Source organism: Mesocricetus auratus, unplaced genomic scaffold (genome assembly GCF_017639785.1).
Source record: "Mesocricetus auratus isolate SY011 unplaced genomic scaffold, BCM_Maur_2.0 Super-Scaffold_100028, whole genome shotgun sequence".
NCBI lineage: Eukaryota > Metazoa > Chordata > Mammalia > Rodentia > Cricetidae > Mesocricetus > Mesocricetus auratus.
In genome coordinates this window covers 701,664-765,816 of record NW_024429209.1, presented here as the reverse complement: position 1 = coordinate 765,816, position 64,153 = coordinate 701,664, and the positions used below count along the sequence as shown (strand labels likewise).

The 64,153-nt window shown below is 43.7% G+C and overlaps 2 protein-coding genes across 4 annotated transcripts; one reads left to right on the top strand and one right to left on the bottom strand.

Moving 5' to 3' along the window:
- The first annotated feature begins 3,486 nt into the window (after window positions 1–3,486).
- On the top strand, window positions 3,487–36,305 carry Cdk5rap1 (CDK5 regulatory subunit associated protein 1). Of its 3 annotated transcripts, none has more exons than XM_040732845.1 (15): window positions 3,487–3,591; window positions 4,027–4,150; window positions 5,018–5,346; window positions 7,331–7,434; window positions 8,044–8,078; window positions 9,795–9,895; window positions 14,537–14,747; window positions 16,121–16,241; window positions 16,725–16,955; window positions 18,442–18,539; window positions 20,419–20,474; window positions 22,142–22,272; window positions 25,150–25,299; window positions 26,274–26,414; window positions 36,071–36,305. In XM_040732845.1, the coding sequence occupies exons 3-15, from the start codon at window positions 5,037–5,039 to the stop codon at window positions 36,155–36,157; spliced, it is 1,776 nt and encodes a 591-aa protein (XP_040588779.1). In that variant the 5' UTR covers window positions 3,487–3,591; window positions 4,027–4,150; window positions 5,018–5,036; the 3' UTR covers window positions 36,158–36,305. The 3 variants fall into 3 exon arrangements, with proteins under 3 accessions (XP_040588779.1, XP_040588781.1, XP_040588780.1); XM_040732846.1 differs by lacking the exon at window positions 3,487–3,591 and adding an exon at window positions 3,614–3,744; XM_040732847.1 differs by lacking the exon at window positions 4,027–4,150 and having other exon boundaries at window positions 3,506–3,591.
- An 11,322-nt stretch (window positions 36,306–47,627) lies between these two features.
- LOC101835304 (vomeromodulin-like) lies at window positions 47,628–58,584 on the bottom strand. The gene is made up of 14 exons (XM_040733035.1): window positions 58,309–58,584; window positions 56,967–57,456; window positions 56,554–56,655; window positions 55,759–55,914; window positions 54,932–55,016; window positions 54,532–54,589; window positions 53,742–53,812; window positions 52,441–52,587; window positions 51,269–51,391; window positions 51,032–51,099; window positions 50,462–50,492; window positions 49,334–49,394; window positions 48,565–48,644; window positions 47,628–47,874 (listed from the first exon to the last, which is right to left on the bottom strand). Exons 1-14 carry the CDS (start codon window positions 58,571–58,573, stop codon window positions 47,851–47,853), a joined length of 1,761 nt encoding a protein of 586 aa, XP_040588969.1. The 5' UTR covers window positions 58,574–58,584; the 3' UTR covers window positions 47,628–47,850.
- Window positions 58,585–64,153: the final 5,569 nt, after the last annotated feature.

Genomic DNA, 64,153 nt, shown 5'->3' with positions numbered 1-64,153 from the left:
TCCTGGCTGTTGGTTCCTCGGGTGTGCTCATCCTGTGGTAGGTCAGTGGAGTGCAAAGAGCAGTCAGTCACATAGAGCACTCAGGTTACCCGCCTGCCAGCAGTGAGAAGGACAGCACACCCTGCTCACAGTAAGGTGGACAGGGCGGGTGCGTGAGTGCTTGCTATCAGAACTTTCACCAGCCAGTAGAATTCGGTGAAAGATGGATAAACATCTCAGGCAGAAAATTCAGTTCCTAAAGCAGAGAGAGACTATGAGGTTCCCAATCTCCAGAAATCATAGGATTTTGTTTATTTTTTAAAACTTCACTGCCCCAAATCCCACACGGGCCTGGGAATCCACAGTTGATCTTTGGACTGCTGCCACAGCCCCAGTGCCTCTCTGATCCTTTGGCCCCTCCTCACCCCTTTCCTCCCCATGCTGCGCCAGTGTATTCACCACACAGTTGGCACTTTGTAGGCAAGGACACTGGAGTCAGCAGTGATTAGTTGGCCATGGTTATCCAACTGTCAGCAGCATAGCCCCAGCGGGAACCCAGCCAGTCTGAGGTTGAGTTAGTCAGAGCTAAGAATAGGACTTTGGGATCAGCCTGAACTATGGGTGGGTCCCAATTACTGCACAGCTCTGTCTTGCAGTGTGAGCCTTTCTATGTGACTACTCTTGTATTCCCATCTTTAAATTTGCAAAATAAGTTGATCTCATATATTTTTTTTATGAAATCAAAAAGGAATTTTCTGAGACAGGTTTTACTCTGTAGCCCAGGCTGGCCTGGAACTCACTATATTGTCTAGGTTAGCTTTGAACTCCCTATCTTCTGCTTCTGCTTCCTGAGTGCTGATTTACACTTACACATTTTTGATACAGGGTCACACATAGCCCAGGCTAGCTTTGAACTCCTAATGTAGCTGAGGCTAGCCTTGAATTCCTGATTCTCCTGCCTTCACCTTCCAAGTGCTGTTAATATAGAAATGTATAGCATACCTGGCACTTTATAGATATTTTGTTTTAAAAAAAAGTTTCTTTATTTATTTATCAAGACAAAGTCTCACTGTGTAGCCCTGGCAGGCTTGGAACTAGATATCCTCAAATTCACAGAGACCTGCCTGCCTCTGTCTCTGGAGTGCTAACCACATCCGTGGGGACTCTGCCTTTATCTATCTGTCTGTCTGTCTATCTAGCTTTTGATTCTTCAGCTGAGACAGTGAGAAAGATGATTTATTGTGTACGAGATACACTTGGCCAAATGTGAGAACAGCATGAGTCCAGAATGCTACAGGTCCAGGGCAGAGGGCCAGCGGGATTGTTTTGGTTGTGAAGCAGGCAGTCACGTCTCTCAGCTGGTCTCTGTGAGCAGATGGTGAGGTTCCAGATCCATTGAAACTTACACCGAGGCGACAGTAGCACACAGTCCAACAGCTTGTGCCAGCGCTCGGGCTTCAGAATCCCTGACTTCTGCTCCTTCAGCCTTCGTGGGTGGGTGAGCCGGTTTACCTGGACCCCTGCCTCATCCTTCTCTTGCGCTCAGCCTGCTCATTTGCTCCTCCCTCCACTTCACCCTCATGGCGCAGGAGTTTCAAGGAAGATGGCGCTAAGGCCGAGAGAGGGGCTCTGCCTTTATGACCTAATCACTTTGCAAAGACCCTACCTCCTATTACCATGTTCTTGAAGGTTACAGTTTCAATATGTGGATTTGAGGCAGACACCCGCATTGAGACCATAGCACTATCTGTATCTTTGAAATAGTAGAACGAGGTAGAGAGTGAGACCCAGAATGCCCTACACAGAGATTTCAGAGTTAACATACTAAAAAAGCCAGTTGGGGGACCAGAAAGGTAGTACTGAGCGGTTAGTATTGTTTCCGAATAGCACTGGAGTTTGATCCCCAACACCCACATCAGGTGGTTCACAACAACTGTAACTCTAGCTTCAGTTGGAGGCTATGGGGTTTCCGGCTTCTCACACAGAGGTGTTTCCAGCTTTTTGCACAGATTCACAAACACATAGATGAAAACAAAACAAAACAAAACAAAACCTATTGACACAGAGGAAGGCTGGGAATGCCTCTCACCCAAATCTAGTCTCTTGGTGGGAGTAGTGATAGGAACATGCCAGGAGGGGGCGCCTCTCCTCCGTTATCATGCTATGCTTGTGGAGTTTGAACTGTCCACATGCAATTTGTGCTTCAACCAAATGTTTACACTTTAATGGTGGAGCTTGCAAAACACCTTTGCTACACAGGGTGGTTCTGACTCAGGGTTCTGGTCTGTCTGAATCCTTCTCTCAGCATTTTCCTTAGTGTAGGGTCTGTAGGTTAGGTCTAAGGGAGAAGAGAGCTTGGCAAGAGGCATGACCCACAGGGAAGGGAGAGTGGCTGAGAGTGTCAAGGCCCAGCCATGTGACAGAGACAGGGTAAAGAGGTGGTGAGGAGTAACGAGCTGTCCAAGGCCATTTGGGAGATGCAGGAAAGGTGAGGCAGTTCAGAGGTAGCTACAGAAATCCCTCTTTAATTTCATTTACATTTATTGATTGACTTATTATGAGACTGAGTCTTACTATGTAGTTCTGTCTGGCCTTGAGTTTACAAAGACCAGCCTGCCTCTGCCTTCTGAGTGTTGGGATTACTGAAGTATGCTACTGGGCCAGGAGACATTTAATGTATGTGTATCTGTGTGTGTGTTTGGTGGCAGAGGGTGGGGTTGCATATCCCACGGTGTATGTGTGGGGGTCAGAGGACTTCTGGGAGTCAGTCCTATCCTTTCATCCTGTGGATTCTGGGGATCCCAACTCAGGTTGTCAGGCTCTGCTTCCTGAGTGTTGGAATTACCTAAGTGTGTTACCTCGCCAGGAGACTGTGTGTGTGTGTGTGTGTGTGTGTTGGGGGGGGTTGTATGTCTCATGGTGTACGTGTAGAGGTCAGAGGACTAGCAGGAATCAATTTTCTTTCACCTTGTAGGTTCTGAGGTTCGAACTCAGGTCCTCAGGCTTGGCAGCAAGCGTCTTAAACTCTCAGCCATCTTACCAGCCCCATGGGTCCCTTTTCTTAAAGGGCCTGGTGCAGGGCAGAGAGGGGAGGGCATGTGACAGACAAGGTAGAGTCCCTACTTTCCAGGGGCAGAACACTCCTAAGAGTCCCTCATTTTCTTGGGCAAGGACAGATGCAGACTCTGAGGCTGCCCACGTGCTCAACAATTTCGAGACAGGGTTTCTCCGTGTATCCCTGGCTGTCCTGGAACTCTCTCTGTAGACGAGGCTGGCCTGGAACTCAAAGGTCCACCTGCTCCTGCCTCTCGAGTTCTGGGATTAAAGACGCGCGCCATCACTGCTCGACCCAACCTGGTTTTTAAGCTTTATTTAAAATTTCTTGGTTAGCATATAAATAGCTGGGTTTCATACTCATACCCAAATATTTTTCAAAGCCCGTAGCTTGAGCCTACCAGGCCGGTAGGAAACACTTCCGTTAAAACACCGCTGGCGGAAGTCACGGCGGAACAGAAGTTCCACTCCTCGGCGCGCAGAGGAGGACGCCTAAGCGCGACCCTCACCAGCGGACAGAGCTTCCGGTTCGGACTCGGGATCTGGCAGTTGTGGGAGGTGAGAGGCTTGAGGGGGACTTGCTGCAGGTGACCTGCCGTGGCGTGGGCGGGCTCGCCGCGTCCAGGAAAAGCCAGGAGCCCTAGGGGAAGGTGCCACTGGGCGGCGTGAGGCGTTGAGAGAGGCCGCTGCGAATGTAGCTCAGTCCCTACTGTATGTCCTACTTCTGTATGTCCTTGGTCAAGGCACCGGTTCCTTCCGATCCCTAGCCTCTCCCCTGGGGAAGCAGAGATTGGGGTCGGGTCGGCCTTGCTGGGTGGCTATGGGGGTTCTTGTGGACGTGCACGCAGAGCCCCTGCCACGCCCATCAAGATCTACCCAATCACGTGCTTGGATATGGCTGGCGGTTCCGCCCCCTCCACTGACTTGAAGAGCTCCGCCCGCCCTGCGCTGTGCTGTGCAAACCTTTAAGCTTGCATTTGATGCCTCCACCAGGTTCAACAGAGGATCGCTGCCCCATCTCAGTGCTCATAAAGAAGGCTCCCAGATCGGGGCTTGCCTGGCTAGGCAGCAGTCACATTGACTCGTAAGGTCCATACTGTGAAAAGACGTGTGGGCTGTAAGTGAATGGTTGCTGAAGTCTCTTTGGGTCGTTCCCCCGCCACTCCCCCACCCCCCACCTCTTTAAAAGTAGTGTGTATGTGTGTGTGTGTGTGTGTGTGTGTGTGTGTGTGTGTGTATGTGTGTGTGTGAGTGTGCTCACAGCTTGTGATAGTCAGGTCCATTCCTCTCTCCACCGTCAGTTCTTTCCATTCACGGTGGGTTCAGGAGCTCCAACTGAGGTTTTCAGACTTGAGCCGCGAGCATTTTTACCCATTGAGCCATCATGTACGAGAGGGTTCTTCTCTGTGAAGCCTTGGCTGTTTTAAAGTTTACCCTGTAAACCAGGCTGTCCCCTACCTCGCAGATGCTGGGATTAAAGGCGTGTGTTGCCACGCCCAGCATGAGAGACTAAGTTTTTAGAGGCCTTTCTAAGTTGTCCGGGCAGGCCTGGAACTCCTGGGCTCAAATGATCATCCTGCCTTAGCTTCCCAAGTCACTGAGACTGCAGTTCTACCATGCTTGGGTTAAGGTAAACTATCAAGAGTACCTTTGAACTGGATATGGTGGTCTTTGCTGGCATTCTAGTACTTGGGAGACAGAGGCAGGAGGAATGAGGAGAGTTGGTCTAAACCATATATCAATATCTCAAAAAAAAAAAAAAAAGAATGAACAAACAAAAGCTAGTCCGGGCTCCCCTCTCCCCCAGCCTGGACTACACAGTGAGTTCCAGGTCAGCTCAGGATAATGCTAAGATTGTATCAACACCTCTTATGCCCCCATCCTGCCCCCAAAGCTTACTCTTCTGCTTTTGTGATGGTGAAGTGTCCAGAGTAGCACCTGTATAGAGTGTGCAGTAAATGTCGGTGTGTCTCACTCTTTTCAGATTGAGGACTGCAGGTGCCATGCAGCCTTTGCAATGTGTCCTCCAAGCGCATAGGTCTCTAAAGTGGGGGCCGATGAGCTCTGTGTCCTGGCTGCTGCTCAGGACCTGCAGGGCACATGGCAGTGTCCCCAGCTCTTCATGTCTTAGTCCAGAGGGGCAGAGCTCAGGAGGCGTTGAGAAGGATTTCAGTTCGAGGCTAGCCGCCGGACCAACTTTTCAGCATTTTTTAAGAAGTGCTTCAGTTCTTCAAGAGAAACCATCTTCTCCAGAAGTGGAGGACCCACCCCCCTATCTCACAGGGGATGAACTTCTAGGAAGGCAGAGAAAAGGTTAGTTTTACTTCTCCTTCCCTTTGGCTTCCTTCCTTTCTCCGTTGCAGCCTCTGTGGCTCGACTGCTTTAGCAGTGTGGACAGGTTGCTCAGCTACAGAATCATCAGGCTCTCCCAAGCAGCATTAATGTAAAGAAGCTGGCCTGGGGGAGAAGCGTGTGGTGCTGTCATTGCTTAGTGTGCATGAAGCTCTGAGCTCCATCCTCAACCCCTCAAAAGAGAAACTAGAACTCAACGCTGTGCACACAGGAATTGGAGTCCTCTCTTTGGTTGCTTTTGGAAATACTATAATCTGAGTTGTAATTACAGTTTTTAAAGTTCCATTTAAATATCATCATTTACTCTATGTGTATGTGTGTGTGGCACATGTGGATGTCAGAGGACAACTTGTGAGACTTGGTTGTGTCCTTCTACCACGTGCCATCAGGCTTGGTGGCAGAAGCCTTTAGCCATTGAGCCATCTTGCTCAACCCTGACCCTTCCTTTTGAATCTGGGTCTTGCTATGTAGCCCAGGTTAGTCTAAAACTCATAATCTTCTTCCTTCAGCCTCTTTTTTTTTTGATTTTTTCGAGACAGGGTTTCTCTGTGGCTTTGGAGGCTGTCTTGGAACTCGCTTGGTAGTCCAGGCTGGTCTGGAACTTACAGAGATCCGCCTGCCTCTGCCTCCCGAGTGCTGGGATTAAAGGCGTGCGCCACCAACGCCTGGCCCCTTCAGCCTCTTAACTTCTGGAATTACTGATGTCTGCCATCACTTCTGGTTTAGAGTTTTATTCTTGGGGCTGGCAAGATGACTCAGAAGTTGCTTGCCATCAAGTCTGATGACCTGAGTTTGATCTCTGGAACCCACAAGTTAAAGGAGAGAAATTACTACCACAGATTGTCCTTTGACCTTTGAACTGGTGCCATGGCATATGTGCCCCCCACCTTCCAAAATATATAAAAAAAATTAGCTAGGCCTGTGGTAAACACCTTTTATCTCAGCATTTGGCAGGCAGAGATAGAGCAAGGCTAGCCTGGTCTACATAATGAGTTCTAGGCCAGCCAGAGCTACATAATGAGACCCTGGCTTAAAAAAAAAAAAAGAAAAACTGATGTTTCTTCCTATTTTGTTTTGCTTTTTGAGAAAGAATTTGTGTCTTTAGTCAGGTTTGCCTGGAGCTCACTGTGTAGCTCATGCTGGCTTCTAATTCATGATGATCCTCCTGCCTTGGCCCCCCATGCCTGGCTTCTACTTGGAATAATAGCCTACTGGTGGTATTGGTGTTGTAACTAGAAATATAATGTGAAAGGGTCTACCAAAATGTGAAATTCATGTTTTGGAACTTGGTATAAATTTATATTTTTACTTCATAATGTGACCATGTCTGCTTTGTTTTTTTTTTTTTTTTTTTTCCTGTGGTGTTTGTACCCTCTGGTCAGTTCTACTGTTTTCAGAGGCAAGAGAACCTCTTTGTTAGAGGGAGGACTGTAATATAGGGATTTGAAATTAGTTCTTCCTCAGATGGATAAAAATGATCATTAGTCTTCCCTGTTCTAGTTGTTTCTGTAGCCCTATTCCCTTATTTCTTTTATTTTTTGGGGGGGGGGTGTTTCAAGACAGGATTTCTCTGTGACTTTGGAGGCTGCCCTGGAACTAGCTCTTGTAGACAAGGCTGGTCTTGAACTCACAGAAATCCTCCTGCCTCTGCCTCCTGAGTGCTGGGACTAAAGGCATGCGCTACCACCACCTGGCTCCTTTATTTATCAATGGGGCACAATTCCCCTGTTTTAAACACCCTGTTTATAATAGGCATGTGTACATGATGCTATATTTCCTTTGTTCTAAAAGGCTATTACTAATTTGGGCAGCCGATGGTGTTTTAGGGTCGAGGCAGCAGGGGACTTTGTGGATAACAAGTTGCCTTAGGTGTCTCTGAGTACTTTGGGAAGGAGGCTGACGACCCACGTGACCCTCTGCCTACTCAATCTACCTTTCATTGCAGTCTACCTCGAGACCTATGGCTGCCAGATGAATGTGAATGACACAGAGATAGCCTGGTCCATTTTACAGAAGAGCGGCTACCAGCGGACCAGCAACCTCCAAGAGGTGCTTGCATCCCCTGCTTCCCTGTTTCCTGGACCTGGGCTACCTGCCTTGGTGCAGGTTCTTAGATGCAGTGAGTCTTGGGGGAAAGGATGTTGCCTGCTGAGTTAGTTCCTTTGAGTGACGTGTACTGTAGTAGGACTGGCATGTGCCGGTGTTCTAGCTATTTTGAACTTTCATGATGCTGTTGATCTTCAGGAAAGGGGTTATCAGACTTGGTGTGGTCACATGTGTCTGTAATCCAGCCTTGGGAAGTGGTGGCAGGAGGATCTGGAATTTGAGGCCATGTTGACTATAGGGCATAACAGAGTAGCCAAACTCAATTCAACCGAACCAGAGCAAAACAAAGAGATCTTGTGGAGTGAAGGTGAGGCTTGAGGAGTTAGTGCATAGTGGGTAGAGCTTTTCCCAGGAAGTTCTGGAAGGAGATGGTGGTGATGGTTGCACTATAGTGTCCAAGTGTTCTTATTATAGCACTATCCTTAAAAGTGGTTAAAATAAGATTCATGTCTGTTTTACCATAATAATAGGAAAAGAGCAGGTGGGCTGCATGGTAGTGATTCTGCAAGGCCAATGTCAAAATTTATGTTTCTTTTTCTTGTTCTCCATTAGGCTGATGTGATCCTTCTTGTCACGTGCTCTATCAGGTACAAATTTGTTCTTTCCATAGGGAGTGAATAGATTGTGTACAATCATGTCAAGGAGGCTTACTTATGGAGATGAGCCAATGCCTCGAGGTCACTGAGAGTTAAGGGTTTTTCTGTAATAGAGATAGTCTTGATACAAGTGGCTGCCGTGTGCTGAGCATGTCCTGTGTGTTTGGCCCCATGTGTACAGTATATATGGATGTATTAGTGTAATTCTCACAGGAACAATTCTGTGAGGTTTTCTTTTTTCTCGTACTAAATACCAAACCCATTTTATCTGGGCATGGTAATATACACCTGTAATCTTTGCACTGCAAAAGTTGGGAGGATTGTGAGTTCTAGACCAGTCTGGACTACACAGTGAAATTGTCTAAAAAGCAAACAATAGTCACAAAAATGCCCAAACCAAGCTATACATTATATAGAATTTTTAAACTCAAAATGCTGAGGTCCCAAATTTCTTAAAGTTTTTTGGCTACTAATGGCATATTCTTTTTTTTGTTTGTTTGTTTCTTAAGATAGGGTTTCTCTGTGTAGCCCTAGCTGTCCTGTAGCTAGCTCTATAGACCTGGCTGGCCTCAAACTCATAGATTCACCTGTCTCTGCCTCCCAAGTGCCGGGATTTAAAGGCATGCGCCACCACCACCTGGCTCTAATGGCATATTCTTATAATATATACCTGATTTGAGTTGTAACCAATGGTTGGGAAACAGAATTCTGAAAAGATATGAGTGGTATCTTCAGAGCTTGTCAAGAAGTACCAGATCATAGAAAGTTCATCAAAAGGGATAGACTGGAGAGATGGCTTAGCAGTTAAGAGCACTGGTTGCTCTTCTAGAGGACTCAGGCTGAATCTGTAGCACCCACATGGCACCTTAGAACCATCTGTAGTTCCAATTCTAGGGGATCAGATCCTTCTATAGGCACCAGACACATGGGTGGTGGGTGCACACACATGTAGGCACAATACCCATACATTTTAGAAATGAATTAAAAAGTGAACACTCTTTTTTTGTTGTTTGTTGTTGTTGAAGGCATGTTAGTGTTACTATTTCCGCAGCTGCCTTTAACATTAGCTTGTTAATCTGACACATTTTTTTATGGGACCTGTGGAATGATACTGACCTGGTTATTATGAGAGATTTGGAAATGAACCTTCTATCATAAACCCAGGCTTCAAAGAACTTGGTCTCACATGGGCACTAAGACAGGTGTATAACTAGTCTACTAACATCTGATGGAAAATATTGAGTAAACATCATATAAACTGGGGTGGTGGTTTATGCCTGTAATCTCAGTACTTGGGTAGTCAAGAAATATGGGTGAGTTTGAGGACATCTCAGGCTACATAATGTGTTCTAGGCTAGCCTGGTCTACAGAATGTGTGGAACAACAAAAACAAAATTCCAAGTTCAGGAGAAGTAGAGTTAAGGTAGAGGATACTTGAAGGGAGGAGAGCCACCGAAGAGTTGGGGAAGGGCTTGTGAAGAATGCAGCTTTTTGGGTTTGTTGAAAGGCTAGTCTGGATTTTGAGATGTGTGGGGAGGATGTTGTTAGAGGGAAGAGGATGATGGCAAGTGGTGCTTTCCCAGTTTGCCTCCGTGCACCTTCCCTGAATTCAACGTAGATGCTTTGAAGGGACTCAGATGGCTTTCGATTTCTCCCCGCTGTCCTGCTCTCCTATCTTGCTCACTTTTGCCTCTTTGGGTTTTGTAGGGAGAAGGCTGAGCAGACCATCTGGAACCGTTTACATCAGCTGAAGGCCCTGAAGACAAAGCGACCACGTTCCCGGGTACCTCTGAGGATTGGGATTCTAGGTATCCATTCATTTTCAGATTTTTTCTTTTTGAGACTTGGATTTCTAGAGTTTTTTCTTTAGAGCAGTGGTTCTCAACCTTCCTAATTCTGCAACCCTTCAGTACAGTTTGTCATTTTGTGGCCCCCCCATAGGTTGAGAATTGGTGCTTTAGAAGCCTGGATCACAGGGTGTAAATTAGCCGTATCTACCCCATGCATCTCTCTCTTTTTTTTTTTGTTTTTTCGAGACAGGGTTTCTCTGTATTGCTTTAGAGGCTGTCCTGGAACTCATCGGTATACCAGGCTGGTCTCGAACTCACAGTGATCCGCCTGTCTCTGCCTCCCAAGTGCTGGGATTAAAGGCGTGCGCCACCAACGTCCGGCCCCATGCATCTCTTTTAGTTGATGTTAATCTCTTTTACTTGATGTTAGAGATTGCAAGATTAAATGAGATGAAGCTCCTAAAAGCTTTTTGTAGTACTTAGAAACAATCCCATCTCTTGGAAGGCAGAGGTAGGTGGATTTCTGTGAGTTCGAGGCTAGCCTGGTCTACTGAGTGAGTTCCAGTACAGCCAGGACTGTTTCACAGAAACCCTGTCTCAAAAGAAAACAAAACAAAAAAACAAAACAAAACAACAACAACAAAAAAACCCAAAACCAAAATAAAAAACAAAAAACCAACCAGCCAGCAAACAAAAAGACCTCCAAAAGAATATGATAATAGTGTTCCATGAGGGATTTAACAGCTTGCATTTAGCAGGGTGGTAGTGGTGCATGCCTTTAATCCCAGCACTCAAGAGGCAGAGACAGGCAGATCTCTGTGAGTTAGAGGCCAGCCTGGTCGACAGAGTGAGTTCTAGGACAGCCAGAGTTGGTACACAGAGAAACCCTGTCTCAAAAAACAAAGCCAAACAAACACAAAACAAAAGGAAAGAAAGAAAGAAAGAGGAGATGCTCAGATAGTGATGTGTGCTTCCTAGAGCCTGATGCAGTTCATGTAGTACAGAGAGAGCGATGCAGGATCAGCATTTGGAGTCTGGAGGACAACGTGAATTTCCAGTGTAGTTTCCTGTCATGTGAACTACTGAAGCATGCCCAAGTGAAAATCCAGGTCTGTCTTGACCAATATGGTAGTCAGTAGTCACATTTAAAATACAATTTCAAGAATGCACTTCTTCCTTTGCATCAGACACATTTCAGCTTCTTAGTAGACAGCCACAGCAATAACTTACTATTTTACTTCCCCTCTGGCTACTGGCATTCATCATTCTATATTCTGTTTTTGGATATATTAGGTACTTCCTATAAATGGATTTCTGCAATATTTGTCTTTGTATACTTGGATGTGTCACTTTGCATACCATCTTTAAGATTCTTATGCTATATGTTATGTTTTGTGGATGGGGTGGTGGTGCTAGAATTTAAACCTAGGATTTCACAAGCTAGGAAAGTGCTCTACCACTGAGCTATACCTCCAGTCTCAGTCTTTTTCCTTTTAAAGCTTGAATAATATGCCATTTTTTCTCTGTGTGTGTGTGTGTGTGTGTGTGTGTGCGTGTGCGTGTGCGTGCGTGCGCACGCGCGCGCGCGCGTGTGTGTGTGTGTGCATGCACATGCGTGCCTGTGTGCGCATAGCTTTGAAGCCTGTGCTAGAACTTACTCTGTAGACCAGGCTGGTCTCGAACTCACAGAGATCCGCCTGCTTCTGCCTCCTAAGTGCTGGGATTAAAGGCGTGCACCACTACTGCCTGGCTTGTCATTGTGTATTTATGCTACTTCTTTTTTTATATCTGTTCATTGGGTTGTTTGGGTTGATTCATTTAAGCTGTTTCCACCGTCTTTGTTTTGTGTGAGATACGGTCTTGCTGTGTAGGTCTGCTGGTGTGGTATTTGGTATGTGACTTTGAGATGGCTTCAGAGGCATGGCCATGTTCCTGTTTTAATCCTCCAAGTACTGGAATTACAAATTTGTACCACTTTGTTTGTCTGTGAATACTTTTTAAAATAATTTTTTAAAAAAGTTGTAACTTATTTGCCTAGTGTGGGCAATAGCATGCTAATGGAGGTCAGAGAACAACTTAGAGAAAAGTTGGTTTCTCCTTCTACCGTGTGGATCCCAGAATGAGACTCAGATGGCAGGCTTACTTGCAAGCCCCTTCACAGGCTGAGCCCTCTCACTGGTCCTGGCTGTGAATAGTTTTTAATTGTTTTTACAGGGAGTGCCTTAGTTTCATTTTTGTTGCTGTGATGAAGCACCCTTTCCTAAAGGGAAGGAAAGTTTTTTTGACTTTACAATTCCAGGTTATAATTTATCATTGAGGGGAAGTCAAGGCAGGAAGGCAGGGAGTCAAGCAGCTAGTCACATGACATCCACAGTCAAGGCAGAGAGAGAATATACACATCATTTCTTCTCCCTCCCTCCCTCCCTCCCTCCCTCCCTCCCTCCCTCCCTCCCTCCCTCCCTCCCTCCCTCCCTCTCTCTCCTCTCTCTCTCTCTCTCTCTCTCTCTCTCTCTCTCTCTCTCTCTCTCTCTCTCTCTCTCTCTCTCTCTCTCTCTCTGTGTCTGTCTTTTTGTCTCTTTGTCTCTCTCGGTTTTTTGAGACAGGATTTCTCTGTATTGTTTTGGAGGCTGTCGGTCCAGCCCGGCCTCGAACTCACAGAGATCTGCCTGCCTCTGCCTCCCGAGTGCTGGGATTAAAGGCGTATGCCACCACCGCCTGGCTTAAACGTTATTTCTTGTTGACTTGCTTCTGTTTAGCTACCTAGATTCACTTTACTCTTACACACTTTGGCCCTTGGCTATGAAATGATGATGCCACATCCAGAGTGGACCCTCCCACCTCCATTAACAGTCAATGCCATCCTCACAGACATGCCCAAGACCAGCCAGATCTAGACAGTTCCTCAATTAAGACTCATCCAAGGTGAGCCTAGGTTGGGTGAGCATGACAGCTTACACTATGGGGCTAGGGTGGAGAGATGGCTCAGTAGTTAAGAGCATATGTTGCTCTTCTAGAGGACCTGAGTTGGTTCCCATGTCTGGGTCACCTGAAACTCCAGTTCCCTGAGGTATCCAGTGCCCTCTTCTGTACTATGCAGGCACCTGTACTCATGTGCATCCCCATCCCAATACTTATAAAAATTAAAAAAATTCGTTTAACTTTATTTTATGTTCATTGGTATAACGGTGTCAGATCCACTGGAACTGGAGTTAGAGATAATTATGAGCTGCCATGTGAGTGCTAGGAATGAACCTGGGTCCTCTGGAAGAGCAGCCAGTGTTCTCAACCGCTGAGCCATCTCTCTAGCCCCTAAATTTTTTTTAAGTCATTCTTTTTTTTTTAAGATTTATTTATTTATTACATGTATATAGTGTTCTGCCTACGTGCTGGAAGAGGGCACCAGACTGAATCGTAGATGGTTGTGAGCCATCATGTGGTTGCTGGGTATTGAACTCAGGACCCCTGGAAAAGCAGTCAGTGCTCTTAACCTCTGAGCCATCTCTCCAGCCCCCGCCCCTAAATTTTTTAAAAGTTTTTTTAATAGATGATAGTTTATCCCTCCCTCCCTCCCTGCCTCCCTCCCTCCCTCCCTCCCTCCCTTCCTCCCTTCCTTCCTTCATTTGTTAAGTATACAATGTTCTGTTAGCATGTATCCCTGCATGCCAGAAGAGGGCACCAGATCTCATTGTTGTAAGCCATCATGTGGTTGCTGGGAATTGAACTCAGGAGCTCTGGAAGAGCAGTCAGTGCTCTTAACCTCTGAGCCATCTCTCCACCCCCCCTTTTTAAAAAAAAAATTAAAAAAACCCCACCAAACTATAGGGCTGGAGAGATGTATCAGCAGTTAAGAGCATATATTGTTCTTTCAGAGGATCCAAGTTTGGTTCCCAGCATCTGTGTTGGGCAGCTCACAACTGCCTGTAATTGCAGACCCAGGGGATCCAACACCCTTTACTGAATTCCACAGGCACCTGCACTCATGTGTGCATACTCATACACAAACACACATTCACATAAACAAAAATAATAAAACAATCTTTAAGGAAACCCCAAACAACTAGCCATTCCAAAAAGTTTGTAAAAGGTATGGTAATGTTTTATAGTCTTAATAAAATGATGGTTTGGGGGGGGTACAAATTTTATCAGTGTAATTATTTATATAATTTCTCATGGGTTTAGCAAGTATTGTGGGCTGAAAGAGAAAAAAGCATTAAGTATAGTTGTAAATGTACAAACAGACTTCTGATGTAAAAATATCTTTCATCTTAGTGGTTAGTAATTTTTAACTGAGAAAAGGTGGTTCATGTTTGAGAGGCTCTTGAGGGTTAGGGAATGCAGCTCACTCATAGTGTGCTTGGTTAGTATGTGGGAGGCTCTGACTTCCACCTCCAGCAATGATGGAAAAAATGGGGGAAAGACTTTTGGATGCCTCCCTGCACATTCCAGGGATTTAATGGATTTGCTCTGACTATTTCTATGGTTTTCTTGTATTTGAAGATGTGGGTTCAGTTGTATGGGTCCAGTTTGAAGGGTAATACTAAACTTAGAGAAGTTTTCTATCCTGTGGTCTCCAATGCAAGTTATAAGTCATGTGCACTGCACCAAAGCCAGGAAAACAGATGAACTGCAGAAGAGGTACTAGTTTCTTTTGCTTCCTAGGCTGCATGGCTGAGAGACTGAAGGGAGAGATCCTCAACAGGGAGAAAATGGTAGATCTCTTGGCTGGACCAGATGCCTATCGAGACCTTCCCCGGCTGCTGGCTGTTGTGGAGTCAGGTCAGCAGGCAGCAAACGTGCTTCTCTCTCTGGATGAGACCTATGCAGATATCATGCCAGTCCAAACAAGCCCCAGTGCCACTTCTGCCTTTGTGTGAGTCATTATGTGAGACGTGGGGGATGAGCATGTTTCATCTTCTTATGTTGAACATAAGGGAAAGGAATGCATTTGAACAGTTATGGTACAACATGCAGAAGCCAACATGTGATATAGTAAGGCTCCCTCACATCCCTCATCCCTGCTTTCTTAGGCCGTTTCTCAAAGATTTCCATGTCAAACCTTCTTATTTAATCTTTCTAGAAGTATTCCTAGTATATGCAGTCATATACACTTACCTTCCTTTTAAAACAAATATTATTGTTCTATGTTTAATTTCACTTAAGGAACACCTTGGGCTTTCTTGATAGAAAACTTTTTTTTTTAAAAAGCTGCTGTAGTATAACAATCTGAAGCCAAAGCACGAGGATTGTTGTGAGTTTGTGGTCACTCTGGGTTTGATTAGCTCCAGGCTAATCTGTGTTATTTGAAAAGCACTTGTCTTAGAAATAGAAAACAGCAGCTGGGAAGAGGCTCATACCTATAATTCTAACAGTTGGAAGCATGAGGCAGAAATATTGCTTGCTGTGTGTTCAAGGGCAGCCTGGGCTCTATACATGTACCAGGCAATTGAGAGCTCCATTGAGAGACCCTGTGTTGGAAAACCAAAGCTAGAGTCAGATATGATGATATATGTCTGTAAACACAATACTTGGAAATGGAGGCAGGAACATCAGGAGTTCAAGATCCTCATCCATGTTTTTTGCTACATACAAGTTTATGTCTAGTCTGACCATAGAAGACCCTGTCTCAAAGAAAGATTGTATGAGAAATGCAAACTATATTTTATTTGTTTATTTTTTGTTTTTGTTTTTGTTTTTCGAGACAGGGTTTCTCTGTGTAGCTTTGGAGCCTATCCTGGTACTCACTCTGTAGCCCAGGTTGGCCTTGAACTCACAGAGATCCTCATGCCTCTGGCCCCGCCTCTCCCAGTGCTGGGATTAAAGGTGTGCGCCACCAACATCTGGCCAAACTGTATTTTAAATTCAGGATCTTTTTTTGTTTTGTTTTTTTATTTTTTTGAGACAGGGTTTCTCTGTGTAACAGTCTTGGCTTTCCTGGAACTCACTTTGTTTTCAAGCTCTACATAAAAATTCCAACTAATGGTACCTATCGAAACAGTAGAAACTCCACAGGGCTGAGTCAGACCTCTTCCCCACACCACTGTGCCTCCTCACCAACATGTCTACCAGCTGCAGTCTGGGTCATATCCTGTGATCATATACTTACAGATTTCACATTAGTTCAGTGTGGGCTTAGAGGCAGGAGGATCCAGAGCCAAAGAAAAATCCCAAGAGAGCTGTAGAGTTGGGATATGCTAAGATAGCGCTGCTCCTCTGTTAACTGTGTTCTGGTACTTTCTTCCCTAGATCAATCATGCGCGGCTGTGACAATATGTGCAGTTACTGTATTGTTCCTTTCACTCGTGGCCGGGAGAGGAGTCGGCCAGTTGCCTCTATTCTAGAGGAAGTGAGGAAGCTTTCTGAGCAGGTGAGGCTATCCAAGCTTTCTTCGTATGAGCATGTTCTGGGCAGGCTGAGGATAACCTTTCTAATTTTGTAACCTGTCCTGTCTCTTCTACCTCTCCCCGATCCACAGATAGTTCCATCACTGGTAGCTTGTAAAATCTCTATTTTTACTTGCCTAAATGCTAAAGTTATCCCCTCCTCCCCATTTTAAGTTCTCCTATAGTACAAAACTCCTTTAGGATAGATATATTCTGTTTTAGGGATAGAGATGGTAACAGAAACCTGCCTTTACTTCCTGGGGGTTGGGATTACAGGCATGCACACTCTTAAGGTTTTTTACTCTGTTGTTCAGTCTTTAGATATAGTATTCCAGTGTGAAATTATCAGATTAAAGACATGCTTCTATTTGGCTCTTGGTAGATTGAGCTAATTTTTAATTAGTGGTCTGAGATGAAGCTGTTCAAGAAGCTTAAACTTGTTTTCAACGTGTTTTTCCTGTTTTTAGGGGCTAAAAGAAGTGACACTTCTTGGTCAGAATGTTAACAGTTTTCGGGACAATTCAGAAATCCAGTTCAATAATGCAGTGTCTACCAACCTCAGCCGTGGCTTTACTACCAACTATAAGACCAAACAAGGAGGGCTTCGTTTTTCCCATCTTCTAGATCAGGTTTCAAGAATAGACCCTGAAATGAGGATCCGTTTCACCTCTCCCCACCCCAAGGATTTTCCTGATGAGGTGAGTGTTGCTGATATTTAGTGTTGTGACAAACTTTTATCAGCATTCTGAAGCATATTATTGCCTGGACCCAGTAATATACAGCAGAGACCTTGAATCCTGCTTTGGGGATTCTGTGTTACGTTGCAGTATCTCCTTGCAGAATTACTGGCCTTTTGGCAAGACTTAAAGTCCCCTAAAGTCAGTAAGGCGATAGGATGGTTTTCAATGGAAACTTGGGACCACTTGTGTAGTGAGAAGTTTACCAAGGTGGGCAGCTGCATGGTGGCAATATAGTGAGAACAGCAAGGGAGGCAATGTGGTGTAGTGGGAAGGTACCCAGACTGTAGCCTGAGGCACACGTGGTTCAGGTCCCAGCTCTCGGTCACTGTGTGATGCTTGCTTGCTTATAGTCCTAGCTTTGGGAGGTTAACATAGGTGGATTATGATTGTCAGGCCAGTAAAGGGCATCTTAGCAAGACTGTCTTTTTGTTTTGTTTTGTTTTGTTGTTTGAGATGGTTTCTCTGTGTAACAGTCCTGACTGTTCTGGAACTCACTTTGTAGACCAGACTGGCCTTTAACAGATATCTATCTACCTCTCCCTCCCAAGCGCTGGGGTTAGAGGTGCTGCCACCACTGACTGGCTCTTTCTTTCTATTTTTTGAGACAAGTCTCAGTCCATGTTGGTCTGTGTAGTTGAGACTGGCCTTGAACTCCTGGCTCTTCCCCTCTCCTCCAAGTGCTGAGATTACAGATGTGCCCCATCATGCCTAGTTTTATGCAGTGCTGAGGACTGAACCCAGAGCCTCATGCATGCCAAGTAGTCACTGTAGTAACTGAGCTTTATCCTTAGCTTCAAACCAACCTTTTCATCACTTGAAAATTAGCCTCTGGGGAGAAACACTGAGAGGAGTATACTAGCAAATACTGTGTTGCACACATTTATTCCAGCACTCAGGAGGCAGGGTTAGACAGAATGTTGAGTTAGAGACCAGCTTGGTCTACATGGTAAAATCTTATAAACAAAACAAAGCAACAGCAACTCCCTCCTGATGTGGGATAATGCTCTTGCTCACTGTAAAGATTTGCCACCTGTATTAGTTTAATAATATGTTGGCTGACCAGGAACCAGGCAGGAGGTATAGACAGGGCTGTGTGACTAGGAGAATTCTGGGAAGAGGAAGGCAGAGAGTGAGTCAAGAGCCAGAGGTAGAAGAAGCAAGATGAGAATGCTTTACTGAGAATAAGTACCAAACCATGTGGCCAAACATAGATAAGAATTATGGGTTAATTTAAGTTGTAAGAGTTTGTTAGTAATAAGCCTGAGCAATAACCAAACAGTTTATAATTAATATAAGCTTCTGTGTGTTTATTTGGGACTCAAGGACTGCAGGACCTGGAGGGATAGAAACTTCCATCTACACCCTTTCAGAATATATAGAATATTCTTTTTCCATGATTCTTTGTTGAGACTTGGGTAACCCATAATGTGTTTTGTTTAATCAGGTTCTACAGCTGATTCATGAGAGACACAACATCTGTAAGCAGATCCATCTGCCAGCCCAGAGTGGAAGTACCCGTGTACTGGATGCCATGCGGAGAGGGTCAGACACACTTGGGGAGAGGACATTCCGAATCACTAAACACTACATTTATTGCTAAGGACCTAGTATAGTATATAACACACAGTAGCAAATCAATAAGTGGTTGTTGTTTGAATGTATCTTATCTATGGACAGTTTGTAGGGAAAAGGGTCCAGCCAAAGAAACACACCCTGAGCAGAGACAAAGAGACATACTTTGGCCCTGCAATCAGAACCAAAGAAATGCACTCTGATCCTGAAACCAGTGCCAAAGAAACACACTTTGTCCCTGGAATCAAATCAGAGCCAGTGAAAGAAATATACCCTGGCCCTAAAACTAGAGCCAAAAGACTAGAAAGGACCATTGAAAGAAACGCCTTTGGCTCTGAAACCAGAGCCACATCTGACCCTAAACCTGTGCAGAAAACTAACCAATCTCTAAGTAGGAGATCTAGCCATCCTAAGCTCAGGGATTGAAATCTGACCAATCCCGGTCCTGGAAAAACTCCGCCCCCTAAGAATCCCTATATAAACCCTGTGTCTGTTCAGCTTCTGGCTGTTCAGGTTGCCGGCTGTCATCTCTCAGCCACTCTCCTGGATTCTTCCCTCCCAATAAATTTCTTGGGTGAGACCTTCCTTCACTGGAGCAGGGCTATAACACTCTTTGCTGGGATAAACCTTCCCTTGGTGACCTGAACTTGTTACATTCTCTGGGGGAATGGAGCTAGAGATGAACTGTAACAACTTCTCTGGGGAAACCCTTTCCTGCTGGAGAGGAGCTGATACACTGGAGAAGCCTTTCCCTGAAGCAGGGCTGTAAGCTGCTATGCTTACTGTGATCTGTGGTATTCCTTGATTCCTGAGTGCCAGAATACCTTTCCATCTGAGCTGTAACACTCAGTATTCTGTGACTCCGGAGTGCCAGAATCTATCCCTGTCCATCCCATCCGATCCTCAAAATGAAAGCACAGTTGAACTTCTGTGCATCCCCTAAGCAGAGTAAGCATTGAGCCTCTCATTTGCTTAACATTTTTTTTAAATTAAGTGCTTTCTGGGTGCCATATTTGAAATTTTAGTCTTTTAACTTGCAAGAATAATCAAGTTTTTCTAGGTCTTAGAATATGAATGTAGATCACTTGACTCACTTTGAAAATAAATTTGCAGAGGCGAGATTGGGGGTGTAATAGGACCTAAGGCAAAGTTCATAGAACTAGAACTTGGCCTTATTTTTCACAGAGAAAAGATTTAGGGATCCTCTTTTTTATGTGTATGTGTTTTTTGCCTGCATGTATGTCTGCATCATGTGCATGCAGTGCTCATGGAGACCAGAAGGGGGCGTCAGATCACCTGAAACTGGAGTGACAAATGGTTGTGAGCTGCCATATGAACACTAGGAACTGAACCTGGGCCCTCTGCAGCCCCTAGAGGTCCTCTCAAGTGTTTAATTTTTTTCTTGATTTATTAAATGAAAGGCCCTTAGGAGCTGGAACATATGTGTGTATGTAAATCAGAGGACAGTTGTCAGGAGTTGGTTTTCTTCTTTTACCATGTAGGTTCCAGGGATTGAACTTAAGTCATCAGGTTTGGTAGCAGGTTATTTGCTGAAACATCTTACTGGCTCAAACGGGTGGTTTCATGTACTTCTCTACTATGATTTGTGGCTGTGAAATCACAAATCGAAAAATTGAATATAATGGGAATTCATAGTATTATCTTTCTACAGTAGTGCTCTTTTAAATAAGGTTTAGTCAGGTGTGGTGGCATACCCCTATGAGACTGTCACTTGGGAATGTAGAGCCAGGTGGAACAGAAATTTAAGGTTAACTTCAGCTGCATGAGACCTTATCATAACCTTGCTCCTTCCCTCAACCAGGTCTTTTCTTTTTGTTCTTTACTGCAGATATTCAAGGGAAGCTTATGTGGCATTGGTTCATCATATCAGAGAATGTATCCCAGGTACATTAGGAAGTGCTGAGTATATTACCACAGTCCAAATTCATCTTGCTCAATTACCAGCTTCTTTGGCAAATTCCTTATGGTGTCATTTCATACTTTTTGATATTTTTATGTTCATTTGCTGCTTCTGTATTTTCATCTCTTTGCTCCACTTTCCTTTTCGTCTTTCTGACTGTGTGTAAATTGCCAGAGATTAAATCCAAGCCTCATGTTTTATACGCATATGCTCTGTCACTGAACTGCATCTCTAGCACTTGAATTTTGACACAGTGTCTTGTTACGTTGCTCAGGGTGGCCTTGAACTTGGTCTTCCATCTTCATTGCTATTGCTGGGATTATAAACATGCACTACCATGTGTTCCACTACAATTAGGCAGATTTTAGATATCCTATTATACCCCCTTTTTCCCCTTTCTCCTAATAAAATTACTGTTTTTGTTTTATTTTGCTTAGATTTGATTGATAATGTCTGAAATTTCCCTAAAATTTTATTATATTCCCTTTTTGAGCTTAGAGCTTCCTAGACTAGGTTGGCCTTGAACTCACAGAGACCCACCTGCCTCTGTCTCCTGAGTGCTGAGACTAAAGGTATATGCCATCATGCTTCTTGTATTATGTACACATACTTTTGTTTTGATGGGGTAGGATGATATGGCAGCTGGGTATACTAGCTTTGTATTGAGTACTGTGTTACTCGTTATGTGACAACAAAGAAGTTTTGTCATTTATAAAATGGAGTAAATAGTGCTCATGTCATCTGATTTTGGGGGGCAGTTGAATAGCTAATGACATATAGCACTTTTCCTTCCTCCCTCCCTCCCTCCCTCCCTCCCTCCCTCCCTCCCTCCTTCCTTCCTTCCTTTCTTTTTTTTTTTTGAGATAGAGTTTCTCTGTGTAACAATCCTAGCTGTCCTGGAATTACCTCTGTAGACCAGGCTGGCCTCAAATTCACAGAAATCTACTTGCTTTTGGCTTCCAAGCGATGGGATTAAAGGCATGTGTCACCACTACCCCGCCATATAGCACTTTCTAAGTTTTCAGTATCTGATAGTTTTTGCTACTGTATTGTAAATGAACATAATGCTAAATTAAATTCAATGTTTGATCATATATACATATACACAGTTATGAATTAATTAAATACATAGATACGGTCTAGCTTAGAGGTAGAGTGTTCTGGATTCTGTCTCTAGCATAGTAGAAAAATTCCCTATCTCTAAACAAAAGCAACAAAACAAGATACATGATGTGTATGTTCATGTGAAGCACCGAAAGACTGACTAGTAAAAGTAGGACTTGGGAGCTGGAATGTTAGTGGAAGAGTGCTTGTTTAGCATATTCGAGGCTCTGGGTTCAGTCTTCAGCACTGACTCTCACCCTTCCCCTGCAAAAGCCGGACTGATTGGAAACTGCACTCTGCAGTATCTCTGAATCTAGCACTTGAAACCAAGATTTGTTTTCTAGTGCTTAAGGAAATGTAGAGTGAGGAGCCAGTTCTGAATATGTAGAAAAACAAGCCTCCTTCCCCTTGCTCTGTACTGACTTCTGAGCAGTCTGGAAATGGTCCCATTTGCTTTCCTTCCTTCTGTAATCTGTAAATGCCCACATTCCTTCTGAGGTCAGCAGTAGCGGTCCTCTAAGCACTGGTCCTTTGTGAATATCGACAGGTGTGAGTCTCAGCAGCGACTTCATCACTGGCTTCTGTGGAGAAACAGAGGATGATCACCTGCAGACAGTGTCTTTACTTCGAGAAGTTCAGTATAATGCTGGTTTTCTCTTTGCATACAGCATGAGGAAGGTAAGTCCTGGATGGGGACAATTAGTATCGTTCTCTTACCAGCTTGGGACTGATTGGAGGTAGTTGGGTAGAAAGAGTTTGACTTTGTGAAATCTCAGCATCTTCTTTGTTTTGAGACAGGGTCTCAGAACCAGGCTGGCCTTGAACTCATATTGCTCTACCAGGTTCTGCTCCTGATTGCTGAAATTAGAGATTTGTGCCACCATACTCAGCTACGTCACAGGATCTTACTGTCAATTGTTTTCTCTAGTTAACTTTTGTATATCTATGCCAAATTCTAGCCCCCCCCCACCTTTTTGGTTTTTTTTTTTTTTTTTTTTTTGAGACAGGGTTTCTTTGTGGCTTTGGAGACTGTCCTGGAACTTACTCTGTTGACCAGGCTGGCCTCGAACTCACAGAGATCCGCCTGCCTCTGCCTCCCGAGTACTGGAACTAAAGGCATGTGCCACCATCACCCAGCAAATTTTAGCCCTTTTTTAAAGATAAAGTCTTACTATAAAGCTCTGGCTGGTGTCAAGCCTGTTTTTCTTCTACTTCACTTAGCTGCCTGATCATTAGCATTATAGGGTTAGCCAAGAAACCAAGAAACATCAGCAAATTGATATGAAAAAAGTTACCATGCTAGGCCAGTCTGTGATGGTGGTGCATGCCTTTGACCCCAGCACTCAGGAGGCAGAGGCAGAGGCAGAGGCAGAGGCAGGCAGATCTCTGTGAGTTAGAGGCCAACATGGTCTACAGAGTGAGTTCCAGGAGAGACAAGGATACACAGAGAAACCCTGTCTTGAAAAAACAAAAAACAAAACCAAAAAAGATTGGGGATGGAGAGATTGCTCAGTGGTTAAGAACACTAGCCAGTCTTCCAGAGGTCCTGAGTTCAATTCTCAGCAACCACATGATGGCTCACAACTACCTGTAATGAGATCTGGTGCCCTCTTTTGGCCTTCGGGGATACATGCAGACAGAACACTGTATACATAATAAATAAATAAAACTAAAAAAATTTGCCATGCTAGTGTTCCTATTCATGAAATATTTTGCAGTAGCTAGGATTGGTGATACATGTCTATATAATCCCAGAATTTAGGAGACTGAGGCAAGGAAATCTTAAGTTTGAAACAGGTCTGGACTACAGACTGAGATTGTCTTAAAAACAAAAACAAAGAAATAAGTAAATCAAGACAAAACTACAGCTCAGTGCTCAGTGTTCTGTAGTCAGTGTAAATGGGCCAGTGTCTTTTACAAAATTTTTTCAGAAGTGAGACTTCCCCAAAGCCTGTTACATTTCATATGGCCTCTTTTTCACGGATATCACATATGTACAAGAGAAATTATTTTTAAGGCTGGTCTACTTGGGAAGTGGCTTTTCAACACACAGTGGAAGTATGGCACTTTAATTGTGCCTTTGTCATGTAGTAACAGTGACCTTGTCTAAAGTCCTTAGTTGCTGCATGAAGTGGGAATAGCAATACCAGCTCAGGGTGCTTTGAGGCTTAAATAAGATGGTGCATGTAGCACACTTAGAGTGCTGCTTCCTGTACAGTAACAGTGCCATCAGGATGCTTATCATTACTAACAACATGCTGACATCAAGTAGGATCTTACACCCATTCCCTATTCTGTTTTCCTCTCTGGATATGGTAGTTCTTTCAGAGTAGATTGGTTTGAATCTCCAGACAGTGGTGTTTAGCTTTTCCTTTTATTTCTTGACTTTTTCCTAGCTCAGTGGTGTTCTCCACCTGATTTGAGCATGAGAATAAAGACAGATATAAGTGTATACCCAGGATAGTTTTTAAACACTTTTTGAGGATAATTACTGTTTCTGACTAGGTAATATGTGCTTGTGGTATAAAATGTGAAGGTTAAAACATTTGTTCCTTTTTTTGCTCCCAGGTTTAGTTCCCTTTTTGAAGGCAACTACTCTTAGATTTTTTTCTGTCACTTCCCAGATATATTTCATGTGTTCTTAGATGTGAATGCTTTCTACACCAAAGACATGCATGTTGGTTGGATTTTGCTAATTTCAGTTTGCAGAGTATTTTGGAACAATTACATTAGTATTCGTGGTGCTATTTTATTAACAGTTGTTTAACACTCCATTGTGTTGATAAACCAGAATTTATTAGGTACTAGTTAGTGAGTATTTGAGCTGCTTTATATGTGTGTCTCCATAAACAGTGCTGGTGAGTAGCTTAGTATATGCATTATTTAGTTTGTGTTCAAATATAAACTTCGGAATAATATGAAGACTAACTTTGGGTCTGTGATTTATTTTCTTTTTTCTTTTCCTTTTTTTTTTTATGTTTTTCGTGACAGGGTTTCTCTGTATTGCTTTGGAGCCTGTGCTGGAACTCATGCTGTAGACCAGGCTGGCCTTGAATTCACAGAGATCTGCCTGACTCTGGGATTAAAGGCGAGCGCCACCAATGCTCGGCCTGAGTCTGTGATTTTCTTTTTAAAATGTATTTATTTGTAAACTTATTTATTTTGTGTGTGCCTGATATAGGGTGTGCATGCACTGCAGTGTATGTGTGTAGGTCAGAGGACCACTCTCTGGAGTTGGCTCTTTCCTTCCACTATGTGGGTCTAGGATTGGATTCATGTCATCAGATGTGGTGGCAGACACTTTTGCCCACTGACCCATCCTGCCAGCCATGAGTGTGATTTTCAGTTGCTAAATTTAGAATGACTCTACAAAGATCTATTTCAGTTGCCATTTTCTCATGGAATGTTCCTAGAACTAGAGAAATAAATGCGGTTCAGATTTGGGTTTTGGACCAAGTTGCATGTCTGTAACTTGTGAGTAGAATGAATACATTTCCTCCTTTGTGCCCTGAGGATTCTCCAACTCCTTAGTGACCTCTGTTTTGTTCATAATAGAAGACACGAGCATATCATAGGCTGAAGGACGATGTTCCAGAAGAAGTAAAATTAAGGCGTTTGGAGGAACTTATTACTGTCTTCAGAGAAGAGGCGTCAAGAGCCAACGAGGCCTCAGTGGGTTGTACCCAGCTGGTATTGGTTGAGGGGGTAAGTTCGCATGCATGCTTTTTTTTTTTGGTTTTTCGAGACTGGGTTTCTCTGTGGCTTTGGAGGCTGTCCTGGAACTAGCTCTTGTAGACCAAGCTGGTCTCGAACTCACAGAGATCCGCCTGCCTCTGCCTCCCACGTGCTGGGATTAAAGGCGTGTGCCACCAACGCCCGGCCCGCATGCATGTATTTTTTTAAATTTTAGTTTTTGCCTTTTAGACTATGTGTTTCTCTTATCTAGGTATTACTTGATATTTTTTTTTTTGAGACCTGGTGTCATGTAGCTTACCTAGGTTGATCTTAAACTTGCTATGTAGCTAAGGGTGACCTTGAATTTCTGATCCTCCCGCCTAGATCTTCCTAATTATTGGGATTACAGGAGTGTACCATTATGTCCAGGTTATGTGGTGTTGTATCAAACCCATGGTCTCCTGAATGCTAGACAAACACTGTACAATCAATCCCAAGCCCAAAATGTTTTACTTTTTGTGTTTTATGACCTTGCTGAATTCAGTGGTTCTGGTTTATTTTCTTGTTGGGTGTTTTGAATTTTCTTTTCTTTTTTTGTTTGTTTCTTTTTTTTTCTTCAAGAGAGAGTATTTCTCTAAGTATCCCTGTAAAGATTCACTGATTCATTAAAATAGTCAACAGAACTTTGTTTCTGTTATGTACCACATGTTGTCCTGTTGTTGATGCTCTGTGGGGCTGGGGACGTGGCTTAGTGGTCAAGAGCACTAACTGCTTTTCCAAAGGTCCTGAGTTTAATTCCCAGCAACCACATGGTGGCTCACAACCATCTGTAATGAGATCTGGTGCCCTCTCCTGGCCTTCAGGGGTACTTAAATATATTAATTAAAAGAGAAAGGAAAATAAATGCTCTGTGATAGACACAGGAGAGCCTCAGACCACAGGAGCAATGTCTGTCTCCTAAAACTTACTCCTGACAGATGCATATATTCTCTGGTTTTCTGCAGTTTAGCAAACGTTCTTCCACAGACCTGTGTGGCCGGAATGATGCAAACCTTAAGGTGATCTTCCCTGATGCAGAGGTGGAGGATATCACTAACTCTGGGCTCAGGGTCAGAGCTCAGCCTGGAGACTATGTGCTGGTGAAGGTAAGGAGTTTTGAGTTTCCTTCTTCTGTCTGTCTGAAAATCTCAACATAGGGTTTACTGGCTGGAAGCCTCATAGTCCCCTTTCCTTTCCCTGACATTGGACCAAGAAATGCTCTTCTTCTTCTTTTTTTTTTTTCCCGAGACAGGGTTTCTCTGTGGCTTTGGAGGCTGTCCTGGAACTAGCTCTTGTAGACCAGGCTGGTCTCGAACTCACAGAGATCCACCTGCCTCTGCCTCCTGAGTGCTGGGATTAAAGGTGTGCACTACCAACACCCGACTTGGAAACACTCTTCTTAAAGTTGGGAATTCCCAGTGTGGGTGCTGGGAAGCAAACTTAGGTCCTCTGGAAGATCAGCAAGTTCTCTTTACCCCTGAGCCAGTTCTCAGACCCTATTTTACTGTTTTTAGTTGTGTGTATGTGTATGTCTGTGCATGTGAATGCAGGTACTTGCAAAGGTCAGAAGTTTCAGATCTCCCTGGAGCTAGAGTTAAAAGTGATTGTGAGCTACCTAATGTGGGTGCTAGGAACTAATTCAAATCCTCAGAAAGAGCAATATGCACCCCCTTTTTTTCCTCTGAATTTATTCATTTATTTTTTGTGTATAGATGTTTTGCTTGTGTGTATATCTATGTACCTTGTGAGCTGCCATGTGGGTCTTGGGAATTGAAACCTGGTCCTCTGGAAGAGCAGCCATTGCTCTTGTCTGCTGAGCCATCTCTCCAGCCCCCATAGTATGTGCTCTTATTTCCCGAGAGTGCCCAAGATTACTTCTTAAGATAGCAGTGTAACTTTAGATTTAGTTGCTGTATGCAGGGTGAGGCAGTAAAGGAATTGCTGACAATTCTTATTAGGGAAGGATTTAATTGTGAATAAGAGAGAGACTGTTAGAGGCATTTGGAAGGGTCCAGATCAGTGAGAAAGAGAAACAGCCTGGGCAGGTCAGGGCTACCTGTGAGAGAAAAGAGACTAGCCAGAAAGAGAGTGAGAATACCAAGTGTAGCCAGGGGCCCAGAACATAAGAGAGCAGGAATCTGAGATGTGAAGGCCCAGGATACTAGTGTGGACTTTGAAACTAGTACTTGCCAGTAGGGATTGAGTGAGCCTGGAGGCTGGCATGGGCTTTGATATGAAACTACAGGTAGCCATATGACCCTCCGCCAGAGGTAAGGGAAATGAGTCCTTTTGACAGATGGGAACTGGTTTCACAAGCTGTCAAGGAAAGCAGGCTTATATCTAACTGCTGGAAATCCTCTTACAATTCAGTTTGATCTCATTTCTGGATATTTGGATTGCCTGAGCTCTAACAGTTGTCTTTTCATTGCCTCTTATTTTCTTCCCTCTGTAACTATGAGTCACTTGATAAAAAACAATTAGGTTGGTGATCAGGTTGTGATTTTTTTCCCCCTGAAGACAGGGTTTTTCTGTGTAGCCCTAGATGTCCTGGAACTAGCTCTGTAGACCAGGCTGGCCTAGAACCCAGAGATCTATCTGCCTGCCTCTGCCTCTGGAGTGTTGATATTAAAGGCATGCATCATCACCGCTCAGCTATTTATTTATCCTTTGATAAATAAATCTATGTAGCTCTAACTGTCCTGGAACTAACTATATAGATAAGGCTACCCTCTAATTAACAGAGATCTGCCTGCCTCTGCGCCCCGCCCCCTCCATTTCCCCCTGAAGCAAAGCTCCACCTATACCAATTGGAGGAAGAGATGCATAGGAAACAAGTTAAGAACACACTCAACAATATATAGAGCAATTCGGCATCACTAGAAATTAGTGGTGCTACAACAGCAAGGCCTGAACATCCCAACACAGACGAAATAGAAGAAAACGACCTTAAAAATACTTTATGAGGATGATTAAGGACCTTAAAGAGGAAATGAAAAATTCCTTTAAAGAAATGGAGGAAAAGACAAACAAAAATTGGAAGAAATTGACAGAAAACCAAGAAAAAGCATTCAAACATGTGAAGGAAACGATTCGAGAATTGAAATCTGAAATAGAGGCAATAAAGAAAACACAAACCAAGGGAACTCTGGAAATAGAAAATCGGGTAAACAATCAGGAACCACAAATGCAAGCATAAACAACAAGATACAAGAGATGGAAGAGAGAATTTCAGGCATTGAAGATACAATAGTGGAAATAGACTAATCAGTCAAAGAAAATATTAAATCTAACAAATCCTTAACACAAAACATGCGGAAAATCTGGGACACTAAGAAAAGACTGAACCTAAGAATAACAGGGGTAGAAGGAGGGGGAGAAGTCTAGCTCAAAGGCACAGAAAATAAATTGAACAAAATCATAGAAGAAAACTTTCCCAACCTAGAGAAGGACATGCCTATGAAAGTACAAGAAGCTTACAAAACATTAAATAGACTGGACCAAGGAAAAGTTCCCTCACCACATAATAATCAAAACAATAAACATACAAAATAAAGAAAGAATATTAAGAGCTGCAAAGTAAAAAGGCCAGGTAACATATAAAGGCAGACCTATCAGACTTGCACCTGATTTCTCAATGGAAACAATGAAATCCAGAAGGTCGTGGACAGACATGCAGACACTAAAGGATCACAGATACCAGCCCAGACTACTATACCCAGCAAAGCTTTCAATAATCATAGATGAAGAAAAAATATTTCATGATAAAAGCAGATTTAAACAATACTTATCCACAAACCCAGCCCTACAGAAAGAACTAGAAGGAAAATGCCAACCCAACGAAGTCAGCTACATCCACAAGAACACAGGCAATAGATGAGCTTATAGCAGCAAATCCGAAAGATGGGCATTGAACACACAATGTCATCACCAACAACAAAAACAAAAATACCAGGAACTAGCAATCACTGGTCATTAATATCCATAATATGGTCTCAACTCACCTATAAAAAGACACAGGCTAATAAATTGGATACGAAAACAATTTATCCTCCTGCTGCATACAAGAAAAACACCTCAACCTCAGACAGACATTACCTCAGAGTAAATGATTGGGAAAATTTTTTCCAATCAAATGGACCTAAGAAGCTGATGTAGCTATCCTACTATCTAGTAAAATAGACTTCAAACTAAAATTAATCAAAAAAGATGAAGAAGGGCATTCATATTCATCACAGGAAAAATCCATCAAGAGGAAATCTCAATTCTGAACATTTATGCACCAAACACAAGGTCTCCTGCATTTGTAAAAGAAACATACCAAAGCTTAAATCACAAATTAAGCACCGCACACTAATAGAGGAGACTTCAACATTCCCACTCTCACCACCGGATAGATCTGCCACATAGAAGCTTAACAGAGAAATAAGGGAACTAACAGATGTTATGACTCAAATGGACTTAACAGACATCTATAGAACATTCTACCCAAACACAAAAGAATATATTTTCTTCTTAGCACCTCAATGAACCTTCTCAAAAAAAAATCAATATATGTGGTGACAAAATAAACCTCAGCAGATGCAAAAAAATTGAAATAACCCCATGTATTTTATCGGATCATCATGACTTAAAGTTAGAATTCAACAACAAATTGCAGAAAGGCTACAAAAACATGGAAGTTTAACAATGATCAGCTGAATCACCATTGGGTCAAGGAAGAAGTAAGGAAAGAAATTAAAGACTTCCTAAAATTTAATGAAAATGGCCTCACAATATATCCAAATTTATGGGACACAATGAAAGTAGTGCTAAGAGGAAAGCTCATAGCACTAAATACCTACATAAAGAATCTGGAAAAATCTCACACTAGTGAATTAACAGTACACCTGAAAATGCTAGAAGAAGAAGAAGCAAACTCATCCAGAAGGAGTAGATAGCAAGAATAGTCGAAATGAGGTCTGAAGTCAATAAAATAGAAACAAAGAAAACAATACAAAGAATGAATGAGACAAATAATTGGTTTTTTGAGAAATTCAACAAAATATACAAACTATCCAAATTAACCAAGACACAGAGAAAATTAACAAATTAACAAAATCAGAAGCAAAAAGGCAGACATAACAACATACACTAAGGAAATCCAGCGAATCATCAGGTCATACTTTAAAAAAACTGTACTCCACAAATTGGAAAACTTTAAGGAGACAGACAATTTTCTAGACAAGTGCCACATACCCCAAAATTAAATCAAGAACAGATAAAGCACTTAAATACAACTATAACCCCTAAGGAAGTAGAAACAGTTACCAATAGTCTTCCAAACAAAAAAAGCCCAGTGCCAGATGGTTCAGTGCAGAATTCTAAGATGTTCAAAGAAGAGCTAATACCAATACACTTGAAATTATCCCGCACAATAGAAACATAAGGAGCATTGCCAAACTCTAGAGTTTGAGGCTACAGTTACCCTGATACCTAAATCACACAAAGACACAACTAAGATAGAGAATTACAGACCAATTATCCTCATGAACATTGATGCAAAAATACTCAATAAAATACTGGCAAATTGAATGCAAGAACACATCAGAAAAATCACTGTTACCAAGTAGGATTCATCCCAGAGATTCAACATATGAAAATCTGTCAGTGTAATCCGCCATATAGACAAACTGAAAGAAAAAAAACCACATGATCATCTCAATAGATGCTGAAAAACCCTTTGACAAAATTCGTCACCCCTTCATGATAAAGGTCATATACTGTAGCCCAACAGCCAACATCAAACTAAATGGAGAGAAACTCAATATGATCCCTCTGAAATCAGGAACAAGACAAGGCTGTCCACTCTTTCCATATCTATTCAATATAGTACTTGAAGTTCTAGCCAAAGCAATAAGACCACAAAAGGAGATCAAAGGGATACAAATTGGAAAAGAAGAAGTCAAACTCTTGCTATTTGCTAATGATATGATAGTTTACATAGGTGACCCTAAAAATTCTACCAGGGAACTCCTACAACTGATAAACACCTTTAGTAATGTGGCAGGATACAAGATTAACTTAAAAAACTCAATAGCCCTCCTATATACAAATGATAAACAGTCTAAGAAAGAAATCAGAGAAATATCCACCTTTACAATAGCCACAAATAGCATAACATATCTTGGGATAACTCTAAACAAACAAGTGAAAAGCCTGTATGAGAAGAACATTCAGTCTTTAAAGAAGATATCAAAAAATGGAAAGATCTCCCATGCTCATGGATAGGTAGGATCAACATAGTAAAAATGGCAATCCTACCAAAAGTAATCAATGCAATCCCCATCAAAATCTCAGCATGATTATTCACCGACCTGGAAAAAACAATACTCAACTTGATATGGAAAAACAAAAAAACCCAGGATAGCTAAAACAATCCTGTACAATAAAGGATCACCTGGGGGCATCACTGTTGTTCTTTTGCTGCAGCAACTGGCAATGAAACACGAACCACTAGTCAACAAACCCATGTGGAGTTTATTGAAGGGAAAGGGAAGAAGAGAAGGGGGTTGTTGTCTAACCAGGGACAGAGAGAGAGAGTAAGAAGCTGAGAAGAGGGGTGGAGAAGGGAGAGCGAGAGACGGAAGAGAGAGGAGGCGAAGGGCGAGAGGAGGGAGATGAAAGGAGAGGGCAAAGAGAGAGAGGGGGGTAATGAAGGGAGAGTGAGCAGAGCAGAGAGAGAACATGTGGAGGTGCATGATTAAAAGGGGAAGCTTGCACATGTGTTTTGAGTCCTTACACAGCCCTGTAACTCGTGATGTAACCATGTTCTGGCCACGCACCTCAGGTCTCTTTGAGCTGCCTAAGTATCTGCCTGAATGCCATATATGTGTCCCACTCATTGTCAGGGGGGCGGGGTTAGCATACTGCTGGGTTCCAGCACTCACCATCCCTGACTTCAAGCTCTATTATAAAGCTATATTAATGAAAACAGCTTGGAATTAGCACAAAAATAGATAGATGGACCTGAAAGACCCCCGTAGAGATGCTTTCACGGAAGGGAGACCCGTACCCAAGGAACAGCGAGACCACGAACTTGGATGCAACAGCAAGAGGCTTTTATTGGTAACACGCGGGTACCCGGGCGTCTCAGTCTCGTGGAACTGAGCGCGCCGAGCTGGGGACTCAGGGGTTCTTTTATAGCAAAAAAGCGCGGGACAGAAGCGAGAAGCTTAGTAACAGGACCCTGATTGGACAATTCAAATGAGGCTAGGGTTCAGAGTGCGGGCAATTGAGATTTTTCTTGGAACTCTAGTTTTGGCCCTGTCCGAGGAACAATCGGTTTCTGTGTTTGCTCAACCTTGCTGAGCGGCCATCCGGCTGCCCACAGATATCTCTGTGTTTGCTTAACCTTGCTGAGCGGGCCATCCGGCCGCCCACAGATATCTTTGTGTTTGCCACCAGGCAGCCTGTGTCCTTGGGCTGAGCTTCCTTTTGATAGGCAATGACTATGCAGCTGTGGAGGAACGGAATTTTCCATAAGCCTCAGCTGCCTGTTAGACTGGGCCAGGGTCTTTCAGACCAATAGAATTGAATACCCTGATATCAACCCATACACCTATGAACACTTTATTTTTGACTAAGAAGCTAAAATATAAAATGGAAAAAAGAAAGCATTTTCAACAGATGGTTCTGATATAACTTGATGTTGACATGTAGAAGACTGAAAATAGATCCATAACTGTTGCCATGCACAAAACCTAACTCCAAATGGATCAAAGACCTCAATATAAATCCATCCACACTGAACCTCCTAGAAGAGAAAGTGGGAAATACCCTTGAATGCATAGTCACAGGAGACCACTTCCAACATAACACCAGTAGCACGGACTCTGAGAGCAACAATGAATAAATGAGACCTCCTGAAACCGAGAAGCTTCTCTAAAGCAAAGGACATGGTTAACAAGACAAAATGGCTCCCTACAGAATGGGAAAAGATCTTCACCAACTTCACATCTGACAGAGGGTTGATCTCCAAAATATACAAAGAATTTAAAAAACTAGACATCAAACTACCACATAGTCCAATTAAAAATGGGGTATAAATCTAAACAGAATTCTCAACAGAACAATCTCAAATGGCAGAAAGACACTTAAAGAAATGCTCAACATCCTTAGTTTTTGTTTGGCTTTGATTTCTTGCAAACTGAATTCTATAGTATGTAGCTTGAATTTCTGCCTTCTTTTCCTCACTTATATTCTGTGTTTTTTTTTTTTGAGTGTTTTTCTATCACAACAGTTTGTTATGTGTTGTATTGCTGGTGGGCCATATTGGTTGTTTTAGGTTGGAGTTTGTACATGTGATACTGCTGTGAGTATTCCTGCACATGTGCTGTAAGGCACATCTCTGTTGGGTATGTGACTGGGTAATGCTGGTCATAGGGTGGCTGCAATAGGAATAGCCCAGGTGCTTTTACACTCCTCCTAGCAGTGCTAGAGAATTCTAGAAATTTCAACTTCTCTGTTTCTGTTCTTGTTCTCCTCTAGTGTCTGCCCCCATGACAGCTGGTGTGACATTTTTTTTTTTTTTTTACGAGACAGGGTTTCTCTGTATTGTTTTGGAGGTTGTTGGTCCAGCCTGGCCTCGAACTCACAGAGATCCGCCTGCCTCTGCCTCCCGAGTGCTGGGATTAAAGGCGTGTGCCACCACCGCCCGGCTGGTGTGACATTTCTGACTCATATCATTTACCCTGAAGCTTGGACCCTCCATTGGCTTTTCATTGGAGCCAGAGAGTGATCAGGCCTATGTGATCTGTACTGGTTACTTTCCATCTTGATGTCATTCTCTCTCCTCCAGTCTCATGACCTTTTTGTCGCTTAGATTCTGTTCTCAGGAACAGAATGCTGTTATGGCTTGGGAGGTTCTTGTTCTTTCTCTGGCTCCTTTCTTTTAATGTTGAGGTTACCTCTCCATTGTCACCTCAGAGATACCTTATCTGAATGTGATTGTTTAGAAGCACTTTTCCTGCCTAATTCCCATGCCTGTTAACCACCTGTCCCCCATAATCTTTAGAGTACTTTTTAGTGCCTGAAATGATTTTTGTTCATGTATATGCTTATTATTACTTGTCTTCCTCTGAAACTGTTGTGGGTAAGGAAGTATGAATTTTATTTACATTTGAATTTCCTATACCAAAGATAATTTCTAACACGTAGTAAGAACTTTGTATATATTTGCTAATCGAGCAACTTGTTCAGATGAGAAATGTGATTAATGGCTACTTTGTGGTCCTATTCATTCCTCAATCAGAGATGAAATAAACTTTCTCACTAGGTTTTGATCAAAAATATCTTAAGGATTAGCCAGGTGGTAGTGGCACACATCTTTAATCCCAGCACTTGGGAGGCAGGCAGGTGATCTCTGAATTTGAGGCCAGCCTGGTTTATAGAGAGACTTTCAGTACAGCCAGAGCTCCACAGAGAAACCCTGTCTTGAAAAACAAAACAAACAACGAATCATAAGGATGGCTAGCCCAACTTTTATCCTCACTCATTCCAGGGGCTGGAGGGTGGGGTTTATGGTAAGCAGCTCACAAGTGAGCCTTGTAGTTGGAGCCGTCTCCTCAGAGAAAGGTGAGATGCTATTTGGGATGGATTTGGACTTGGGTTCGATTTTTTTTTTAAGATAGGGTTCTATTACACAATCCTGGCTGACCTGGAACTCACTCTGTAGACAAAACTGGTTTTTAACTCACAGAGATCTGCCTGCCTGTGCCTCTACCTCCCTAGTGCTGGGATTAAAGGCATGTGCCACCATTGCTGTTTGTTTCTAATTGAGAGATACAAACGGAGTGGATCCAATTAGGAGGGGAGGTGAGAAGGAACTGGGAGGAGGGGAAACTAATCAGGATATATTATCTGAGGGAAAAATCTATTTTCAATAAAGAGGAAACAATAAAAATAAATGTATTATTTCAAAAGAACACTCTAGATCCCTCCATAAATGGAAAGCCAGTGTCTTGTGCCATAAGTAGAAAGTAACCTTAAAAATAAGCACAATGAAGCTGGGTGTTGGTGGCCCATGCCTTTAATCCCAGCACTCAGGAGGCAGAGGTAGGTGAATCTCTGTGAGTTCAAGGACAGCCTGGTCTACAGAGCGAGTTCCAGGCTAGACTCCAAAGCCACACAGAGAAACCCTGTCTTGAAAAACCAAGAAAAAAAATAAGCACAATGAAGACAAAACAATGTCGTTAAACTCCAACCGGATCTGGTGGCCTGCACGAGGCTCTGGGGGCCTTTTCTCTGATGCAAAAGGAAGTATTCACACAGTGTGGAAAGCACACCAGCGGTCAGGGAGATTGTCTGCCTAGTGACAGACTGAAGGGAGCTGCAGAGGGAAGAAGGCTTCACTCGGCAGCAACCCAGATGTGTCCTGCTGTGCCAGCCTGCAATTCTGTCCTCCCTTCCTGCAGAAGGCTGGCTGTCTCTCTTCCATGCTGGGCAGGCTGGAGGTCAGCTCAGCTGAACTGATGGCTCTAGACAATCAGGTGTGCAACTGTGTGCCCGTTAGAATACTGATTACCACGGCTGGGATGTTCACGGTCCCTTCCAGATCTCACACACCCAATGGAGTGTGTGGCTTCTTATCTCATGCATTGCCATTCTGTCTGATGTGTTTTCCTTTCCGGTTTGAGGTAACACAAGTACTGTGAACTTCCTGTCATTTCTATTCATGTCCATAATGCTGTCGGGTTACGTTGTCTTTTGATGGGTTTTCTTTCAGATCACCTCTGCCAGTTCTCAAACTCTCAAAGGACACATTCTCTGCAGGACCACTATGAAAGACTCATCAATGTATTGCTTGACCTGAGTGAATGGCCTAACAGTGGACTTGGCCAGTTTTTACTTATGCTTTGGAGACAGGGCAATAGTCATGAAGCACCTTTGTACCCAATGGAAGAATACATTTCTTTGTTGTCACGTGAACAGCTTTTACAACAATAAATTTCATAAATTAATGGCTCCTTTGTCTCTATGTTTCATTTTCATCTTGGCTTATTTATGGGGTTCTTTTCTATTTCTATTTTAAGTGCTTCTCAGCACGTTTGTTATTTAATACTACTGACTCAGCTGCTAACCACCTCTACTTGTTCATTAACTTATTTATTTTGGCCTGAGGATTTTCATCATGGCCATCTTTTTCAGCTTTTCCCTATTAATAGGCTCTGAGCAATGGTTCTTGGCTTATTTCCCATTGGACTTATTTTTATGAAGTAAAAACAAAAAGCACGAAAAACAAAATCCAAGATGGTAGTATGGAATAATTAGAATTAGATTTCAGTTCAAATCTTTACTCCTTTAGCATTATATGAGGACTGTGGGTATAACTCAGTGGTACAATGCTTGTTAAGAATAAGCAAGGCCCTAGATCCCCAGGACCACAGAGGGAAAAAGAAAAATAATGGCTTATAATGCTCCCATTCACCTCTTCCCCTGAGGTAGGTTCTTTTGTAATTGAGACTGGTCCTGAGTTTGCACTCATGCTAGAATTCAAGGCATGTACCACCACACCAGGTATGCACATCTGGGGATCAAATCTAGAGCTTCATGCATGCTGAGCAAGTAGTCCCCACCAACTGAGCTATATCAACTGGTCCACTATAAGCCCTTACCAAATGGAAATAATCCTTGAAATATTTGCTTCTGAAACAGACTGTGTATTTGGGCATGCTAAACTGTTAATTTTATCTGACTGTGATCTGCTTCAGACACCCAATTGACTAGCATGACAGCCCATGTGAGCCTTCTTTAGTGTGGTTCAGTCCTGGACAGTTGGTTCTATTTTCAGTGTCCAACATGCTGCCATGTAAGTGCTGGGAATTGAAGCCAGGTCCTCTGGAAGAACAGTCAGTGCTCTTAACCACAGAGCCATCTCTCCAGCCTCTTTAGTGTCCATCTTGTCCTGAAGAGAGCATCTGTTATGAATCTTTTCCCAATTCTTTAAAGAAGTAAATTATCCAAGCATAACAAAAGTTACCAGAAGGAAAATGACAAGAAGACCCAGAGGAAAATTATATGTAATCCGACTTTTCTCTTGGGCTGCCTGTTCCCAAATACCTGACAACTGCTTTCCAAATAATTTACTTGAGACATAATGTTACTTCTAAATGCTTGTCTAATATCTCAGGCTTATTACTAACTAGCTCTTACATTTTAAGTTAACCCATATTCTTTATTTATGCTCTGCCACGTGGTGGTACCTTATTTAGCATGGTGAGTTCATCTCCTGCTCCCTCTGCATCTGATTGGTGATTCCTGACTGCCCTTCTCCTTCCCAGCATTCTCAACTTGGCTTTCTTGCCTAACTTCCTGCCCAGCATATAGCCTTCTGCTTTTTATTAACCAATGAGAGTAATACATATTCATGGTGTGTAAAGGGATTGTTCCACAGCAATCATACTCTTCAAGGGATGCCAGATCAGAAGTGGTATCTACTCTTGGTCACATGTGGTGCTGGACCAGCTCTCTCTACTTTCCATCATCCTTGCCCCTAATTTATACCCCAACTACCTAAGAGACTTCATATCTTTTGTGCCAAAAAGATAAAAGGTACAGTTTTATAAGGAAACAACAACAGAAGTCTTCACCCTAAATTTATAACACAAATATGCATCTTTAAATGATTCTTCTACAGACAAGTTTGAATAACTCAAAGATGATGCAATAATATCTCCAGTTCAGGAAGCTATTGACAGCTTTTAAGTAGGAGTGTTGGTTGCTTCATTTCTGAACAGTCAGTATCCCACAATTGTGTTTCATCCATTCTTTAAATACTCTAAGATTGCCCAAGTGTGGATATGATGGCATTCTTTTCTACCTTTTAGGCCCTTGCAATTTAGAATATGATTCCCTGCCCCTTGGGAATTTACTGTGTAAGTGGAATACATTTTGCTTCCACAACTCAATTTCAGGCATCAGTAAATAGTTGTTTGGAGATTTGCTCTCTTACTCTTTTTTTTAACTTAAGGCTTTGGCTCTATGTATGTTTAAATCTAAGGAAATTTTTAATTCTGTATTTTATTTCATAGTTAAAATTCATTTAGTATATACTATTGTTATCTTTTGCTTAACATTAAAAAAGATTTTATTTTTATGTGCATGTGTGGGCCTGTGTTTGAGTATATGCACATGTGTGCAAGTTCCTGTGGAGTCCATAAGAGTGTGTTGGATCCCAAAAATGAAGTTACAGGTGATTGTGAGCTGCCAGATGTGGGTGTTTGGAACTGAACTTAGGTTCTCTGCAAGAGTAGTATGACAAAGCAACTGTAATAAGAGAAAACATTTAATTGGGGGATTGCTTACAGTTTCACAGTTAGTCCATTATCATGGCAGGAAGTATGACAGCATACAGGCTGATGCTGGAGTGGTAGCTGAGAACTACATTCTGATCCATAGGCACAGAGAGAGAGAGAGAGAGAGAGAGAGAGAGAGAGAGAGAGAGAGAGAGAGAGAGAGAGAGAGAGAGAGAGAGAGAGAGAGAGAGAGAGAGAGAGAGAGAGAGAGAGAGAGAGAGAGAGAGAGAGAGAGAGAGAGAGAGAGAGAGAGAGAGAGAGAGAGAGAGAGAGAGAGAGAGAGAGAGAGAGAGAGAGAGAGAGAGAGAGAGAGAGAGAGAGAGAGAGAGAGAGAGAGAGAGAGAGAGAGAGAGAGAGAGAGAGAGAGAGAGAGAGAGAGAGAGAGAGAGAGAGAGAGAGAGAGAGAGAGAGAGAGAGAGAGAGAGAGAGAGAGAGAGAGAGAGAGAGAGAGAGAGAGAGAGAGAGAGAGAGAGAGAGAGAGAGAGAGAGAGAGAGAGAGAGAGAGAGAGGAGGTCAGAGAACAACTTAACTTGCAGGAGTTGGTTTTCTCCTTTCATAGTGTGGGTCATACAAAACTCAGTTTGCCAAGCTTGGTGACAAGTGGCTTTGTTTGTTGAGCCATCTTGTTGCCTCCTACTTGGTAAGTGTGCTGGATAGTTTTATGCCAACTTGTTGCAAGCTAGTTATTTGAGAGGAAGGATCCTCAATTAAGAAAAGGTCTCTGCTGATATATTGTTTATGATCTATTAAAGTCACTGAAGATCAGAATGCAAAGCTAGCCACAGCCATAGAAGCTGGGCAGTGATGGCACACACCTTTAATCCCAGGACTTGGGAGGTAGAGGCAGATGGATCTCTGTGAGTTCAAAGCCACAGTCTCAAAGAGAAACAGAGCTCACACCTTTAATCCTAGCACTAGAGAGGAATGTAAGATAGGAGCAGGGCATTCAGTATTCAGTCTTGGGCAATTAGTCTCCAGCCACTTTGAGGTCAGGATTGCCCCAGCCCTGGTAGAGGTGAGAGCTCTTCTGCTGGTTTGGCTGCTTTACTTTTCCGATCTTCAGCTTAAAACCCAATATCTGTCTCTGGGTTTTTATTATTCATGCTACAGGCCTCTGTAAGATTTAGCTATAGGCAAATATGCAGGGCATTTTCTTAATTAGTGATTGATGGGGTATGGCCCAGCCTATTGTGGGTGAGGTCCTGGGTTCTGAAAGAAAACAGGCTGATAAAATCAACTTAAATGAAGAGAAACTCAAAACAATTCCACTAAAATCAGGAATAGGACAAGGCTGTCCACTCTGTATCTATTTAATATAGAACTCAAAGTTCTAGCTAGAGCAATAAGACAACAAAAGGAGATCAAGGGAATACAAATTGGAAAAGAAGTCAAACTTTCACTATTTGCAGATGATATGATAGTATACATTAGTGACCCCAAAATTCTACCAGAGAACTCCTATAGCTGATAAACACCTTTAGTAATATGGCAGGATACAAGATTAACTAAAAAAATTTAGTAGCCCCCTATATAAAAATGATAAATGGGATGAGAAAGAAATCAGAGAAACATTTCCCTCACTCTAACCAAACAAGTGAAAGACCTGTATGAGAAGAACTTTCAGTCTTTAAAGAAGATATCAAAAAATGGAAAGATCTCCCATGCTCATGGACAGGTAGGATCAACATAGTAAAAATGGTAATCTTAACAAAAAAGCAATTTACAGATTCAATGCAATCCCTATCAAAACCCAGCACAATTCTTCACAGACCTTGAAAGAATAATACTCAAGTTCATATGGAAAAACAAAAAACCCAGGATAGCAAAAAAAAAAAAAAAAAATCCTGTGCAATAAAGGAACTTTTGGAGGCATCACCATCATTGACTTCAAGCTCTACTATAAACCTATAATAATAAAAACAGCTTGGTATTGGCATAAAAACATGGATCAATGGAATTGAATTGAAAACCCTGCTATTAACCCACACACCTACGAACACCTGATACTTGACAAAGAAGCCGAAATTGTACAATGACAAAAAGAAAGTATCTTCAACAAATCTGTGTCTTGATTTGGGAGCTGTTTGGTGGCCCAAAAGAAAAAGCCTATTACAAAAAACATGGTCATGTTCTTCACAGCAGTAAACCACTTTCTGTTGCCAGCTTCTGTTTAAGTTACTTTTTGTTGATGTGATAAAATACCATGACCAAAGAAGCTTATGGAAAAGTTTATTTGGGCTTACCATTCCAGAGAGTGAGTTCATAATTAACTGGAGAGTCCAATTATCCTGCAGTGTCTCAGTCCTGGAAGCTAGGTGTCATAGTAGTCCTAATCTGACATTGAAGGCCTGGAGGATTCCTGAATAGCTGCTGATCTTCAGTCTATATTGGAAGCTCAAAGAAGTAGGTTCTAATACCGAGGAAGGAATAGCACTGCAACAGGGTAAATAAACTTGCCAGTGAGAGTGAGGGCAAGCAGGCAAAAACCAGTGTTTCCTTCTCCCAGGTCTTCTTATTTAGGTTGCCACCAGAAGGTGCTGCCCACATTTAGGGTGGATCTTCCTGCTTCAAATAATCAGACTAAGAAAAGGCCTCACAGAATACGCAGCGGCTTATGTTTTAGTTGATCCAGTCACTCTCTCTGACAACCAAGATTAATTGTAACAGATTCCATGGAACTGGAGTTACAAATGGTTGTGAGTCAGTTCATGCACTATGGATTGAACCCAGGTCCTCTGCAAGAGGGCAGGTGCTCTTAACCATTCAACCAGCTCTCCAGCCCCTTGACTGGTAAGTATTGACATGTGTGTATATCTGTGACACTTCCTGAATCAACCAGTAACTGTTCATTAGTCTGAAATATTTCTTGTGTCCCTTTGCAGTCTCTCATGGGTTTTCATGTTATAACCCTTTTATTTTGCTTCCCCAAATCATTTATTAAACAACACCGTAGAGAGAAGCTTTCCTGCCAGCCTGGTTCCAGAGCCGCATCAGTCCCAAGTGAACACACAGGAGGCTATATTAATTATGAAGCTGTTAGCCATTTGCTTGGTTTCTTACTGGCTATCTCTGACTTAAGTATTTACTCCATAATTGTTAATCTAAGTATTTCTCTAACTGGAGAAAGGGTCCGGACTTCTTACCCCTATGGAGGCTACATGGTGACTCCCTGTGTTTCTCTTTCCCAGAATCTTCCTCGACTCCTAGTCCCACCTATCTTGCTTTCCTATTGGCCAACAGTGCTTTATTCAACAACCAATAAGAGACAGATTTACAGAATGGCAACTTCCATCACAACACTTTCGTTTTTTGATACAGGGTTTCTCTGTGTAGCCCTGATTTGTCTTGGAACTCACTCTGTAGACCAGGCTGACCTCAAACTCACAGAGGTCTGCTTGACTCTGCCTTCTGAGTGCTGGGAGTAAAAGCATGGGCCTACACTGTCCAGCTATTAAACAACATTTTTTAATCTGCAATATTTCCAAATACAGCTATACATATTTATTTTATATAATACAAAGGTTCACAATAGTGCTGTGGCATCCTGTTGCATGGGGTGTGGTGAAGGAGAATTAGAGTGTTTCCCTGCTCAAGAATTCCACCCAGTTCAGCTGATGAAGACCAACCACTGCTCACCACAAACTGAAGAAAACCTTAAATCTTCAGTATTCAAAATAACCATGAAGACATAACCTGCAAGTCTTGTAAATAGGGCTTTATGGTCTGTTGGCTGTATGGTCGGTCACATGAGAAAGTTGCTGTCTGGACAGTCTTGAAGCTTCCCAGCCAAGGCCTTCCAGGAACACGTGTGGGAGTAGAGTGCAGGGCTGTGAGTGAGCTAGGCAGCTGCTACCCCATCCACCTGCTTCCCTCCTGCTAGTGCGGCTCTTTATTACAGAGGGAAGTCATGGCAGGGAGTTTATGTGTACCTTCCTTGGGTATCCTATAGGAGGGCTGGGACAGTGAGCACTGCTCAGAGCATGACATTGTCAGAGGCTACACACCACTAGCAAATTTACAGATCAGGGGATCAGTTTTTTTGGTTTTGTTTAATCCACCATGAAAACTGCCCCTCCGTAAACTGCTGACTGCTGACATAGGAATGAAAATAAGGATGACTTGGATCTGACCTACGCATTTATGTTTTTACTGAGAATCACACTCTCAGCTCAGGAAAGCAGCTGCCAGGTTGACCTGTAGAGTCAACCTGATGCCTTTGGTTCAAGAGATGTGTTCGTCCATCCTTGCTCCCTCCTTGTTACTTAGCCTCTCTGGGTCTGTGAATTGTAGCATGATTATCCTGTAGATCTTGTTGTGCCCAAGTTGCAAGTCCCCAGAGACCACCAGGAAGACAGGCCCACCAAACTGCAAAAGCAAGGTTTAATGATTGTTCATCCAACCATAACAGGGACCCCGTCTGGCTAGCTGTCACAGAAGCCCCCAGAGGGAGTGAAGTTCCCTGTCTACTGCTAGGTTTTATAGACAAAAGTTACAGGATTACATCAGTAAGTATGGGTTATTTTCTGATTGGTTGACTTTTGGGAACAATCAGGAGAATTTCTCAAAGTCATATTTTGGCATGAAATACCCATGTACTAATTATTTTCATTGGTCAGTGCTGAGAGGGAACATTCTGTGGTTTCTATGGCATTGTCTTGTTACTTTCAGGTGGCCTGTTGTTCATAGATACCAATAGTTTACAGAACTATATCCTGGAGACTACAGGGGAGGTTTTGTTCACCCCTAGAGTTTCTTTTGTGGCCAAACAGTTCCTAGGAACCAAGCACCTAGGAGGCTGGGGTGAGGGTCTGGAGTTTCTTTGTGTTCAGTTTTGGCCCTAGATTCCGGGAGGCCAGAGGATCTGGAGTTTCCTTGTGTCAGAGGCCTATGTGTCTTTTCTGTAGCCTGTCATGGCTACTAAAGCAGGGGGCTGAGTGAGGGTCCAGTCCCTTTATTTCTGGATTATTGGAAGTGAAGCTATTGAGTTTAGTTTACCCCTTTCAAGCTAATATCCACTTAGGAATGAGTACATACCATGTTTGTCTGGGTCTGGGTGACCTGACTCAGGATGATTTTTTTTCTAGTTCCATCTGCATGGAAATTTCATGATGTTATACTTTAAACAGCTGAGTAATACTATTTATGTAGGAAAAAGTATGTGTTTAATAAAGAGCAGACAGTCTTTCAAGCTCTAGGTGACTGGAGCAGCAACAACATCAGTGAGGCAAGTTTTTCTGTGGTCCTTGACGATGGTAGCATCGACAGGGTGGTGTGGATCACATGGCGACCATTTCAGTGTTGCAGACCACACTTCTCCAGCACCTGTTTACTTTCCTTTTTAATGATTCTTAACATTAATGCCTTTCCTCTTGGGAAATCGTGTGTGGGCTTTGGTGGAGGATAAAAATGTGTACAGTGGTAGCATCTCTAAACAGAAGAATTCTTTAAAAAATCCTTGCCACCACAGAATCGGGAATTCCTTTGTGCCCTCCTAATTACACCAAAAACAGGAAAGTTAGAGATTTACTAGACACACTTGTTCCCACGGATGAAATGCCTACAATTCAGATCCAGAGTCTGAGGTCATTAAGGGCACAAGTTCAGCTAATAAATACAGAGAAATCAGAATGGTACAGTATAATGGAAAAAGAGTAAGATATCGGGACCTTCCCTTTTGGGAGCGTTATGAGGGGAACATCCCCATATGGTAAGATTAAGAAATCGTAGTATAGTGTTGGCTTCCCAGAAGTCATTTTCCCAAGGACAGGCATTTGGATAAGGGGCTCCACTCCCTTTGGGACTTGAGGAAAGTTCCTGCTTGATAAAACAGTCATTTTTATCTCTAACAAAAGGAACTTGTGGCTGTTCCATTAAGATATGATTGTCAAGGATAATGCTACATCCCTCAGTTCCTGATCTAAGCCACATCCCAGATCACATGTCCCTTGTCTTACATTTAATCCTATGTGCAACTATACAGTGTAAAATGTGGGGGCTGGAGAGATGACTCAGAGGTTAAGAGCACTGGCTGCTTTTCCAAAGGTCCTGAGCTCTGTCCCAGCAACCACAAGGTGGCTCACAATCATCTGTAATGATATCTGGTGCCCTTTTCTGGCCTGCAGGCATACATGGAGGCAGAATGTTGTATGTTGCATGCAGAATAAATAAATCTTAAAAAGAAGTGTAGTTTTAACAGCTGACCTGAGCAAGTGGGAACAAATGGACCCCAGTCTGACAGTTAAGGAACCAGCATAGGACTGAACCAGGCCCCCTGAACGTGGGTGTCAGTGGGGAGGCCAGGGCAGTCTATGAGGCCTCTGGCAGTGGAACCAGTATTTATCCCTAGTGCATAGACTTTGGGAGTCCATTCCCTATGAAGGGATACTCTCTCAGCCTATATACATGGAGCTGTCTAGGCCCTGCCCCAAATGATGTGACAGGCTTTGATGACCTTCCATAGGAGGCCTCACCCTCCCTGGGGAGGAGATGGGGGGATGGTGGGGTACTTGGGAGGGCTGGAGGGAAAGGGAACTGGGATTGGTATGTAAAATAAGATTGTTTTTAAAATTTAAATTAAAAAAGCAGAGAAAAAAAGGTGTAGTCATTTTTTCAATTAAACCCTCAGATTGTGTCCATTTCCTCTTTTCTCCCCACCCCCACTGACTCCACACATCCTCTTTGGTATTTGAACCCCCACCGAAACAAGTCTCTGGCAGCTAGGATAGCAAAGGAAAAAGATGGTGGATGCTCTGGAGGGATAAGCAGCAGGGAGGGCTTGTGTTCCTGAGAGGAAGGGGCAATGCAGGATGGTTTCAGGTTGGGGACAGTGGCACATTCCTGTCATTCTAGCATTTGGGATGCTGATACAGGAAGATCATTCGTTTGAGGACAGTCAGAGTGTGCTGATCAGTTTTATGTCAATTTGACACAACCTAGAGTCATCAGAGATGAGGGAGACTCAGTTGAGAAAATTCATCCATCAATTACTATGCATACAAGCCTGTAGGGCATTTTTTAAATTAGTGATTGATGGGGGGAAGGCTTGATCTATTGTATGCTGGTGGTCCTGAGTTTTATAAGAAAGAGGGTTGAGCAAGGTAGAGGAAGCAAGCCAGTAGGCAGCACTCCACTGTGGCCTCTGCATCAGTTCCTGCCTCCAGGTAACTGCCCTTTTTTATTTTTTTTTTTTTTTTGGTTTTTACGAGACAGGGTTTCCCTGTATTGTTTTGGAGGCTATCGGGCCAGCCCGGCCTCGAACTCACAGAGATCCGCCTGCCTCTGCCTCCCGAGTGCTGGGATTAAAGGCGTGCGCCACCACCGCCCGGCGGTAACTGCCCTTTTTGAGTTCCTGCCCTGACTTCCCTCAGTGATGGACTGTTAATGGAAGTATAAATGAAATATACCCTCCTGCTCCCCAAGTTGCTTTTGGTCATGGTGTATCATCACAACAATGATATAACCTTAACTAAGACACAGGATGATAGAGTTACAAAAAGCAAGCAAGCAGAGCTCAGAAAATCAAGGAGAATCTTGAAGTAAAAGAAGGAAGGTTATGCAATTCATTGCCTCTGCGGGATTGGCTAGAGAAGGCACTGCCCGGTGGAGAAATCAAGACTTTAGATGTGGACAAAGAGCTGAGGGCAATCAGGTAATCTCTCAATTTTGTGGGGTACAACCCCTTAGTTTAAAGCGATTCTAATCTCAAGCTCTGCTGCTTACTCTATCTGGTCTTATAACAGATATGGTACTCAGGCTCTGAGCTAGGGTAGAGAGTCTGCGTAGTGTAGGCATGTAAGTTAGATTTCCTCAGCCATCTTGTGCACGTTTCTGAATTTGTTCTTGGCATTTTCTAGTCTATCTTTATTGACTTGCTTTCTTTCCGTTTCTGCTTGTTTGTTTATGTGCAGGGACGTTTGAGTGTTCATGTATGTACAGATATATGTGTGTATGAGGTGCTTAACAACTGTGTGCATGTGCGTTTAGGTCAGAAGAGAACCTTGAGTGTGATTCCTTAGGTACTGTTCATGCATCTTAATTATTATTTTTTTTTTGAGAAAGTCTCTCATTAGCTTGGAACACAGCAAGTAAGCTAGGCTGGCTACTTAGAAATCCTTAGTGCTCCAACTGACTGTGTCCACACCCCTGGGATAAGATTCTGCTACCTAGAATTTGCCCTCGTTTTTCCTCCCTTTCACTCTCTCTCTTTTGAGTGTTATAAGGCATTTCAGTAAGTGGAATATCCATCAAGCCACTCCTAGTGTGGCTTTTCACTCAGGGTCATGTGGTTAGTACTATAGTTGCTGACCTGAAATGCAAAGACTTTTCAGCATGCTTCGTAGTGGTAGGGGCTCCCACCTGCTCTGATACATCTCACTGTTTGTGTCCAACTGTGCTCCTCCATTGTCAACATGGAGGATTTGAGTTTCAGTCTCTGTTTGGTTTTTATTCATAAGAAAGTATGTAGAGTTGGAGAGTGTGTTAGCGTTCCTTCAGTGTAACAAGATAAGCATTGTAAGCGGGGAAGACACTGATGTAAGCTCAGTGTTAGAGGACCCAGGCTGTGACTAATTTCTCCTTTGGTCTTTAGGTCTGTGGTGAGCAGTATCTAGTCATGACAAGCAAAGTGTTCACGAGATGGCTAGGAAGCAAAAGCAAGAACAGAAAGAGACAGGGTTCCTCATTGGGTTGAAAGATGCGCCCCAGTGAACTAAAGAACTACTTCTGGGCACCACATCTTAAGGGAACCTCCTCCCTTTAGCACAGGTGGGAATCAAGGCTTTACCACCTGAGCCTTTGGGAAGCACTCCAGATCCAAAGTAAAACAGGAAAGTGAGCGGCAGAAAGGTTTAATCACTGTCACCATTGTCCCCCAGAGTGCTGGAGAACACTGTATTTGTTGTCTCATGTTATTGTTTAGCCCCAAGAAAGAAGTTCTTTGCATTTCCAAGAACATGTACCAGAGTTGAGACAGGAGTCAGAGTCATTTACTTTTGCATGAAGGGCCTGTTTATTAAGTAGCTGATTACAACAATGCCCATGTCCTTGAAATGTTGTTCTTTGCCCTGGCAATCAAGGCAGAGGATCCTGAGCCTGCTGAGGGGACTACTGCTACTGTTTCCTTAATCATAAGGATGGGGCTTCAAAGTGGCATGGGGAGATTAAGAGAGGATGTCGCTGTCTTCCTGGACTTGTCCTGGCTTCAGTAGTGCATTCAGTTTGTTGCCTGAAGGTCACTCTAAGTGGAGAAAAAGACAGCAATTACTGCCTTTACCCCAGAAGTTAACTGCAGGCATGATTATTGTCAACCCCCACCCCCAGCAAACCACACAGTACTGTTTCAGGGGTGGGGAGAGAACATCCCAGAGAGTTTAGACTATGGGAAGAGGATTTTCAGGTGAAGCTTCTGGGAGGAGGGGATCCGTGCAGGTGCAGTTGGGGTGCACCCAGAGAGAGCAGGTGTAAGGCACAGATTCTGGGGTCACAGGTTCCTGAGTGAAGCACCTGCTGACCCCGGCACGATGCTGGCTGTCAGTAACTACATTGCACTGTTATCATATAACTTGCTGTGGGCTGTTTCTTGCCACTGTAGTTGTATCTCAGATGTCATGCATCTGATCTGTTCCCGTGATCAAGGCTGGCTTGTGCAAGGTCCCCTGGCCCCTGAGTGATCAGTAGGAAAGAATGAGAGCGTAAAAAGTCACCCTGAGCAAATGCTGCCTTTCTGTCATTTGGATCCAGATTCTGGGAAGCATGGGGTCAAAGCCAGCTTACAAGTTTGAGTCACATGAAAGAAGCTGATGTTTTCTGGGTCACATTGCACACTTATTGCACAGGTAGATCAAGACTCTATGAAGTTCCTGTACCTGGCAAAGCCAAGTCAAGCAAAGCAAAGCAGCAGAGAAAGTGCTGTATTTCAGTTTCTTACCGATTTCAGCGGGTTGACATTGGCATTCATTATTGCAAATGAAGACACTCCTTCTGGAATATTCATCTGTTTATACAGTTCTGAAAGAAGGAAGTACCACCTTGTAACAGGAGTTAAAGGACACGATTATTGGGTAGTTTGTTTGAGCACAGTCACCTGTAGGAAATATGACCTGTATGAGGCCGTATCAACAGTCCCAGCCACACAATGTGGTTTCATGAAAACTGTATACCCCAACCTGTAGGATGTAGGCAAGATATGGTATAGGAGAAGAAAAGTTCCCAAAGCAGCCGCGATTTGGTGATAGATACACTGCCTCACTACAGGACCTGCCTGGAGGTGACACATAGTTTTGATGATCAGTATACTGTTTAAAGCCACAATAGAGCTACCAGGAACGTGAATACCTGACATGTGGTACCATCATCATTGTTGTCCTAAGAGGTTATGTCATCACCTTTCTGTGTCATAACCCTAATGTCTATAGGGTTGGGTGACCCGGTTCAAATGCTCAGATGTATACGCCAAAGGTCTTGGTCCCAAGGCACTGGTGGACAAGACTTGCTGGCAGGTCCAGAGAAGGCAATTTGGTTTGTTTTCCCTTTATACCATGAGATGCTGTCATTTATGATAGAGAAGGCGATGTATAACTCAGGAGATGACAGGGTGGCCTTGTTCTTGGTGCTTTAGTGTCCTACAAGTGCCATTGCTTTCTTGCCTGTCATGGGGCACCAACTATGTCAGCTGTCAGAGCTATTAATACACATACCATTGAAGCCAGAAAAGGCCTTCTTCTTGACTTCATCCAAAATGCCATCTACCTCTTCCTTCTGCAAGACACGGAGGACATTTTCAGTAGAGCCTTGTAGTCCTCCCTTGTCCTCAAGTCCCAGGAGCATTGGATCAGGCTGCAGGATCCTGTGGACTTCTCTAGTTGTCTGGTCTGTCACATGTCAAGGTCAAATGTAGTGATGGATGTCCAAGTATCCTTAGGGCTCCCATCTTTGCAGGTGTTGGGGCCCCTGTTACATTTGTTTTGCTTGTGGCTCCATTAGCAGCGGTATTGACCTGTTCACTGCCACCCTTCTACATTTATATCAGGGGTTACTTGGAGGCCTAAGGTGGGAGAACTGGCTATTGGTGGTCACTGCTGAGGCTTGAGGATGTGTAGGCCTGGGTTCCTCCATGTCACGGTGTCCCTTCTCTTTCTGTGACCCCGTCTGAGAGCGTATGGTGCTGCTTCTGTACCTCTGCTTCCTTCTCACTGCTCTCCCTTCTCTGTGGGATGTCAGGCAGAACTTCAATGGGTGCCACTGTGACAGTACCCCACTGTGTGCACAGAGAGGACACTCCTTAACCTCTGCCCTCTAACATCCAGGGGACAGCTGTTGGCATAAACCACTGCATGTGGGTGTCTCTGTGAGGTCAGGGGTCAGTCTAAGTCTAGTTCACAGAGTCCACGGCAAGGAACGTGTTGTCACTTCCCTGCTAAGTAGAGATGGGGCATTGCAAGCCTTGGAATGTTTCCTGAGTCTGCTGTTTCACTGACTGTCCATGTCTCGAGGTGCTAAGGGACACATTTCCAACCCCATGTGTAGACACCACCGTGGGCCTCTCTCCAGCATGTGACACCAGACTTTCAGTATGTTCTGCCGCCTTTGTATGTGTTTCTATGTATGCTCCTTGCAGCCCCACAAGCAGCTGTCAATGTGAGCACGGCAGCTTTGGTTCAGAGCTCTTCAGAGAGTCAGTTCGGAGCCTGCAGTTGTGTTCCACAATAAGTGCGTGCTCCATTCCCCATGGGCCTCCCTTTCCTCACTCCTGAGCCACTGAGTGTCTGGTAGTGACATGATTTCCTGCTTATAATAGGTCAATATGAAAGGGTTCATCAACTTACAGACTCAGGGGGCTCCACTCTGTGGTCAGAACTGTCAGCAACAAAAACCAGAGAAATGTTAGGTTCATGAGAACATTATGACTGCAGTTTAAGTTCAAGTGTCATCTCAACTGATTTGGAGTGAGTCAGCTGTTGACCAGGAGCTACTGAGCAGAACAGACAACTGAGTAAGAGCATGTAAGCCACAACTCCCGATTCCCTGTAGCTATTCGAATATTTGCCCAGAAGCCATCACTCCTATGTGTTTCACAAAGTATTTTTTCATTTTTTAAGTTTAAATTAGAAACAAGCTTCCTTCACATGTCATTTCCAGCTTTCTCTGACTGCCTTCCTCCTCAATCCCCCCCAGCCCCCAGCCCCCTACTCAATTTCCACTCCACTCTCCAGGGTGGGTGAGGCCACTAATGGGGGATCTTCAAAGTCTCTTATATCATCCAGGACAGGACCTAGGCCTTCACCCATGTGTTCATGGAATGGGCTCCCAAAATCCATTCGGATGCCAGGGATAAATACTGATCTAGTACCAGAGTTTAGTGTTCAGGAGGACTGTGAATTCTTTGACTATAGTACCTTGTAAGTTTGATGTTTGATTCCAGTTTGGTTTTTGAAATCTTGCTGCCATGGGCAATGATTAATTGCTGAAATGACACAAGGGAGCATGAGTGATGCATGGAACCATGGCCTTCCCTCTGCTGTGGGGACACCAAGGCACAACAATGGGCCCCAGGCTTTTTGGAACAGTTCATCGCATGCAGCCCTGTCCTTGGCTTCTTCCCACGCAGTGACCCTTCATTTCTCAGCACTCACCGTTTTCCCAGTGGCAAAGTCCTGGCCATCTTTTGTTATTGCAACCTCATAGTAGACTCTGAGGTGTTTGTCTTTCTGGAAGGCATAGGCTACTTTGGTGATGTTGGCCTCCAGGTCATTCATCTGTTGTGAAGAAGACCTCAGTTAGTGAGGGGAAGAGGCTGGAGTTGTGGTGTTCTGAGTCAGACACGTGTGTTTCAGCCTTGCTGGACATAGTGTATTTCGTCCCGTAGGCTTGGTCACCCATCTGGGTGCTGGTGCAGCTGAGAAAAAGAAGTGACAGGGGCATTCCCACCCTTTTCTGTGTTTACTTCTGTGGATGGATGTTGAGGCAGACATCTTGTGAAATGTTGCTCCTATCAAGGTTTTCAAAGTAGAAGTGTGCTTCTCTTCCCTTGTGCCCTGGAAGCTCTCTGCTGAACACTTAGGGACTCTGAGGTAAAGATTCCTGTATGCTGCTTCACCTGATCCTGGTACCCAGAGCATGTGAGCTTCTCTCACTACAGAGACCTCCTCCATTCTTAATGGAGGGAGGTCATATTAAAGTACCTCCTAGGTATCTAAGGCTGGTGCCCTTGTTGATACTGTGACTTGGTCACTCACTGAATCTCTGAAGGCATCAGTAGACTGAAGAAGAGTCGTCTTTTTTTGTTTTTTGTTTTTGAAGAAGAGTTCTTACATTGAGCTGTATTTTGAGGATTACTTGCCATTGATCATTTAAGGACACATGATTGTGTGTTTGGCATATGGATAACACACTCATAATGTTTACCCCTCTAATCCACTTGCCTGCTTCTAATGCCCCACTGATGACATAATGGCTCCTTCCTGATCCCTAAGGGTGATGTGCGTCCTGTGGCATTGATGTTACCCATGTCTACAAGGACCTTCAGATACTGCAGACAGTGGTGGAACATACCTTTAATCCTAGCACGTGGGAGGCAGAGGTAGGCAAATACCTTGAGTTCAAGGCAAGTCTGGCCTACAGAGCTAGTTCCAGGACAGCCAGAGCTATACAAAGAAGCCTTGTCTCAAAAAACAAACAAAACAAAACAAAACAAAAATACCCAAACCTTTGGATCTTATTGATATTTCTACCAATTCCCTCATAAGTGACAGTCTCAGCTGATGTCCAGCATAGTACAGCCCTGGGGAAGTTGGAGACCACTCACCTTGACAGAGCTCTGCTTGGCCACATATATTAAAAGTATCTTCAACATTGAACTGGACATTGTTACAGAAATGGTGGCGTTTTTGGGATCTGGGGGCAGTCGACCTCCAGGCACTGGCACCGCTTTTTTGCCAAAATTGGCTTTAACCTAAGGAGAAGAAAGTAGAAAAAATATCTGTATGGTCAGGAGACTAGAAGGAGAGGTAAGGCCTTGTTGCATGGCTGTCTCAGTGTAGGGTGACACTGCCTTATGTGACTTCGAGTGGCACTGTAGAAGGTCTCATGGCAGCCAGGCTTTCCTGAGAGGCCATGAATCCTCACCTAAATGTGAGATAGCCATTTATGATGGACTTCATGAAGATGAGGTGTTTTCAATATTTTCATCCTCTCCTTGTCACAGTTTCTAGAAGGGATTGTCAGTCTCCTTCTGTGGTCCGTCCTTCCTTCCTTCCTTCCTCCCTCCCTCCCTGCCTCCCTCCCATCCTTCCTTCTTTCCTTCCTTCCTTTCCTGTCCACTTCTCTCCCAGCAGTGTTTCATAAACCATCATAGGGAGGGATCAGTTCTTAGATAGTGCGTTAATCTTGGGTATTTGCTCTGTCTGTCTCCTTTCTTTTTTGTATGCATTCTCCTGTTATATTTCTGAACTATAATCACTTTTTGGAAGGGATGTTGGAACATATAGGGAGGAACATAGAGAAAAGAAGCTTATTTCCTCCTGTCCTGTGCATACCTCCTTTAGTTTTCCTTGACTTTAGAGTGACTAATAGTATCTGGAAATCATGACCACGTGTTTCCACATGTGACATGTGTAGAAGGATCTGACCCTCAGTCCTTTGTGTGTGTTGTAGATTGTTGATGAACACCATCCCAGATGTGCATGGTTTGTCTTCAGCATCTGAGCGCAGGTTTTTGGATGGGTTTCCAGAGGAGAAGCTGAGCTAATCATGTCCCCTCTCTTCCTCACTTGTCACACCCTGGTTTTGCCTTCCTGGCTGGGGAGAGGGTGGTTGGCAGGAGCTGGCCCTTTTTGTTCTGATGTGTATACTCTATTGAGAGTGGAGACCTCGGCTGGGCCAAGTTATGCTACTGTCAGCTGGAGTGCCTCACAAGCCATCATCTTGTGTATTAGAGCGGAGAGGAGCACTAGGATGACCATGTCCCGAAGGGCCCTGAAGATACTGATCTCAGGAAAAGATGAGGGGATTGAAAAGAGCTGATCCTTTACTGCCCTGACATTTTAAATGTTTGTGTGTGCTTTCAGCCTTCATCCAGTTGTCATTGCAAAGACAGTGACTACTTACACAGTAGGGGATGGAAAGTCCTTTGTGAGATATCTTGGCACCTTGAGCCTGGTACTTGAATAAGCCAGTAGCTGTGGAGGAGAGGAGGGGGCGGAATGGAGTGAGCCCACACTGTCCCTGATGGCGGTGTGTCTTAGACTGTAGCTGTGGTCTCCCTCGACACCAGTGTGGGCAGCTGCTTCTGTCTGCCTGCCAGGTACTAGGTGGTGCTCTGAACGTCTTCCACATCTCAAATGCTCTGAGCTTCCGCTTTACCCAGTAGGAATCATTTTCTCACCTGATGTGTCACAATGTATTTGGAGAAGGAAACACTGGCCATGTAGATCATGTATTTTGTCTATCGTGGGACTTGAGAAATAAGTCCAAATTCCTGCTTCACCTCCCCGGGTTGTTGAAACCAGTATGGCCTCCCACCTTGGCTGCTGGCACGTTTATAGGAATATTCTAAGATGTTCTCATCTCAGGACCCCAGAGACGATTTCCTCAGACTGGCCTTGATTCAAACTTATGCAGTGTTGCCTTGAAAGCTGTTCGGTTGGTAAGCTCTGTGCAGTCCCCAGAGGCACTGTGTCCTTATCTTTTCTGTGTGTTAGAAGTCAAGGACCTTGAGGGAAAGGTCAATTGGACCATTCTCCTTCCTCTGTGTGTCTAGTAGCTTGTGAGGGCCCTTGTAATGTTGGAGACTGGTATTCCAGAGTCACATCCTCTATGGTTTATCACCCTATGAAGTCCCCCATGGTCCATGAACCACTTCAGTCCACTGACAAAAGAACACCAAGGAAGTACTCACCATTCTTGCAGTCATTAAAGTCCTTGAGGACGATCGCACAGGAGTTGGATTTCTCCAGCTGTGAAGTCACTACAGGTTAGCTTAGCTGAGGGAGCATCAGGAGCCTGTCTTATCAGCCTTCTTCCTCCCCTCTCTCCTGGGCTTCCCCTTTTCCTGTGCTATTTCTCTGGTCTCTTTTGGGCAGACGTTTGCACTGTTCCCAAAACTCGTGTCCTCTGGTTCTGCTGCTAGACATATTGTCAGAGGAGCTGCTTGTCCATTGTGACCCCTCTGCTCCAGAGGTCCCTGGCCTTGATTTCCAGCTGTCCTAGCAGTAGGCCATTTGCAGAGCTTCAATATTTTCCCCTAGTTCCCAGTGAATCAGGTCTGTGAGTGAACCCCACCCCTTCCCTGGACTTACATTCTCATTCATCTCTGCAGAGAGCACTATTGGGATGACATCTTTCAAAGGCAGAGGCACGGGGAGAGGCACAGTTCCTGTTACTCTGTGGAAGATACACATGTTGAAGGAAGTGATCTTCAGGTTTCTAGATGTGTCCATGTCTCAGACACACCGACTCCCTGATGATGGAGTCAGGATGTGTTTGGCTTCTCTTTGTGTAGGCTAGTCCTGAGCTCTTGCCTTGGTCTTTGGTCTTTAAGGAAGATGGAATGACACCTGGGCAAAGCACAGGACACCCGGCCCTGAGGTCCCCTGCAGGGATTCATCATTCAGACTGTGGAGCATAATTGTCCACGGACCTGTCTGTGGTCGTGGCTTAGCTGTGGATCTGAATTCACAGCTTGCTAAAGTCTAGCTAGAGAAGTTCTAATGATGTCCTGCCTAGGGCACAGAAGATGGAAGGAAAGGACGTCAAAGCTGGTAGGTGTGGTGAGATACACTTTCATCTCCCTAGTGTGAACCTAGTCAGAAGTAGGCAGCGGGCACAGACAAGTGGCAGGGAGTTTCCCTGCGTGGCCTCATGGTGGGTTTTCTCTTTTTGACTCAGGTCAGTGTACTGCTTAGGGAAAATATAGGATGAGTCACTGAGATAGAGTCAGCAGGATAGATGTAAGGTCAGGTGAGAAGGTTGTTCCTAAACACAGCAGAATGTTGGCAGTCAGCTCTCCTGGCATTTCCTGATTGCCCCGTGCAGTATGGTGACCAGCATTCCTCCAGGACAGCAATAGGGCCCTTCTGACATACATTTGGACTGATGCAGTAGAATGAAGGAAAGTTTTACGTACGTCTCAATTAACTGAATCTTTATTTCGTTGACCTGGATGTGGGTGTCTTGGATGTCAAGGTTGACACATTGCGTGTTGTTGGAGGAAATAGCCACTTTCATTGTCACTTCCAGGTTAGATTCAAATTGCATTAGGCTGATGACAGGTCCAAGTACTCTGTGGAGATGAATGTGAGGTGAATGAAATATTGCCTGAGACCTGAGACTCTAGGGGAGGGGTAGCTATCAGGAAATGGGCTTCCTGCTGTGGTGAAGGTCATCCTCTAGAGGGAAGGAGTGTGTTTTTCAGGCCCCATCTTCTTAGGCCCCAGTCCCATGCCAAAGAGAGAAGAAGGTGGTCCTTTTTGGTTTCAATGTTTCAGAAATAATTGTCCTATGTAGCCTGAAGGAGGTGCCTATTGTTGGTGGCACTGTCTACCAGTTTCAAGTTCACCTTCAAGCCTAGCGTTAGATCTTCTGAGTTTTGCGGAAATACATAAGAGAATTGTGACAGAGGAAATCCGGGGCTTCTTAACATAGGAAATTCTGGGCAGGGCAAATTATACTTACGTACATACATACATACACACGTGTGTGTTTACATATGCATACACATATACATGTATGTTTAATATATATGTACACACATACATGTAAGTATATTCATATTTTTCTGTGGCACGTTGTCCTCTGTAAGGAAGTCTTCCCGGGAATGGTCATCGTTTCTCTCTGTGTGTGTCCTTGTCATCTGGCTCTAGGATAGGGGCGTGCACCCTAATCCCTGGTGGCCCAGCAATCATTTTGGAAACAGGCTCACCCTTCTCCACCTATGTTGGCAGTGACTTCGGAGTGGACTTGGATCTCATCAGCTGCCATGGTTATGTCCGTGCTGTCCACTGTTACTTGGTCCACCTTAAGTCTGCAGAGTGACAGACAACACAGACTCAGTTTTGCTTCAGGGAAACAGCCCAGCCCTCATGAGAAATACCTGTGAGGATGGCAGTTCACCACCAACTAAGCTCTGCTACTCCTATGGCCCCTGAACTCTGCTTCCCAACCACTTTTTAAGTTCAAGACATCCTGGCTGCACTTTGCAGAGATTCCAGCGGGAGTAAGTATGTCTCTGTGTGACGGGGTGGCTTCACTGGGGCTGTTGTATGTGGAGTGCCATGGTTCCCAATGAACATCTTGTTCACCCACAGACCCAGGAATCGTGAAGGACGCACTTACTTCAGTACAAGGTCTTTGATGTTCATCTTGAGTAGATCTAAAACTGGCTCTTTGATGTCACTGGGGAGTGTTTCCTTGATCTTCTTCTCGACAGAGTCTTTTATGTTGTCTACATTTTCAACCACGTCATGCAGAGGCTTCCCGACACTGGAGAGCCCTTCTCCATTCAGGAGTCCTTTCCCAGAGCCCTTGCCTCCCCCGAGGTTTAGTAAGCTGTCCAGGCCACCAGTGCCCCCTGCGAGTAGCTGGTTGAGACCCCCAGTGGCCTTAGACCCTGAAGAGGGCTTTGAGGAATGCTCATTCCCCTCTTTGCCTAGGACAGTATCTAGTCCAAGAGCACCTGCCCCTTTTAGGAGGGAACTGGGATCTAAGAGTGAGAGCAGGTCAGGACTCTCCACCGTGGTTAACAGTACCCCTAGCACTCCTGCCAAGCCAACGTCATCACACTTCACAATGTCCTCGATCTGTGGGGGCAGATTGTTCATGAGATCTGAAAAAGATCAAGAGACAACCCTGCTGTGATTTTCTGTTCAGTTCATCCCTAGCTTACTCCTTTTGGTAAGATGACATCTTGACATACAGGGCATATGGCAACTCTGAGTTCTGACTCCCAGATTTTCATGCTGCCCCTGCACTAGTTAAGAATAGTCTTGTGCTGCCGGTGAGATGGCTGAGAGTTTACAAGCAGTGGCAGATTCTAAATCTGGTGTTTCCTTGTTGTGAAAACGTGGCTGAGGGGGTCTAGAGCAGCTTGGGTCCCAGCAAGATATAACCGTGTGGTGTGACTCAGTGTCTTGGTGGTAAGAATCCAAGGAATCAGACAATTCTCTTGTCCAGGGTCCCATCGGCCTGTCTTGAACTTACATGTGGCTGTATCATGTCACTGTAGGCTGATCCCTTTCCTGAGGATTACTTCCTGGGTACATATATATTCTCTTGCTATGTTGTGCAGCCATACATTCTTGGTTTTATCCCACATAAATTTAGTTCCCTCTTTTTTGTTTCTCAGTGCTGATATTGTACACAAGCCTTGACCATGTTACACTATTACTCTAACCCTGAGCTATGTCTTCAGTTCCCTGGCATTTTTCCCAGTCCCTATTTTAAAATTGTCAAGTCTCAGATCCCTTATGAAAATTTCTCCATCTCCCTGAACTGTTGGATGAGATGGATTCTGGCCTTTGCTGTACCAGAATTTCTAGGCATGACCCAAGCCCCTTCTTTCTCTAGGCTCATGCAATGCTACAGGGTCACCGTGTTTGGAAACCACTTATTCTTAGGGCTCACTCAACCTGCTCTGAGCTCAGGACCCAAGAAGACAGCTGAAATGAATCTTACTTACAGTCATGGAGTTTGCCACTGGAGAGGAAGTATCTGGCTGCAGGTGCACACTTGCCACCCCTGGAGGCAGCTGGATGCTTTTTGATAGGTGAGCCTTGCTTGTTGGAGGAACCTTTGAGGTGTGGTGGTGTTGGCAGGTTGAGAGGAAGGGTGTTCACATTGGGCACAGCAACAGGGAGATTGCTCACCACTGGAGGCGTTTCTACCAGATCAAGTGTTCCTGCTTGGATGCTCAACATGATCACCAAGGCCCGAAGAGCCCACATCGCTATGACTGATACCTGTGGAAGAGAAATAGGTCCCATGTCACATATTACAATGGGCCTTAGAGATGTCATGTAATCTTGTGTAGGTGATTTCCTGTCTCTTGTAAGAGCTTGTTTTTCACATTATTGATATCCCAGTTTCTCCTCTGTTCCTGGAAATACGGTCTGATGTATGCTAGTTAACATATTCTCATTACTCTTTCTACCATGCACAGTTGTACTGGCAGGATTGGTGGCATCATGTCAATGCAGGTGAATCTTGCCGTGTGGTCTGACTTCCTGCGTTCATGTGCATTCTTCTGCTATTGTCTGCAGCCACACATTCTTGGTATTATCCCACATATAAATTCCCGTCACCTTGTGTTTTCCTGTGCTGATATTGTACATGAGTGTTGAACATGTTACACAGTTGCTCTAAAACTGAACTGTCTTCTTAACCCCTGTTGCCTCCTAGTCCCCATTTTAGACATGTGTAATTGAGTCGTCAGCGTCAATCTCAGGTCCCTTCCCCTAAGTATCTTCTTAGTGATAGTTAAGTATTGGACTTTTCGGGAGAAATCTTTTAGAATTGTGCCTGCATAGCTAGACTTTAGGTCTCATTTTTATCCCAGTTTCCCTTGTCAATTGGCTATTATACCTCATTCATGGTGGATTTGAGCTGTGCTGTTGACATCTGTAGATCATTTCCCATCTCACCTTCCTTCTAAGATTCCTTGGTCATTCTTATTTTCTAGATGTTTTGTCTCTGACCTTTACCTTGATGTATTAGTTTATTTATTTTTGAGACAGGTTCATATTCTTGGTCTTGATTTTCCTGAAGCTTGCTTTCTAGTTCAGGCTGGCCTTGAAATCTCAGAGAAGTGCTGCCTCTGTCCCTCCAGTGTTGGGGTTTAATCTGTATACCACCATGCCTGGCCCATCTTCAGATCTCTGAGTTACAATTATTTGTTGCCTTCCATTGTGGGTTATGTGTGTGTGTTCTAAGTAATGTGTGTAAGTCACAGGACAACCTGATGGAGGTTATTCTTCCCTTCTGTCATGTGGATTCTAGTGATCAAACAGGTCATCAGGCCTGGTGGCAGGTATTGTTACCAGCTGATTGATGTCACTGTCCCAACTGTAGTATTTAGAATGGCCTGAAACATGTGTCCCTGACACTTCCCCCTAAGGTATGAGTTGCATTGTGGCATTTCTTCCTTCTTGCTCTTCTTCACCTGTCAGTGTTTGTTAAATTAGGTTTTGGGTCTTTGCTCTGACCTTTGGAAAAGTCAGCATTGACATGGTGTCACCTCTGTCAAATCCTCCCCCCAAGATAAATACGTGCAATTTACTTCATGACAGAGGGGAGCCAGCGCGTGTGTTCCTGATAGCAAAGATCATTCATCAAGACTCCAACTATAACCCTGCTTTAAAGAAACACCACTCCTCCTCCACTCTGACGGGTACCTTTCTGGTAATTACTTGATTTTTTATATCATCTATAATCCTCCTTTCATCCTTTAAATCTTTCCATATTATCTTCTATGCATACTCCATAGTCTACAGTAGCTGTGTCTTCCCTGGTCTGAGCCATGCATTGTCTGTACCTTTGATGATTCCTAGAGGACATTGGTGATGTTTTAGGTTCGCACTATGTACATGCTCTAGGAAAAGTAAACCCTCTGTTGTCATTACCAGGAAAAAGTGGCTTCAGTTAATTGAAGCCAGTGAACTGTTCCATTCCTTGAGTAACCTGCCTGTTTGAAAAGTAAGTTTCACATTTCCACCAGACTTTTCCCTTTCCTCTATGACCTCTGGGAAATCTAATCAGCATGCCATTCATCTAAACACAGTCTCAGGAAAAGTAAGGCATGCATGCCTGTTAATGAGTTCATGGCTATGCTGATTTGGTGGAACTCTCTGAGAGGTCCAGCTTCCTGTTTTCTCAAGAAAACAGTCTCCCAATTGGTCCTTGTTATCCACTGATCCACTTTATTCCCAGTGCCCTGCAGTTCAGCACCCCAGGAATATTTCAGATCATTAGTGAGTAAGCACTAGTCATCTGTCCAGAGGTGCCCTGTCCCATGGACATTCCCACCTGGCCTGCCCTTGGTAGTACACCCGTCTGGGCCATCCTTACCTTTCCACTCCCAAGGGTCAAAGTCTTCAGAAGCTGCTTCTCCTCTTGCTCCTGCTTCTGACTGCCCACCCAAATGTGCACCCCATTTTATAGGCATTCACTCTCTCCTAGAATGGTCATCATGTAGGAAGGGGCGGGGTCTAGATGTGCTGATAAGACAGGTGTGGTGCAGTGTGCTTTCCAAAATCAGCAGCTGCTCTTTGTTCCAGCTTGTGTGGGCGTGTCCCTGTGCCTGTGAGAGCTGGGCTTGGGATGTGGAGGCATGCACATCATGGAGAGAGTGTAATGTCCCTGAGGATCTGGAGGTTCTTCCTGTTCTATATTCAAACTTGAGATGGGGTGAAGTGAAGGAATTGTTGTAGTGGATGTTTTCATGGCCTTTTTGTAAAGTGGTTTTCATGTCCCCTTCTTATTTTACATCTCGACTTGTTTTCTTATGTCTTGCTGTATAGTAATCATTAGGGTGTTAGGTGACTCCATGCAGTGCCATGACGGACAATTCCCATTCCATTTATGATGTCACGTAGTGTCCCCTGTACAAACTCAGTACCTAATAATCAGCAGAAGTATAGGCATCCATGATACATTTATGATATCCCATTGGCCATTGAGTTCTGTGATGACCTGTTGTCAAATACTTTGTGTCATGTATGACTGACATGAGGCATCCTGCCTTATGAAAAGCCTCCTCACGAGTAAGGGGTTTGCAGAGAATCTAGTGTTGAAGTGAGTGAATCAGAGCATAGCAGTTGTCAGCCATATTAAGCAGAGGTGTTTTATAATTGTGTAAGAACTCTATTATATCTTTTTGTTGTGCAATTATACAAGGCCTGGAATGGATATGGATATTATTTGTGCATTTGTATTTTCAGTTATCCTTCTTTATTCTTTGGAAATGTTTTACATTTATATAATGGATTTTGAAGCTGTTATTTTCCACTACCTCCTTCTTACTCTCGCTGGACCCCTCGTTTCCTCTCTTCATATCTTCCTCATAGTTTTGGTTATCTGTATACCCTGAGTGCAGTTAGGCCTCTCCACTGTTGTATGGGCAACATTCTTGTAGCGTTTGTAGAGGGGAGCAACTCCCTTAACCATCAAGAATGCCAAAAGCTCACCCACTAAAGGTAGAACTTTGTGTGAATCTCCTCCATCCATACTGGAACCTTGAATGCTTTGATCTCCTGGTAGCAATTGATGTGTTCAATCGCCCTGCTAAGTCCAGAAGTTAGCAGTTCACCATTCTTCCCATCCGTGACCTTTCTTTTCTGCTCTCTCTTTCATGTTGTCTGCTGAGCCTTGTGTGTTGGGAGGTTTTTGTAGGTTACTTGTCCACAGGTGTACTCACAGGTACCTGTACTTGACATTTGGACCAGGTATGAGACTCTCTTAACTACTACCCACTACAGAAAAAGTGTCTTTGACTGAAGTCAAATTGTCAATAATGTGTATGTGTATGCATTAATATTTAGAGGTGTTTTGACAGCAGGTAATTGTACCAAACAAGAGTAGATTTCCTCTCTTGGTCGTATGATGTCCTCAGTCATTTGCTTTTAAGCAGTTTTCAATTATCAGACATGAAATCCCTCTGTGAGGCAGGCCTCAGATTCATTGAGAAAGCACTTGGTGATCCCCATTATCACCATTCCACTATTGCACCAGTGGGCAGGTCTTGTGCAGATCAGTAGCATAGCATGCAGGTCCAGTGTTAGATGAGACTATTGATTTCTCTCCCTTCCCTATGGATTTATCCCTAGCACCTTCTGGAGCTATATATACTACCAAGATGGGAGACATTTTCCCAGTCAGTTCATGTTGATTTCTTTGCATCCTGCATCTCTAGTGAATTTGTAATAGGATCTTGTCATCTAGTTAGGGTAGGCACTTGTTCTGTCAATTTAATGTCAACCTGACACAGATGAGACTAGTCATCATTGAGGAGGGAGCCTCTATTTTAAAAATGCCTCTATAAGATCCAGGTATAAGGCATTTTCTTGATTAGTGAATGATGGGTGAGGGACCAGCCCTTGTGGGTGGTGCCACCCTTGGTTTGCTGGTCCTGGGTTCTACAAGGGTGCAGGCTGAGCAGACCATCGGGAAGCAATTTAGTAATTAGCGGCTGTTATTGGCCTCTGCATCAGCTCTGCCTTGAGGTTACTGCCCTGTTTGAGTTCCTGCCTTGACTTCCATCTGTGATGGACTGTCACCTGGAAGTGTAAAGAGGAAGAAGCCCTTTCCTTCCCCAGTTGCTTTGGTCATGGTGTTTTGTCACAGCAATGGAGACTCCAACTAATATAACACCTAAGATAATATGTTTGTGTACCTCTGGGACCTCCTCCACCTATAACTTGTTGGCTGTTATCTTGTGCGTGGCATCGAGATTTTTGTGAGTGTGGCAACCCACGACTTTTGGGAGTAGCATTGTTCAAGCACGCAGGGTAGTTCTGTGTCAAAATCACTTAAAATGTGTTTACCAGCTGGGCATGGTGTCACATGTTTTTAACCCCAGTACTTGGGAAGCAGGGGCTGGCAGATATCTGAATTTAATGACACCGTGGTGGTCTACAGAGTGAGTTCCATCACAGTTGGAGACACACAGAGAAACCTGTCTGAAAACTCAACAACAGCAACAAGAAAAAAGACTTTTGTGGTTAGCTACAAACTTGTGGATTCCTATACGATATTTTCATATATCCTCGATTTGTCTAATTTAACCCTACTGTCTCCTATCCTCTATCCCCTTTAATCTCCTTTTATGTAACCTGTGTTCTATGCTCTCATTAAATTTTTCTTCCTTGTGTTGTAAGTTCATAGACTTTCATGCAGCTTTTCCTGTACTTGTCATTTTGTCAATCCTTCTGACAGCTCTCAGTATCTCAGTCCTCATCCCCACTCATACTTGCCTGGTATTGTTTATACCCTGTGTCTTCTTGAATGTGTTTATCCTCCCCTTCAATATGAACAGTCCCTTTCAAAGTCCTCTGTAGAGCAGGCTTACTGGTCATTAAGTCCTTTAATCTGTTTTTAATGTGGAATGTTCTTGTTTTTCCTTCATTTAATGGGTAAGTTTGCTGGGTACAATAGTCTGGCTTGGCAGTTGGGTCTTTTAGAGATTGAATCTTCTGGCCTTAAGTTCCTAACAGATTATCGTGTGTCACTTTAATGAACCTGCCTTTAAATATCCCAGAACCTTTCTTCCAGATGGATATACATTTTCTTAATTTTTTCTGTAGTGTCTTAATTACAATATGTTGTGGGAGTTTCTTTTCTGGTCGTTGTCTACTTGGTGCCCTATGAACCTCTAGTACCTATTTTTTCTAGGATTGGGAAATTTTCTTCCATGTTTTTATTGAAAAATCTGCCCAATGGTGGGGTTGGAGAGATGACTAAATGTTTAAGAGCACTTGGTTCTTTGGGGGAAGAAATGAATTTTCTTCGTAGCACCTACATCAGGCAGCTTC

Excerpts from the sequence above, each read along its gene's own strand:
- Cdk5rap1 (XM_040732845.1), top strand. The coding sequence starts at position 5,037 with ATGCAGCCTTTGCAATGTGTCCTCCAAGCGCATAGGTCTCTAAAGTGG. Across the intron at positions 7,435-8,043 it reads GGACCAGCAACCTCCAAGAG|GCTGATGTGATCCTTCTTGT; the intron begins GTGCTTGCATCC and ends GTTCTCCATTAG. Across the intron at positions 16,242-16,724 it reads TGAGGAAGCTTTCTGAGCAG|GGGCTAAAAGAAGTGACACT; the intron begins GTGAGGCTATCC and ends TCCTGTTTTTAG.
- LOC101835304 (XM_040733035.1), bottom strand. The coding sequence starts at position 58,573 with ATGTGGGCTCTTCGGGCCTTGGTGATCATGTTGAGCATCCAAGCAGGA. Across the intron at positions 52,588-53,741 it reads GACTTTCCATCCCCTACTGT|GTTAAAGCCAATTTTGGCAA; the intron begins GTAAGTAGTCAC and ends TCTTCTCCTTAG. Across the intron at positions 50,493-51,031 it reads TCAAACATCAAACTTACAAG|TTCTGACCACAGAGTGGAGC; the intron begins GTACTATAGTCA and ends TGTTGCTGACAG.